Source organism: Coffea eugenioides, chromosome 5 (assembly GCF_003713205.1).
Source record: "Coffea eugenioides isolate CCC68of chromosome 5, Ceug_1.0, whole genome shotgun sequence".
NCBI lineage: Eukaryota > Viridiplantae > Streptophyta > Magnoliopsida > Gentianales > Rubiaceae > Coffea > Coffea eugenioides.
The window spans coordinates 18557344-18608756 of record NC_040039.1 but is presented as its reverse complement, the minus strand read 5'-3'; the positions used below and the strand labels follow the sequence as shown (position 1 = coordinate 18608756).

General features: G+C 36.7%; 1 protein-coding gene and 1 long non-coding RNA gene across 3 annotated transcripts; one reads left to right on the top strand and one right to left on the bottom strand.

Annotated features, from left to right (window-relative positions):
* Positions 1-22660: 22660 nt before the first annotated feature.
* On the bottom strand, positions 22661-51058 carry LOC113770822 (NAD-dependent protein deacetylase SRT1-like). 2 transcript variants are annotated; one of them, XM_027315414.1, is made up of 14 exons: positions 50862-51058; positions 48680-48709; positions 48480-48572; positions 45452-45571; positions 44680-44780; positions 44474-44582; positions 42625-42704; positions 39268-39346; positions 37637-37690; positions 36982-37081; positions 24288-24370; positions 24058-24125; positions 23597-23696; positions 22661-23222 (listed from the first exon to the last, which is right to left on the bottom strand). In XM_027315414.1, the coding sequence occupies exons 1-14, from the start codon at positions 50958-50960 to the stop codon at positions 22908-22910; spliced, it is 1431 nt and encodes a 476-aa protein (XP_027171215.1). In that variant the 5' UTR covers positions 50961-51058; the 3' UTR covers positions 22661-22907. The 2 variants fall into 2 exon arrangements, with proteins under 2 accessions (XP_027171215.1, XP_027171216.1); XM_027315415.1 differs by lacking the exons at positions 48480-48572; positions 48680-48709; positions 50862-51058 and adding an exon at positions 48246-48422.
* On the top strand, positions 32050-32734 carry LOC113770824. The gene is made up of 2 exons (XR_003468427.1): positions 32050-32092; positions 32422-32734. It is a non-coding gene; the product is annotated as an uncharacterized LOC113770824 (long non-coding RNA).
* Positions 51059-51413: the final 355 nt, after the last annotated feature.

Below are 51413 nucleotides of genomic sequence, written 5' to 3'. Positions count from 1 at the left end.
CTAATTTGGAGTGTAGATGGCCCTTCTTTTTTTCGATATTGAATACCAAAATATCAATGGTAGAGTCAGAATCCCCCAACTTGTAATTCTTTCTTCTTCTTCTTTTTTCACTCGTTTTCTTTATTTGATGTCCCTTTCAAAAATTTTGATCATCTTTGCCATTTTTTTTCAATTCTCAAATCTCCTTCCCCAGTGTGGGGGTACAATCATAAGTGCTTTTGAAACGAACCACCAATTTAGGTTCAAATGAGGATGCAAAGGATAAGAGTGTTTAGATGATAGAAACGATGGCCAAAGCATCATTCTTATTTCTCATGACAACTAAAGTAAAGAATAACCCGTTGGAAAAACCCATTTCCATTTGACATTCGAAAATTTTTCCGTGGAGGGTCATGATCATTGAGGCTTTTATTTGAAACGAAACTCTAGTTTTTGAAGTCTGAAATGGGGAAATAAATGATAAAATCTGTATAGATAGAGAGACGAAAGCCTAAAGTATCATTCCAAATTTTCAAAATAAAATAAGAAGTAATGTGCATTTTTACTTTCACTTAGATGTGAATTGAATCTGGTTAGACACACCGGACATTTTCACGGAAAAAATTATCTCACTTTGAAACTAGTCAGCCAATGCGACTGATCTTGGAGGTTCAATAAAAGTGGACAAAAAAATGAAAATGAAAAGTGTTGGGGTTGATCTTTTATGACAAGCTATCAAATTTGAATGACCCCTTTTATTTCCGACTATTCTCATTGAATAGTTTAGGCCACAAATCTAGTGTATGCAAAGAATTTTGAGAATTTGACATGCACTCATGAATTTCGAACAAGAGGTCGAAAAATTTCAATTTAGCCTTATTCCTTAAAATCTATCATGAAATCTCTCAATGAGCAAATAAAGAATGAATATATACAAAACAATAATTGTCTAAATAAAAACTTTATTATTCAAATGTTTGAAAATTTCTCAAATGTGATACATGTGAGAAAAATAAAAATCTCTAAAGAATACACTTTCAAATATATACACACTTTCTCTTTCTATCTTTTGAGACAAAATGGATTAGGAACAATGAATCAAGAGATTTTTGAGATGCTTTACACTAGCATTTTCAAATGGATTTTTCATTCTTTTTTTTTCATTTTTTTTTCACATTGTAGGATCTGCCCAAGAATCAAGTAACATTTGTAATTTTTCAAAATTTATTAGATCCAAAAATATTATCAGATATAGGAAAAATATTTTTTTACCTTGTTAAAACAACTTTTATAAATGCAGGGGAGGGGGAAAAAATAAAAGCAAAATACCCAGAGTTAGTAAGCAAAACTGCAAAATCGGTATGCATGTCCTATGGGGGAACCCTTTTATGCCAAGGGTTGGCCTAGTATGAAAAATGCAATCCTCTGGGATAGGCACCATACAATACCTGATGGATCCGATCGACTTATTGAGATTCAATGAAAAGACAATTTTGAAAAGACTGGATAATTGGAGTGACAAGAGACAATTTGTCCTAACAAAATGAGGACAAAGTCCGAATGAATTGACTGCTTTGATTGACACATAAAATGATATCAAAATCAATTTAGTGTATAAAACTTACTTTTGAAAGGATTGAAATGTCTCGACTAATTTCTTCGGTGAACTATAGATCGAAACTTTAAAAGAGAATAAATAGGTTTAATGAATCGAATGAAATTGATGGTTAGTTCAAAAATTGACTGGATTATCCTGAAAGTGAATAAAACTGATCCAATGGATTGGATGAAATTGAAAATTTATTCAAAAATAAAAAATAAATAAATAAAATTGATTAAAAGAATAATGAATTGAATGAAATTGATGATTAACTCAAAATTGATTGTATTGTCCTAGAAATGTATAAATTGATCAAATGGATTGGATAGAATTGACAGTTTATTCAAAAATCGACTGGATCACTGACCAAATGAACAGAATGAAATTGATGATTTATCTAAAATGAAATTGAATGAAAATGAAATTAAAAATGAGCAAAATTGTAAGGATCGAATGATCTATGAAAAAATCGATTCAATCATCTTAGATGTAAAAATGGAATGAATGAAATTGATGATTTATCAAAATCGATGGAATTGTCAGCTCATTGATAGTTTCAAAAAATTCATTGTGATTCATTAGTCTATGAGCCTTCGAAAATCAAGATTCGACCTTAACATACTTATCATCTCAACAATGAGGAATTTGTGAATTTCTTCAACTTAATGTCCGTTACACAAGGAATTTTTACCAATTTTGATAAAATGGCCAAAAAGTGATTATTAAAGGCTCATATTCTAATGCGTAAAAACTGTTCCATCATTCTCAATGCCGTCACACGGAAGGGATCGAATCCTACCTTACCTTGTGCACTACCACTTTGGATGGTACAAAAAATATAAACGTGCAAGTCTCATTGGATTATATATCCGAGACAAAAGGTGGCTTATTCCTAACGCGGGATCCCCTATGCGGCATTCCCTCTAAAGTTGATGTATGATGCCAGTTTATTAAAGCGGTTAAATATGCAATGAAATACTTGACATATGATCTAAAAGTGCCCCATTTAAATGCCGGGGTAAGCCTAGAATGACATGCATAGTATTAATGCGATAAACTAAAATTTAAACGTGCTATTTACAAAGGGTGGTCTGCCTTAACGAATACCACGTCAGGACTCTTATTTCTAAGGTTTGTGAATGCAGTGGAGACACAAAAACCAAGAAAAGTTAGTTTAAACAGATAAATACACATAACACATTGTAGCAACGGAATCAACACAAGGAAATAAAGCAATAAAAAGAGGAAAAGGGTTGGACCCCTCCCCTCGTGAATAGTGTCCCTAATAGGGTAAGGTCGACTCTACCCTAGGCAAGCTAAAATGGATGCATGAGGTTAGGGTTCACTAATGCATCTAGACTCGATAAGTCATAGGTCCCCGAGCCTTCAGACTTAGAAACCAAGGGTCATCACTCCCAAGGTTCCTTGTCGGTGGCTCGAGCGATTCCCCAGACGTTGCTACGCACACGTCGTGTTACGGCTACCCGTCTGGGCGAATCTAAAAAGAATCCTCAACCTTCGACTAAAAACTAATAGGTCATCAACCTAAAGTTTGAAGCGGAAGATCGAGTGACCCCTCGGATCATACTACGCACACGTCGTGATACGATCACATGTCCAAGTGGGTCGCCTAAAATCCTAGTAGGGTGGAGTGGCGTGACAAGCCACTAAAAGAAAAATAAATAAGGGATAAAAAATAAAACGTATGCACGTATGCCAGTGCTCATTTTGGAGGGGAGGGATCGATAACCAATGCGAAGCTCTAGGGTAATATTCCCCACCCCCAAATGCAAAGCGCGATACATATAAGTAAATAAACAAAAGTAAATAAATAAATCATTCATCACATATACGAGGAACGATAAACGAATACGAGGGTGAAATGCAAAATATCCTAAAAGAGAAAAATGCAACCTAAAACATCCAAATATGATAAATATAAGGGTTAAAAAGAGAAAAAGACGACTAAACCAAGTGCTTGGACTCTCTTAGGTCCCCAGTGGAGTCGCCAAGTTGTCGCGCCCCATTTTTCGCGATGGAAAAGAAAAATAAAGTGTGAGGTTTATAAAAGATATGATTTTATTTTTAAACAAGTTAAAATAATGACCGCTAGTTCCCTTTCTTCTTTTATGGCTTTGTCTGTTGGGAGCAAAGAAAGGTCCGAGAGATGTATTGGCTTGGAGTGTTTTTGTTGAGAGCAAAAGAAAAGGCCGAGAGAGTGTCCCTTCTTTTTTTTTCTTCCTTCTGCCGTTTTTTTTTTCCAGAGAGAGCCGAGAGAGTCAGGAGATGTATCTTTTTTTGAGCCAAAAGTGGAGTTTGAGTGATAAAAGACGGGCTGGCCTGTGTGTTTTAGTTTGGACTTTCGGTTGGGCTTAGGTAGTGTCCGGCCCAAAGAAATAAAATAATGGCCCAGTGGCCTGTTTTCTTAAGAAGATCTGATTACGATTTTTCACTTTGGCCCCTGATCTTTTGAGTAGTTTCACTGCAGCCCAGAACATTTTAAATTTCTTTCATGTAGGTCCTTATATTAATTGCATTTTGGTCCCTGAATTTTATCTTTCATTTAATTTTGACCCCTGAACTTTGGAAAATATAATTTTTGTCCCCCAAAAGTTTTCAATTTTTTGCAATTCAGTCCCTAGTGAATTTTGACTCTCTTTATTATGATTGCTTCTTTTTTTTAATAGCTAATTATGTTACTTTTGAGTATGTTTAACTTGTAATTTTTAAATATTCTTAAATTTATTTACGTTTGACATATTAGTGTGAATTTAGTACTTTTATTATTATTATTTTTTCAATTAAATTGGTGCCATGATTCTTTTGTTCATTGTGAGTATAAATAGGATAATTTGACTCCACTTAGTCACCACTTCAAACGGGAGGTACTCCTATTTTATTATTTCAATGTCAATTACGTGCTCTTATGTGCTCCTATGTGTTCCTATGTGTTTATATATTTTTATATGCTTTATTTATTTGATTTAAATATTCATTCAAATTTTCTTATATATGTTTTAGTTAATTTTTTTTAATGATTCGAGAGGCATTTAAATACCTCAAAAATGTAATAGATAAGATAATTTGATTTGTTTTATTATATTTTTCCCTCCTAGATTGTAGTTAGGCGCTCCCCGATGTAATAGATAGGTTGCGTGTTTATGTGGCTTATGTGTTATGTGTTTTATCCGCTTTTCTTAGGATTTTGGCATCTAGATATTATGCTTACGTGTTATGTGTTACGTGCTCTTATGTGTTTATTTGTTTTAATTTATACTTTATTTGCTTCACTATGAATTGCCAATGCATGGCGTCACCACACTAGTCCAACGCTAGTTGTGGTTTCTCCCTCCGCTTACTTGCTAGTCCAACGCTAGTAAGGATTTTTAGAAATGGGTTAGTCCAACGCTAGACCCTTTAGGTTATCTTGCGCTAGATTCATCTTTGTGTGCTATTCACTACATTTTCATGCATATTTTCATTTTTAGGATCTTTTCTCATTTGCATGATATTTCCTATTATATTATCCCTTACCCTCTATAGGTACTAATCATGTCATTTAGAATTGCATCTCATTTAAGCTAGTTCATTTGCTTGTTCATGTTAGGATAATTATTTTTCAAACATGGGAAATGGGTGATTATAACTTTTTAGTTCAAATACCCCATTAATCCTTGTATAAGAAAACTAAGTCACGAGTTTTTGTCTCCCGTACCCTTTATGTTGCATTCTCTTTTTCTTTGATCACATATATATATGTATATAATTTAATTTCTTTTTTTATTTTTATTTCATCATTTGCATACTCGTGACACTTTCAAGGAATCATTTTGGCCTTCGCAATTAATGCGATTGGTTCAATTAAATCCTTGAATGAACATTTTGTTCCTTTCGGTATTTTTATAAATTTAAGATTTGCATCCATGTAGAAAACCTCCAAAATGTGATAAAATTAAAGGTTAGATTAGGAAAATTTTGACTAAACCTCGCAACTAGCTTAGACTAGGTTGAAAGGGTGCCTTAGGTTTGAGTTAATCGAACCTTTGCCTTCCCTTTCTTCAACCGCGACTCCCGAATCCATTTTCTCTTGTTTTCAAAGACCTGGAGTTGTCAAAAAGGGTTTCATTTTGTTTTACTTTATTTTTTTGGGTGACTTGGTACACCAAAACTCCATACCAAGTGGCGACTCCTATTTTTTCTTAAAAACCCTTTTAGACTAAATTTTGGACCCAAATTGTCGCATTCTTTTAAGTCCCATTCTAGGTCCTTTTTCATTTATTATTAATAAATCACATCCTTTTTATAAACACTTTCTTTTCCATCGCGAAAAAATGGGGCGCGACACATATGTGTGACGCCCCGAAAAGTATGAGTGTGGGAACCCGGAAATTTTCTAATTTCTAGGGTTTATTTTATTTAATCGCCCGCCTTTTCTACATTTTCTTTATTAGAAAAATTCCCCAGATAAAGTTTATGAGCAAAAATAGTTTTAAAATGATTTTTCTAGTATCGGTTAGTTTTTGAGAAATTACGAGCGTATTTTAGACGTGGGACCCGCTAGTGCGGTAAATGCATTATATTTTTGACAACTTGTTGGAATTTTGTATTAAGTGATATTATTTTACAAGGTGTTAAGATATTTGTATTGGAGAGACAAAAAGATAAGTTTTAAACCAAAAGGTGACATGTGTCACCTTCTTATTCAAAGTTGGACTTTGACTAATTGCATCACCTTTACTAAACCTCAAAAATTGACCAATTTCTCTCCATTTTAAGCTTGTCTTGGCCGAACCTCTTGGAGCAAAAATACAAGAGAAGCCTTTCTTGTCTACTTCTATTTCTTGCTCAATCTTCAAATCCAACCAATAAAACTCCAAATCATTCCATAAAATCTCTTTGCTAAGTGGTTTTGAGGTGTTTTGTGGAGTTGTTTGGAAAGCTAAGGTGACTAGTTGCTCTATCTCTTGTATTGCTAAGGTGAGTTGTGAAGAACCACTCTCCTCCCTTAATTGATGCTCAATTCATGATTGGTGGTGGTATAAGATGCACTTTTATGGATTATTTCTTGATTTGTGGTTGAAGTGATGAAGTTTTATTATTTTTGGAGATTTTTCTGTTTTAATATGAACATGATTGTTGTCGCGCCCCATTTTTCGCGATGGAAAAAAAAGAAGAAGGTTTATTGATAATAAATGAAAAAGGACCTAGAATGGGACTTTAAGAAAATGCGACAATTTGGGTCCAAAATTTAGTCTAAAAGGGTTTTGAAGAAAAATTAGGAGCCGCCACTTGGTATCGAGTTTGGGTGTACCAAGTCACCCAAAAAGTGTATTTAAATAAAATAAATAAATAAATAAATAAAAACTCTTTTCGACAACTCCAGGTCTTTGAAAAACAAGAGAAAATGGATTCGGGAGTCACGGTTGAAGAAAGGGAAGGCAAAGATTCGATTAACTCAAATCTAAGGCACCCTTTCAACCTAGTCTAAGCTAGTTGCGAGATTTAATCAAAATTTTCTTAATCTAACCCTTAATTTTATCACATTTGGATGTTTCCTACATGGATGCAAATTTAAATTTATAAAAATATCGAAAGGGAAAAAATGTTCATTCAAGGGTTTAATTGAACCAATCGCATTAATTGCGAGGGCCAAAATAATTCCTTGAAGGTGTCACGAATATGCGAATGATGAAATTAAAATAAAAGAAAATAAATTAAATTATATTCGTGACATAATTTTCTTATACATGGATTGATAGGGTATTTAAACTAAAAAGTTATAATCACCCATTTCCCATGTTTGAAAAATAATTCTCCTAACATAGACAAGCAAATGAACTAATTTAAATGAGATGCAATTCTAAATGACATGATTAACACATATAGAGGATAGAGGATAATATAATAGGGAATATCATACAAATGAGAAAAGATCCTAAAACTGAAAATATGCATGAAAATGTAGTGAATAGCACACAAAGATGAATCTAGCGCAAGACGGCCTAAAGGGTCTAGCGTTGGACTAGCTCATTTCTAAAAATCCTTACTAGCGTTGGACTAGCAAGTAAGCGGAGGGACAAGCCACAACTAGCGTTGGACTAGTGTGGTGACGTCATGCATTAACAATTCATAGTGAAACAAATAAAACATAAATTAAAACAAATAAACACATAAGAGCACGTAGCACATAACACGTAAACATAATATCTAGATGCCAAAATCCTAAGAAAAGCGGATAAAACACATAACACATAAGCCACATAAACACGCAACCTATCTATTACATCGGGGAGCGCCTAACTACAATCTAGAAAGGAAAAATATAATGAAATAAATCTAATTATCCTATCTATTACATTTTGAGGTATTTAAATGCCTCTCGAATCATTATAAAAATTAACTAAAACATATGTAAGAAAACTTGAATGAATATTTAAATCAAATAAATAAAGCATATAAAAATATAAACACATAGGAACACATAAGAGCACATAAGAGCACGTAATTGACATTGAAATAATAAAAATAGGGGTACCTCCCATTTGAAGTGGTGACTAAATGGAGTCAAATTGTCCTATTTATACTCACAATGAACAAAAGGATCATGGCACCAATTTAATTGAAAAAGAAAATAATAATACAAGTACTAAATTCACACTAATATGTCAGACGTAAAGAAATTTAAGCAAATCTAAAAATTCCAAGTTAAGTATATTCTAAAGTAACATAATTAGCTATTAAAGAAAAGAAACAATCATAATAAAGAGAGTCAAAATTCACCATGGACTGAATTGCAAAAATTGAAAAACCTTTGGGGACAAAAATTATATTTTTCCAAAGTTTAGGGGTCAAAATTAAATGAAAGATAAAATTCAGGGACCAAAATGCAATTAATTTAAGGACCTAGGTGAAAGGAATTTAAAATGTTCTGGGCCACAATAAAACTACTCCAAAGATCAGGGGCCAAAGTGCAAATCGTAACCAGATCTGGGCAAGATAAAGGGCATCGGGCCACTCTTTTTATTTTACTTGGGCCAAACCTACCTAAGCCCAACTGAAAACCCAAGCTAAAACACACAGGCCAGCCCGTCTTTTTATCCCTCAAGCCCAGCCAAAAATTACATGGGCTCCAACCTCCTAGCCCAACAGAAACCCAAAAGAAAAAATAAACTAAAGCCCGTCCAAAACCTAACAAAATAAGCCCACCGAAAAAAAACATTAGCCCAAACCCCTTTTCTTTCTTTTCTTTCCTTTTTTTTCTCTCTTCTTCTTTCTTTTCTTTCTTCCCCGTTCGTTCCGTCTCTTTTTCTCTTCTTCTTCGGCCAGCTGAAGGAGCTTCAGCTGGCGGCCATGGCGGCTGCCGGTGGCGCCGCCGCCACCGGACCGCCGTCGCCGGTGGTCGACCTCTCCGGTCACCGAATTTCCCCAAAATACACTCCCTCACTCGATTTTCCGCGTAGATTCCATTTTCGGAGTTAGTTTTTACAAAAAGATGATCTGAAAGTGTCCAAAATGTAAAATAATCAGCCCAGTTTTTATATTTTTAAAACCTCAAATCTTCACCAAAAATCACAAAAATCATGCCAAAACACTCCTTATAGCTTCTATATGATAACTATAATCTTAGTTAACAAGAACACAACAACAAAAGACTACATTAAGGCAAAACAGTCCCTAAAATTCTTTTTTTTTTTCATTTTGGCATTTTTTCAAACAATTAACATGCATTCACAAGAAACATTTCCTTTTCCTTAATCTGGATTATGACCCTCCCAAAATTTCACCGATACAATAATATCAAAACCAGCAAAATAAAACAACACACAAGCAATCACACATACATTTAATCTAGTTAAATAAAAAAAAGAAATGCTGGAAAAAAGGACAAGAAATACCTCAATGAAGACCTTAGTCCCTTGGCCAAAGTTTTTGATGAGATTGCCAAGCTCCAATAGCTCAACCAGTCGCTGCCTCCCTTTTGTTTTCTGCAAGGGTGTTGTGGAAATATTGGGAGAGAGGAGGTCCGAGAGATGTATGGAGAGGTGAGGAGCTTTACTCTCTTTTTCTTTTTTCGGTTGAGACCCAGGAAAACAGCCAAGAGCCTGCCTTTTTTTTTTTCTTGTCTGTGTGTTATCTTTTTTTTTTTTTCTGTGAGGGAGAGAGCCGAGAGAGATGGAGATTTTTTTCTTCTTTTGGCTTCTCTGTTTTTTTTTTCTCGTGTGTGTGTCTCGAGAGAGTGAGAGAGTTGGGGAGTGAGAGTGGAGTTTTTTTTTTTTCTTCTTCTTGTTCCGTCTGAGAGAGGGAGAGAGTTGGGGAGTCAGGGAGATTGAGTGAGTAGTTTTTCTTGAGCTCCAAAAGTGCCGTTTCTTGTCACTCCCCTCCCTTCGAGAGAGTGAATTGAGGGAGTGTGTTTTGTATGTTGTGTGCAACGAGCAAAAAAAGGGATATGGCAGAGAGATTTTTTTTCAAATGGGTTTTATTTTTGTTTTTTTGTTATTTTTCTTTTCTTCTTTTGTTATTTTTTTCTTTTCTAAACAAACCTGCAAAAATAAGAAAAATGCACATTAAAATTAAGAAAATAAATAAATTATTAAAATAGAAAAATCTTGGGAAAATATTAAAAATTGACAAAAATTTGGTGTCTACAATTGTGTGGCTATCTATGATGATTGGAAATGGTATATAATGATTCTAGAAGGTGGAAAAAGTGGATAATTGCAATCAATTTCTGTTTTGGAAGAAATTTCAGAAAATTAGGTTTTGTGAAGGAACATTCTGCCCAAATTTTTAGCTCCTAGTTAGAGACCGAATTGGCCTTGGCTTAAAACATAAAAGTTGTAGGGAATGACATTTTAGAGGTGCCTACCAAATTTCAGGTCAATCGGAGTAGTGTGGAATGAGGAAAGTCGAAATTACTATTACTGTTCTGGTTTTACCCGAATGTAAGAATTGCGCCTGTAATTGGTTGTTTTGGCTGGAATTTCTTCCATATTGGTTGTTGAGGTCTTCTGATGAAATGTAGCCCTGTTTCTTAGATTTCAGCTGGTTTTGGAATTTCTGGATTTGGACTTGGATAGCCTGATTTATGATGTTTCCGCTAGAATACGTTCTGTGAATCTGTTTTTGTGATTCTGGTATGGTATCTTGCATTTTTGACCTGGTTACACTCGAAACTGGGTTGAGTGACCTTCTGTAATATTGTAGCCCTATCTCTTAGCTTCGAAACGGTGGGTCTTGTACCTTCATCCGACAATCGTAGGGCCTTTGGTACCATTACCGTAAAATGACGTCAAAAACTATTTTTCTGGTTTTGAGCTTAACTTTCATTTCCGGACTTTTCCCTAGCTTGACTTGTACTAGTACTACTTGGAGCTTGCTGAATGGCTATTGGATGAACTTGTTGTTGTGTGTGTACCTTTGGGGTTGGAATGAGGAAATAATGAAGCCATGATGGCTGGAAAAGTTAGCAAATTCAGGGGAAGTGTTGTCCGAACTTTGAAGGGATTTGTTTGCATTGGGGTTGTGATCTAAGGCTTGGATTTGAGCAAGGCAATGTTATATGATGGATGATTTCTGAGCCATGGAGGTGAGTGACCCTAAACTATTTTCAAAGTACTAGTGAAATGTTTCTTGCATTATTTATTCGATTGCATATCATGCGTGCTTGCATGTGGATTCATGACATGATATGGCTTCAATGAGTTCTGGGAAAGTCTTGTGCTGGACACCAACGTCTCCACCTTGTTTATGGTTCATGTTCATGTTTATCTGGAGCTCAAAAAGGGGCTCCCTCTCAATGTTAATGTTAAATGATCTATTTGAGCGTTGGGTGTTCAAGTGCAATGATTTCACTAGCTCACGAGAGCAATAAACGTACATTTGATCTCTGAATCATGACATCATCGAAATGATCGAAATGCAACATTGTGAAATATATTTGATTACTGATTTTACTGGTTACTCGCTGAGCTTCTAACTCACCCCAAAAATATTTTATTCCCCTCCACAGGGTTCGTGGCGAAAGAAGGACTTGTAGTATTTATTCACGTGTCTGGATGGCCTATATCTTGTACAGTTTGGATTTGGAATCATTTTATGTATAGTTTGGGGAATTGTTTCCGCTTCGCTTTTGATATGTAATTATTGGAGACTTGGATGTAATATTTGAGATTTATATTGTAATATATTTGAGGAGTTTAGTGAACGACTGAGTCCCGGTGAGAGTTGGGCAGGCGACCCGCCGAACCCTCTGGTTCGCCTTAGGGGGAGGTGGGGCCGTCACAATATGGACCTTCATTGACAATAAACCACAACTCAATATCAATAGATTGTAAGAAAATAATCATCCTCTCCTTCCAACTCACATAATTTGATCCATTGAACATTGGGGGTCTAGTGATGGATTATCCTTAAAAAAACATGGCATTGTTGGTTGTCATTTTTACTCCAAAGCCGATTGAATTTAATCTTTAGGAGACCAAGCTCTGAAACCAATTGTAAGGATCGAAGACAACCTAAGAGAGGGGTGAATAGGTGGTTTAAAAAATTAGCCAAGATATGAGTCAATTTATGAGAACTTGCCATCTTTTTCTAAAGGACCACACAATGGAGCAATAGATGAGAAAGCACAAGTGCTTGGGAGTAGAAGACATAGACAATTTATATTGCAAGACAGTAAATAAAAGGATAGAATAGCAAACCAAGTTTCAAACTCCACTTGACTTTGAAGACCACTTTATATAGCAAGTTTCTTCAAGTTGATCAACTTACAACCAATCTCTTGTGTACAAAGGAAGGATCACTTCCTCCTCGCCCCATGCCGCACTTGGTCAAGTAAGGAAGTTTTACTATCACTCGAATAACCCTCACAAAGCTACACTATTGAAGAAATAGAAACACACTTGAAAAGCTTATCGAAAGTTACACAACTAAGAGTACAAATCTTCTTTAAAGAGTATTCTCACACTTGAATCACTCAAGATCTGATGTAGTCTCAATGTGCAAAGTAATTTTTAAGTGGTTGCCTTTGTTCTATTTATAAGAGACTAAAAAATTCTTCAATTAATGCTACCAATGGACAGAAAGCAGCTGAAGAGTCAACAAGCCGTTGGTGGTGTCGGACGTCCGGTAGGCTAGTTTTCTGCTTCCGAACGCAGGTAGAGAGTTCAAGAAGTTTTCTTGAAGTGTTTAGGACGTCCGGTATGTGACGACCCCGTCTCCCCCTAAGGCGAACCAAAGGGTTCGGCGGACCGCCTGCCCAACTCTCGCCAGGACTTACTCACTCACTACAGTTCTCAATTAAATTACAATGCACATCTCAAATATTACATCAAATTCTCCATGAATTACATATCACCAGCGAAGCGAATACTAGTTTCCAAGCGTGGAACGTACACATACATTCGTTCAATTCCAAACATTCATACAATCCTAACTATTACACAAGAGAAATCTAAAACTCAAACTATACAGGAGATATTCATCCAGTCATATTAATAACTCATTACACTCGCTTCCTTTGCCTCGAGCCCTGTGGAGGGGAAAAAAATATTTTGGGGTGAGATAGAAGCTCAGCGAGTGTCCAATAAAATCAGTAATCAAATAAGCTTCACAATAGTGCATTTAAATGAGATTATGAATCAATGATCAAATGTACGATTATTGCTCTTATGAGCCAGTGAAATCATTGTACTTAGAACTCCAACGCTCAAATAGATCCAGTAAGTCAAACAGTACAAGGGAGCCATTTGCTCCAAATAATCAGGGGTGGAGACGTTGGTTCTAAGCACACGAATTTCAAGTACTCATTTGAGCCAAAATATGTCATGGTCCACATGCAAGCACTCATGATATGCAAGCGAGTAAACAGTGCAAGAAACAGTTCATAAGTAACTTTGGAAATAGTTTGGGGATCACTCACCAACCACAGCTTAGGAATCATCCATCACAGACATTGCCTTGTTCAAGTCCAAACCCTAGATCACAATTATCATGTCAAACAAAAGGAATTCTAAAAGCATCAAGTTCCTATCATCCTTTGGCATTTTAATCACAATTGAAGCTACACTTATCCAATCGAAATGAATCTTATGGCGCTACGAAACTAAGACATATACCAACATTTCTTATGAAGACCTCCAAAGCCAAATCATACATATTCATGGTCAAAAAATCGAATCTTAGAGAAAAAAAATGGAAACTGTCCGTGAAACAGGGCTTAAGGGCAGTCAAGGGTATTTCGGTCAATTCACAATCTACAATACTCCAATCGATCTGAAATTTTGCAGGTAGATAGATAACTCATATCTCTACAACTTTCATGATTTGTCCAACAGCTGGTTCGGTCTAAAACATAGAGAAATGTGCAGTTCAAGTTGAGTCCAGAAACAAGGTAAAAACTGAAATTACTCTTCTAAACTAACCTTTGCATATAACCACAATTACACATACGAATCATAAGATATACCACACATCTAATTAGGCCACAATACCCCTTCAATATGATCCAATCGATAACTCCCAAAACTAATCATAATTAAGCCCCAATTCGAAACCCTAACATTGATATTGACCTACACAAGTTGGAATTTCCGTAGGCAAGTGAAACTAGCATATATAACCTCAATATTTCACATAACAAAACTATCAAATGCTCTCAAAGATTGGACAGCATTTCCCCTTAATTTTCTTATTTTCCATCCTATAAACAACACCAATACCATCTCAATTCAACCACATATTCACATACAAATCATAAGCTATAAAACACACCTAATTAGGGCCAGAACACTCTTAAATCTTAACCAATTAAGAGCTCAATAATCAACCATAATAAAGCCCCAAATTTGAAACCCTAAAACTGAAATTTTCTGCACAAATCTGAAATTTTCCGCAAACAACCACAATTAACACACAAAGACCCCATTTGACACCATATCAAGCTATCATTCTATGGCCAACCAACCATTATTATCTAAAATTAGAAAAATTCACTAATAAATCAGAAATTTATCAAACTCTATTTTAAATCATGAAATCTTCCACAAAATCACATATTTAGCTACTATAAGTTACTAATTTACCATTATTAGAACAAAAAGGGAATTTTCCAAGTAAAGTACCTTACAAACTCAAGAAAGATAATAGCTTAGAGTTTTTTCTCCAAAAATCACTCCACCATAGCCTTTATTCTTCCTTAGTATACACTTGTACGGAGTAGTTTGTGATTTGAACGGTTACAACTCAAGATTTGAGCAAAGATTGAAGCTAGAAAATGAAGAAGTCTCTCTTGTTTTTCCTCTCTAGAGAGCCATGTCAAGAAGGAGCAAAAATGAAGACATCTCAGCCAAGAAATAAGATAAGAATGAAGAAAAATCAGCCTGTCAAAGTTGGCTACCGAAGTGCCACGTCACAATTCGGCCAGAATTTGGCAGGATTACCGGCTGGATTCAAGGCAGTGGCGAATCAATTTTTTTTTTCAAAACTCCAAGGCAATCCGGCCAAGAATCCGGCCGAGAACTGGCCGGATTTCCGGCCGGATTCTCACTGTTCACCAGAACGTTTTCTTTCTTTGTCTTTTGGGGCTTCACAAACTCCCCCCCTTAAACGAATGTCGTTCTCGACATTCCAACTTATACTAATCATATCAGAATAGTCCTCAAAAGTCAATCAAGTACTAAGAATCACTCTAATCCCACCTATCACTTTGTAACAGGCCAACGGATAGCTAAACAAGTACCCAAAGAGAACATGCAAAAGGGCTCGATTCAAACAACTAGCCCTGAGTTGGAAATAAAGTCCTAGATATTCAGAAAATTCAGGACATAGCGAAGCCTCCGATTGAAAATTTTACCCCTGGCGGTGCTGGACAACACAACAAGTTAGCATACAGCTATATTTCACCAGAAAGTCTCAGTTCAGGAATTTATCTCTGGTGCTGCTGGACAACACAATAAACTAGCACAACGGCTATATTTCACCAGAGAGTCTCAGGAATTTGCCCCTGGTGGTGCTTCATAACACAACAAGCTAGCACAACGGCTATATTTCACCAGAGAGCTTTAGTTCAACAATTTCATCCCTGGTGGTGCTGGACAACACAACAGGCATGCCTCACCAGACGACTGGCGGTGCTTGATAACACATCAGGCTATACCCCACCACAGAGGTTCAGTTCAAGAAGTTCATCCTTGGCGGTGCTTGATAACACAACAGGCATGCTTAGCCAGAAGAATGGAGGTGCTTAATAACACAACAGGCAATGCCTCACCAGAGAGGTTCAGTTCAAAAAGTTCATCCCTGGCGGTGCTTGATAACACAACAGGCATGCCTCGCCAGAAGAATGGCGGTGCTTGAAAACACAACAGGCAATGCCTCACCAGAGAGATTCAGTTCAACCGCTACAGAGGAGTAGTAGCCGGTCTACAACCACACATAAAAACATACAAGTTCGAAAGTAGGATCAATTACTTCAAGTTCATGGAGCACGGGTACGAATAAGAACACACTCGCCTAGCCTATGTCCAGCGATTCACCTTCTCAAGTAGTCGCAGTATTCAAGTCCACTAACAGGTCATATACGAATCAAGCTACTTGCTCATGCGTAAAAGAGATACCATATATTCAGTCAAGTCAGATCATTAAGTGTACGTAAGAGCATACTCGCCTAAACAGGTTCAAGTCTCAAGTGCTCAGCTTGGTCGGTCTCAGGCAGTTCAAGTATTTCAAATCTCAACACTTACAAATCGGGTGGTGCAAACTTTAATCAAACAATAAGACTAGAAGAAGGATGCAAAACCAGAAGTTTTCTCAACAAATTCGGCCACCACCATAATCTATCAAAACCCTAGCCAATCACTTATTGGACAAGTCCAAGATAGCATTCATCATTTCAATCTCGTCATTCGGTTAAGTCTCGAGTACAATACGAAATCCTCTGTACTCTAACCTGTACCATTACAACTTATCTTAAACTCATGTATGATTCCTATTCACATCATCATATACTAGACCATGTTCCTTCCAAATTCACAAGCATTTTCTCAGGAAAAGTATCGAGTACTCAAGTACAAGAATTCAAAACTAAGAAACTTTACGACTCAAGCCGTACACTAGTACCAGAATCGGTTGATGTACGTTTGGAAGCAACCAAGTCATATCTTAAGCTTACCACTATCAAACCAGTCCCACAGTCCGGCATCCTAAACTTTAGCCTAGGATACACTACAGATATCTGAAGCCTAAGCTCTGATACCAATTGTGACAGCCCCACCTTCCCCTAAGGCGAACCAAAGGGTTCGGCGGACCGCCTGCCCAGCTCTCGCCAGGACTCACTCACTCACTACAGTCCTCAATTAAATTACAATGCACATCTCAAATATTACATCAAATTCTCCATGAATTACATATCACCAGCGAAGTGAATACTAGTTTCCAAGCGTGGAACGTACACATACATTCGTTCAATTCCAAACATTCATACAATCCTAACTATTACACAAGAGAAATCTAAAACTCAAACTATACAGGAGATATTCATCCAGTCATACTAATAACTCATTACACTCGCTTCTTTTGCCTTGAGCCCTGTGGAGGGGAAAAAAATATTTTGGGGTGAGATAGAAACTCAGCGAGTGTCCAATAAAATCAGTAATCAAATAAGCTTCACAATAGTGCATTTAAATGAGATTATGAATCAATGATCAAATGTACGTTTATTGCTCTTATGAGCCAATGAAATCATTGTACTTAGAACTCCAACGCTCAAATAGATCCAGTAAGTCAAACAGTACAAGGGAGCCATTTGCTCCAAATAATCAGGGGTGGAGATTTTGGTTCTAAGCACACGAATTCCAAGTACTCATTTGAGCCAAAATATGTCATGGTCCACATGCAAGCACTCATGATATGCAAGCGAGTAAACAGTGCAAGAAACAGTTCATAAGTAACTTTGAAAATAGTTTGGGGATCACTCACCAACCACAACTCAGGAACCATCCATCACAGACATTGCCTTACTCAAGTCCAAACCCTAGATCACAATTATCATGTCAAACAAAAGGAATTCTAAAAGCATCAACTTCCTATCATCTTTTGGCATTTTAATCACAGTTGAAGCTACACTTATCCGATTGAAACGAATCTTATGGCGTTACGAAACTAAGACATATACCAACATTTCTTATGAAGACCTCCAAAGCCAAATCATACATATTCATGGTCAAAAAATCGAAATCTTAGAGAAAAAAAATGGAAACTGTCCGTGAAACAGGGTTTAAGGGCAGTCAAGGGTATTTCAGTCAATTCACAAGATACAGTACTCCAATCGATCTGAAATTTTACAGGTAGATGGATAACTCATATCTCTACAACTTTCATGATTTGTCCAACAGCTGGTTCGGTCTAAAACATAGAGAAATGTGCAGTCCAAGTTGAGTCCAGAAACAAGGTAAAAACTGAAATTACTCTTCTAAACTAACCTTTGCATATAACCACAATTACACATACGAATCATAAGATATATCACACATCTAATTAGGCCACAATACCTCTTCAATATGAGCCAATTGATAACTCCCAAAACCAATCATAATTAAACCCCAATTCGAAACCCTAACATCGATATTGACCTACACAAGCTGGAATTTCCGTAGGCAAGTGAAACTAGCATATATAACCTCATTATTTCACATAACAAAACTATCAAATGCTCTCAAAGATTGGACAGCATTTTCCCTTAATTTCTATTTTTCATCCTATAAACAACACCAATACCATCTCAATTCAACCACATATTCACATACAAATCATAAGCTATAAAACACACCTAATTAGGGCCACAACACCCTTAAATCTTAACCAATTAAGAGCTCAATAACCAACCATAATAAAGCCCCAAATTTGAAACCCTAAAACTGAAATTTTTTGCACAAATCTGAAATTTTCCGTAAACAACCACAATTAACACACAAAGGCTCTATTTGACACCATATCAAGCTATCATTCTATGGCCAACCAACCATTATCATCTAAAATCAGAAAAATTCACTAATAAATCAGAAATTTATCAAACTCTACTTTAAATCATGAAATCTTCCACAAAACCACATATTTAGCTACTATAAGTCACTAATTTACCATATTAGAACAAAAAGGGAATTTTTCAAGTAAGGTACCTTATAAACTCAAGAAAGATAATACCTTAGAGCTTCTTCTCCAAAAATCACTCCACCATAGCTTTTATTCCTCCTTAGTATACACTTGTACGGAGTAGTTTGTGATTTCAACGGTTACAACTCAAGATTTGAGCAAAGATTGAAGCTAGAAAATGAAGAATTCTCTCTTGTTTTTCCTCTCTAGAGAGCCATGTCAAGAAGGAGCAAAAATGAAGACATCTCAGCCAAGAAACAAGATAAGAATGAAGAAAAATCAGCCAGTCAAAGCTGGCTGCCGAAGTGCCACGTCACAATCCGGCCGGAATCTGGCCGGATTGCCGGCCGGATTCCAGGCCGGATTCAAGGTAGTGGCAAATCAATTTTTTTTTCAAAACTCCAAGGCAATCCGGCCGAGAATTGGCCAGATTTTCGGCCGGATTCTCACTGTTCACCAGAACGTTTTCTTTCTTCGTCTTTCGGGGCTTCACACGGTACCTCCAGAATATGCGTCCGAAGGTATGATGCAAAACTAGGAATTCTCCTTCAATTCGTTCGGACGTCCGGTGCCTCCAATGTTTTGCGTCCGAAGTGTCGCAATGTTTGTCAGACGTCCGGTACTCAGGTGTTGTACGTCTGATCGGGGTTAATGAGCTTAGAGGACTTGGCTTATCATCTTCGGACGTCCGAGAGTGGGTTCTTCATGCGTCCGAAGTTGCTCAATGGTTGTCAGACGGCTGATGCAGTCTTTATGTGCGTTCGACAGCTATTTCAGCATATGTTAGCCTTTGAACCTGTTCTGCTCCAATTCTGAAAAGATCTAATCAGAGAATATTAGTAACATCCATTTGTTTTGTAATCATCAAAAATTACGGATTGAGATAAACACTCTCTTAAACCATTTGTTAGATCCTTATTTGGTTCAAGGTAGTAGTACATTATGGCAACTTTACGATGTCCCTTTTTCTCCACCATTTTATTTAGTTCAATGGTTGACATTCTATCGGCATCACAAACATCTACATAGTCCACCTCTCCATTAGCATACCATACATACTGTTCCCACATAATTCTATCCCCATGATGCATCCGAATAGTAAACCATTCAGAATCAGGCTCTACAATGGCAATTGGGATAAAATAGTCAACAACATAACGAAAAAACACATAAAGGCTGACAAATGAAATACTGAATTGGTCAAATTCAGCAAAAAAAAAAAAGATCATGAAGAAATAAAGTTGTCCCTTTTCAGCCATTAAAATACATCACTTTCAAACAAACCCCCTTTGTCTGACATTGTCAATTTACAACAAACAAAGTAGGACCACAAATTGGACCACTTAGCCTCCCGACATCACCATTACCCAAATATATAAACAAATAAGTTTCATTACACATTCATATAAACAAATCTTAAACCCAAATGGATTAGTAAACAAGATTTTTCAATTATCGTAAACGAGGTACGGATCAAAGTAGTCATCTCTCCTCCATATTCGCCACTCCATTTCTGCCTTTATAACCCCTCCCACGTCGGCAATTAGCACTTTTGCTGCAACATCCGGATTGAGTAGTCTGATTTTTTCGCACTAGGGTTTTGGAGCAAAAGGGGTGGAAATTGTTGGAGGGAAAATCAGTGTTGAAAGTGTTTTTACTCTTTCTTTCTTTGCTTAGAGACTATAATGCCCTTGATATTTGGTCGTGCGTCTCGCGAAATGATGTTTCCCGTCAATTTTAACTGTTGGGTTAGACTAAAGGGCTACAAATATGCCGTTTTATTAGATCGAGAGCCAAAACTTTATCGTTAATTGTTTGAGAGCTAAAACTTTACCTGGGAAAGAGTTGAAGAGCCATTGAGATTTTTTTCCCTTAATAAAACATCTTATCATTATTTCAAATAAATTTCCTAATACTAGTTTGAGATAAGTTTTTAATGCAAAATAGTACATTTGTGCCATAAATTAGTAAGTTTTGACCATTAATCAAAATTTTCCATATTATTAGTAAGAATTACTATTTGTGTATAAAAACATACTATAACTTGAAATAAACTTACTCTCTAAAAAGTAAGTTTGATATATAAAGTAGTAATTTATTTATTTAAAAATTAAGTTTTATATCTATTCCAATTTACCTTTTGCGGTATAAAAATTGCTAATTTATTACATTAACTTACTATTTTAGATGAGAAACTTACTTCCTTATTTTTACGTATTATCCTATTTAGTTGGATAAATCCAACAAGTAATTAAACAGTTACTAAAAGTGCAACAACCTGTTAAATCTGCTTTGTTATGATAACTATCGTTACTAAGTATTGTCCCTTTATTAATGCTACTAGTAGTTCATTTTTTTTTGGGTGGGTCCTATACTAGTAGTCCATATTTGTGTTAGGTTTTGAGTGGTTATATTTGACATGTACACACAGCTACCACTTAATAAATACCGTTTTGTAGTATATTGAACATTGATTTCTTGATTTGAGATTCAGATTAAAATATAAAAGATGTGACAAGATCACAATCAGTTCAATGTAGAACTGCTTAATAACTCCACTGAAGACTCGATGACTTCTATAGTTCTATTAAATGTTGAAGAAGAGAAACTGGAAATGATTAGATGCAACATGCACGCTTATTGTCATATTCATTTTCAGAGTTTCATGCAAGAGCGTCTGCAGCTTTAGTAAGATAACGTTAGCAGTTCAGAAGCTGGCAACAAGTGATCACAAAGTACCAGGAAAAAGGGCATCCTAGTAAAACTAAAATTATGATGGGCATTCGAAGAAAATGTTCCTCTCTCCATTTTGATTACAGATAAAAGAAAAAGGGTTCGGAGAAGAAAGGAAAATATGCTGCAAAATATACAAAAAATGTAAATTGGGATGCCAAGGTCCCATTTAGCCAGGTTTTACCTTCCACAAAATCTCCCCTGCATCCTATTATCAATCATCAAGAGCTATAAGAGAACAAGTGACGAGTCTTCTGGCGTATAGGATCCTGAAACCTCTTGATCAGTACCAAGGGTGTGCTAAGGACTTTCAAGGGGCAAAATGCTACCATCCAGTATAATTTTTGCTTTCAAGTCTATCCGTACTTCGAATAGCTAATAACAATCGACAGTTCACACAAACACTGTTGTGCATCTAAAATTCCAAGCACAAAAGTCGATGCTCTTGCAAGGTCACCTAGCTTATAGCTAGCGTCAACCATACTTCGACCTACCTTTTAAAATGTTAACCTCTCCAGAAGGCTAATATGAATTGTTCAAATATCAGTGGTCTCCCACTAGATTGGTACATTCTATATTTGTGCAGTTTGCAAGCATTTAGGCTCTTACCATGGCTCCGGGAACTTCAGAGTTTTTGTTTCGTGAGATCTTCTGAATTATCTTCTAGACCCTTTAAGGTTTTAAGTATTCCAGTTTCTAATTTCCTGCCTGACAAACAGCAAAAGTATGCAAATGAAAAATAGTTGGACTGCTGGTAAACTACAGTTTTAACCTTTTATGATATAGCATCCATTTAAAAGGTTTGGCAAGTTCTTCTACATCCTAGACAGCTTAATCCTCCGCTCTCCATCATGGTAAGTTCAATATTCAGTGCTCACAATACTTACTGTAGAAAGTCACACTAAACAGGTAAAACAGATTTCTGTGGAACCTTATAGAAGTAAACAACGATTATAGTAGTAATAATCTATCAAGTAACGAAGACCAAACTAAATCATGTTCCAATGACACAAGCAACGAAAATGTCAATAACATAACACTAGAACTTTCAGGGTCCAACAAAATTATCTTATGATACATCTCTATAGAATGGTTATATAAGACTAAGTCGATAAATGTTGAAACGGCATCAAACATATAATCCGACTAACTTCAGGATGCTGAACAAACATAATGCAAAGAGTTTTAGTGAGCTTCATGAGATTCTAAAATCTCAAAATTTGTATAAGGAAAACATATTTCAAAGATTCCAAGAATTACAAACCTCTAGCTAGATATTCACATTTAAAGAGACCATCTTTCAGCACCCTAGATGCACTTGATCTCTACCATCACATTTGAGTCCATCCATGTTGCATCCACCATGCAGACTCCCAGACATCCATAGAGTCCACCATCCATCCTTGTAGACACTAGACAGTTCTAAATATAAATCCTAACAGCAGAGTTATTGAACTCTCAACTTCTTCATGGTCCCTTCACCTTCACAGCTCGCCATCAAACAGTCATCACTCCTGATATCAACTTTTTCTTTTGATCTCTTGGCAACTGTATTGACTACAGACAATTTTGCAATCGGTGCGATGGCTCCATATTTAACTATGTTCGTTACCACAGCATAGGTGGACAGTTCCTTTTTCTGGCCTGGAACGTTCTTCCTCTCAATCACCGAAAACTTACCACAACATTGATCTTGGACTGTTACATCTTTAAGCTTCTGAATCACCTTATCTTTGTCTAAATTGACACAACCAGAGGACTCCTGCATGGAATGATGAAAGCATTTCCTCAAACAAGTGGAAAGGAAACCCCAAAGGTAACAATGATATGAATAATGTGCATTAGTCATACTCATGATTCAAATAGAAATAACTTTTTGTGCTTTGATTATCCAATTGTAGCACACAGACTCAGAAAGCTCATCATCTGGTATGAAATCTAATAATACATCGTCAAATGAAAGCCTGGTAATCACAGTGATTGCTTATATTTTTTAAGAAGTCCAACCAGACAATATAAGTCAAATGTACCATAGTTGCATGCTAATACCTTGATGATTTCAGCCAGCTTAAGATTAACACTCGAGACAAAACTATATTTTGAAAGAGACAACGGTAAAAACATCACAGTTTTCACCTCGAAATTCACCGGGAAATCAATGTTGACAAACTGACACCCGCAACCATCACTGAGGTTGATCTTCAACAGTATGTCAAGTGGTCTTAAAAGCATTTCCCTGCAGTGTCAATTACAGCAACAAGTCCAGCAAAAAGCAAGTGAAAAAAAAAAGAGATAAAAGAGACGGCAACAAGGCTTTTTTGGTTAGAGAAGACAAAGTAAGAATAATCAATAAATCACGAAAAACATTGTACCCTATAGATGATTAATATACATAGCCAATCTAACGTAAAATCATTTATTAGACTGACACAAATTTTAGTTAACAGAAACTTCAAACAAATTCAACGTAGCAAATGCCCATGTTTGTAGGCCGGAGATTACATCCTAGGAACATCATGGCAGCATTAGAACATGAAATGAAGAAGCTTACAGTATGATGCCATGACAATTCAATACAAGTCATTGCAATAATATACCTTTTCAGCACAAATGGTTGTTTCTGGAGTACAGCTACTTTTAGTTCTGGCCTGTCAGGGAATGATATCTGGATATGGACAAAAGGACAAATTTGTTTCAATAATAACCATGGCTCCTTGTTCGGTAAGAAGAAAAAACTGGGGAAGCATTTGATGCATACAATAAACAATAGCAGACTCAATGGTGCAATTGGAAATACAGTTTTTAACAATAGAAAATTGGACAAAACCTCGACCGATTTAATGAATGACAATGGAGCCTTTTCTCCATGTACGCTAATCACCCTGAGTGACCATTTAGTGTATTTCCTCTCTGCAAGAAAACAACAAATTGACATGGGTCAGGAACCAAAATTTACATGAAATTCTGGTTTAACTAGCTGAAAGCATGTCAAAAAACTTGCAATTTACACCAATTTGGTGTTGACGTAGCAGAATTTATAGTAGTAGTAGTACAGATATAGTAGATATAATAATACCCTAATTTTCTGTCTTAATTCTACCCCTCAGGTTGGAATTCATTCACCAGTCTCCAAATTTGTGAAACCATGAATCCCTAACCTTTGGCAAAAATAAAACAGCTAATAATTGATCAATGGACCTCATATGGGAGGTCCTAATCGCTTTTGAGCAGCTTCTCTTTCACAAAATGACAATCAACTTCAATATGCTTGTTCAAGTACACAACTAGATAGATGCAACCCAACCGCTGTTTGATTATTACACACTGCATAATCTCTGCACAACTTCTTACCCAAAAATGGCTACAAATTATTTATCAGAGCAATCCTGGACTGGAATGACTGATAAATCAGCTATCACAGCATAAAAGCCACATCAGGTTATGTACAAACCATGCACCAGAATCTTAAACTGCCTCAATGTTCCTCCAAAAAGACCACCATCTGAATTTCGCTAGACCTCTTTCTTAAAGCTCTTCTTATGTTGAAAATACAGATCAAACTCCTTATCCACATTTTGCTTTGTGTAAGAACCAAAATACTGTCCACTTCTTTTACATAATTTAAATTAACACAAGGATTACACCAAAAGAAACCTAGTTTCCCCAAGTAATACCCATTTCAACTTTTGAGCAAAATTCAAATGAGTTAGCATGGCCATCCCAAGTAATAGCACTTCGACTTTTACATATATTTCCCACTTTATTTTTCTACTATAAAACAACTTTTCAAGTTAGAGTAATTACCATACACTCACATAATAAGGCATACACTTAACCTAATTATCAAAATTCTGTTGTTTACCCCTATGTGCTTTGTACAAAATGGTACATGGAAGGAAAACATCCTAATCAGTTGGTTTAGTGCAAAAGCGCTGATCAACCCAACATTAAAAACAACTTTTTAGCCAATTTCCTTTTCTTATTGTCCACTGTTCATGTATCTATCTCCTTTCCACACCAACCCTTCACATCACCGACCCCCAGCAACTCCTTTCATCCTCTTTTCCTCTGACCCATCAACTTTCTTCCTTCTTCATCATCCTATGGTCCAGCAGTGTCCTGGTAGCTCCCCATTTTCATTCCCCATCCCCAATTACCAATTTCATTATGCTTCTCCTCTAATGCTGCTCCTTCCCCAGCCTTCCCAAGCCACCATCCTTCCCCGTCCAACCCTAGTTCCAAAATTCTTTTCCATGCTCCATGGAGCTCACCTCTTGTTCTGATTATTTAGAATGTTCTGAGAAGACGTTTATAAAGACCCATAAACTGTAATGACACTAGATCAGAAGATATTTTTGACAAATGCGAAATGTATTTCCTTCAGGTAGTTAGAGGGAATCTTCCCTGTTAGTTAGGCTGTTATGCTGAGTCAGCAATCAGGTAGTTATTCTGTTATTTTTGAGCTGTATAAGAATGCAGAGGCGGGATGGGGCAGGCATGGAAAGTTCATTTGAATAATATCTCTCTTTCTTCTTCCTCAAGTCTAGTTTCTCTCCTTCTTATCTCTCTCTCATTCTGCTGCAATTGCAGCACTTGTTACAGTGGTATCAGAGCTTCCGATCCTTGGATTAGGAAGCTTGATTCACGGCCATGGCAGAAGGAACACGTCTCAAAACGATTGAAGAGCAGGTCAAGAAGCAGGAGGCCAGATTGCAAACTTTCATGGACTCTACCAGTGAGACTCTGAAATCCATGGAAGAGAAGATGGTGGCTAATTCTACAGAATTAAAGGCTCTCATAGCCAGCATTGCTGCGCAGATTGGAGGAAACAACAGGAATTCTCAGCAGGAAAGAGGAATTCTGGCCACTCCCCCGAGCTCTTTGCAACACAACTCCAGGCAAGGGCAGATGAATCAAGATAGAGGAGAGAGAAATGCCTTTATTCCTGGAGTACCCAAGCTGGAGTTTCCTAAGTTCTCAGGAGAGCAAGTGCGAGACTGGATCCAGAAATGTGAGACTTTCTTCCATCTGTATGGCATCTTGGATTCGCAGAAGATGTTGATTGCAGAAATGCATTTAGAAGGGAGAGCCAATATTTGGTTTCAAAGCTTCAAAAGAGATAAAAGGACGTTAGCATGGGAGGAATTCAAAGAAGGTGTGAATTGCAGATTTGGAACCCTTGGTGATGAAGATGGGGTAGAGGAGTTTAACAAACTGCGGCAAACTTCCTCAGTAATGGCCTATCAGGAGAAATTTGCGGAGTTGAGGGCCATAATGCTGCTCAAAAATTCTGGTTTGAGTGAAAGTTATTTTGTTTCAAGCTATTTGAGTGGATTACAAGAAGAACTCAAGGCTCTGGTCAAAATGCACAAACCCCAGACCTTGCAAGAAGCTTTTGAGGCTGCAAGATGGCAAGAAAAGGCACTGGAGGTCATTTTCAAGAAGAACAAGGCGATTAACAGACCCTTCCCATCTTCACAGTTGAATTACAATGGAGGTTCGGCCACAAACAGACCCCATGTAGCCAACGCATCAACAAGTGAGGGAGATCCCAGGAAGCAAGGTAATTCAACTCAACAATTCAGAAAAATCACTCCCACTGAGTTTCAATATAGGAAAGACAATAACCTGTGCTTTAAGTGTGGAGCCAAGTTTGGGCCAGGTCATATGTGTAAGAACAAGGGGATACATATGATTATTGCGACTAATATAGAAGACAATGTAGATGAAGAAGAGGTCATAGAATATGTGGGAAATAGTCACAAACAGGATGTTGAGTTATCCTTACATTCAATCACGGGGAATCTGCTCTCTAGCACCATTAAATTGGTAGGGATGGCTAGGGACTCTGAAATTTCTATTCTATTGGATGGGGGAAGTTCTAATTGTTTCCTTAAGAAGTTAGTTGCACAAAGATGGCATGAACTTATCAGGCAACACAAGCCCTTTAAGGTCAGAATTGCAGATGGTCAGGAGCTTTGTTGCAGTCAGTGGATACCAAATTTCCAATGGAGTATGCAAGGACAAAAGTTTTGTCACATTGTATACCTTTTAGATTTGGAGCCATATGATCTGATCATAGGGGTGGACTGGACGAAGGCCTACAGCCCACTAACATTTGACTTTAGACAACTGCAGGTTTCATTCAGTAAGGATGGTGACCTAGTGAGATTGCAAGGGGATGATGGCACTGCAAAAACTAGGATGGTTAAGGGAGAAGTGGCCCAAAAATACATCAGGAAGAAGCTAAAGCAGGCAGTGCAGGCTTGCATGATCAGCACTACTCAGTCACAGGTAAGCACAACTCCAATTATTCTAGAACCTCTATTGATTGAGTTCCAGGATGTATTTAGTGAGCCCAAGCAATTGCCCCCCAAAAGATCATTTGACCACCAAATTCCTTTAAAGACAGATGCAAAACCATTCAAATTGGCCCCTTATAGATATCCCCATTTCCAGAAATCTGAAATAGAAAAACAAGTCAAGGAAATGTTACACAGTGGCATTATCCAACCCAGTCACAGTCCATTTGCCTCCCATCCTATTGGTTAAAAAGAAAGATGGTAAGCTGGAGATTTTGCATAGATTATAGACAACTCAATTCCTTAACCATTAAAGATAAATTTCCCATTCCTATCATAGATGACATACTAGATGAACTCCATGCGGCCAAAATCTTCTCCAAAATTGATCTGAGGTCTGGTTATCATCCGATTTGCATGAACCCTATAGATATTCCTAAAACAGCTTTTAGAACTCACTGTGGACTCTATGAATTTCTGGTAATGCCATTGGGACTTACCAATGCTCCAGCTACATTCCAAGCCCTTATGAACTCAGAATTTGAACCTTTCCTCAGAAAATTTGTCTTGGTCTTCTTTGATGACATTCTTATACATAGCCCAGACATGGACACTCACATCCTTCACCTTAGGCAAGTCTTGGAAACCTTAAGATCCCACACCCTTTTCGCTAAACTCTCTAAACGTTCCTTTGGACAAAATCAAATAGCATATTTGGGGCCTGTTGTTAGTGGTGAAGGTGTAAGAGCTGATCCTTCCAAGGTGGAGTGTATGATGAATTGGCCAGAACCTACTGATGTTAAAGCACTGAGAGGGTTCCTGGGTTTAACTGGATACTACAGGAGATTCGTCAAGAATTATGGGGTCATAGTGAAACCTCTTACTGATCTTCTGAAGAAGGATGGTTTTGTCTGGAATGAACACGCTAGTGCTGCATTTTATGAACTTAAACATGCCATGAGTAACACACCAGTCCTGGCATTGCCAGATTTCTCAAAACCATTCATTTTGGAGACAGATGCCAGTACCCAAGCTATTGGAGCTGTTATTATGCAGCAAGGTCAACCCATAGCTTATATGAGTTAGGCATTGGGAGCAAGAAATCAGGCATTATCTATCTATGAAAAGGAGTTGTTAGCATTGATCTCTGCTGTAAACAGATGGAGGCATTACTTGTTGGGATCTCATTTCATCATCAGAACTGATCACCACAGTTTGAAATACTTGTTGGAACAGAAAATTTGGACTCCTCTACAGTAAAAGTGGTTGACCAAACTGATGGGATTTGATTATGAGATTCAGTTCAAACAAGGGAAAGAAAATGTAGTTGCAGATGCTCTTTCCAGAAGGAGAGGGGAAACTCAAGAACTCAGCGCCATATCCATAGTAAGACCAGCTTGGATAGCTGACATAGCTGAAAGTTTTGAGGAGGATCCTAAAGCTAGGGAGCTGCTTACTGCGTTAGCCGTCAATGACAAAGAGATGCCTGAATACTCTTACAGTGGTGGAGTCATCAGGTACAAAGGTAGAGTGTATGTAGGGGCCTCTACTCTACTCAGGCAACAACTTATTACCTGCATGCACACGTCAGCAATTGGAGGACACTCAGGTAATTTGGGCACTTACAAGAGAACTAAAACATATTTCTACTGGCCTGGCATGAAAAAGGAGGTGGAAGATTTTGTACAGAACTGTGATGTGTGTAAAAGGAACAAGGGGGGAAATTGTAGACCACCTGGGCTATTACAGCCCTTACCTGTACCAGAGCAAGCATGGCAACACATATCTATGGACTTTATTGAAGGACTGCCTAAATCTGAGGGTTGTAATGTACTGTATGTGGTAATTGATAGGTTTACAAAGTTTGCACACTTCATTCCCTTAACAAGTCACTACACTGCTAAGAGTGTAGCACAAGTATTCTTTGATCAGATATTCAAACTGCATGGTCTTCCATCCAGCATTGTGACAGATAGAGACAAGACATTCACCAGCATATTTTGGCAGGAGTTATTTTCGAAATTAGGAACACAGTTGAATCTCTCTACTGCCTATCATCCCCAATCAGATGGTCAGACAGAGAGAGTTAACAGGTGTGTGGAAACATACTTAAGATGCATGTGTTTCGAGCAGCCACAGAGATGGAAAAGGTTACTAGCTGCAGCAGAGTGGTGGTACAACACCAACTTCCATACTGCACTGAAGATGTCCCCATTTCAAGCTCTTTATGGCTATACCCCTACACAACTCAACCTAACTCCAGGAACATCAGTAGTAGCTGCAGTGGATGATTGGATGTCAGAGAGGGTAAACTGGAATTTATTGCTCAGGGATAACCTACTAAAGGCACAGAATAGGATGAAGCAGAATGCTTATAGACAGAGGTCTGATAGGAACTTTGTGGTTGGTGATTTAGTCTATCTTAAGCTGCAACCATATAGGCAGACCACCGTGGGTCTCAAAAGGAACCTTAAGCTGTCTGCTAAGTATTATGGGCCCTATAAGGTGTTGCAGAAGATGGGACCTGTAGCTTACAAATTGGAGTTGCCAACAGGATCAGCAATCCACCCTGTGTTCCATGTGTCTCAGTTGAAGCCGTCTACTAAAGGAGAACCAGTACAAAGTACTCTACCACAACTACATGAACAAGGAGAGATAAGGGTAGCACCCCAAGCTGTACTGGAAAGAAGAACGAGCTTGTGGGAAAGGAGAGGAGAACGAGCTACAGAGCAGGTGTTGATCTTGTGGGAAAATTTGAGCCAGGAAGATGCTACTTGGGAAGATGCTGCCGTCATCAGGTCTCAATTTCCAGAATTCAACTTTCAATCCTAGAGACTAGGATTTTGTTAAGGGAGGGGTAATGTAATGTGTTGAAGATATGTGATCTGATATTATGGAAAGATTTGATAATATAAATATTAGGAAAGATTTGATTATAGTATCATATATTAATTAGGTATCATATGATTATAGTATCATATATTAATTAGGTAATAGTATGATTATAGTATCATATGATTATAGTATCCACTTGTGTATATATATATTTGTATATTGTGTAGTCCAAAGTGAAATAGAAGAAAAGTATTTTTTCTCTCCATTTTTCTTAGTTTACATGGTATCAGAGCCCGTCTAGGGTTCTGGGAAAAATACCACCTTTGCTTCTTGTCAATTCCAGCCTTAATTGCTGGTTCCTTTCTTATTCTCTCCAGCCTTCATTGCTGTTCCTGTTACTATACATTTTTTTTTCCCCCCTCCTATTCAATCATGGCGGATGCTACATCCTCAACGCGGCAATTGTCTTCAACTATGGAAGAAGAACAAAGTACACGGAACACAACAGAGCTTCAAAACATCCAGGCAGCATATAGACTAAATGGAAAAAATTATTTGAAGTGGTCTCAATTGGTTCGAACATTCCTGAAAGGAAAAGGAAAGTTGAGTCATCTATTGGAAATAGCACCGGATAGTGAAACGGCGGGGTTTGAAGCATGGGAACAAGAGGATTCAATGATCATGTCTTGGTTATGGAATTCCATGATTCCTGAAATCAGCGATACATGTATGTTTCTTCCTACAGCAAAGGCAATTTGGGATGCCCTTCATCAGACATATTCCAAGGTTAATGATGCAGCTCTTATCTATGACATCAAGACAAAGACAACTGGAGCAAAACAAGGGACAAAAACAGTGACGGAGTATGCCAATTTTCTGCAAAACCAGTGGCAGGAACTGGATTATTACAGGGCACTTGATTTGAACTGTAGCAAATGTGCAGTGTTTATCAAGAAGTTCATAGAAAGGGATCGAGTTTATGATTTTTTGGCTGGCCTAAACTCTGAATTCGATCTTGTACGAATTCAAATTCTGGGCAGGCCAGAGTTTCCTTCTTTAACAGAAGCAATATCCCAAGTACGTGGAGAAGAAAGTCGCAGGGGTATTATGTTAGAGCTACCTTCAATAGAAAATTCAGCCCTTTTAAGTTCCAAATCTCAGCGGTTGGTACTGAACAAGGTTGCTGCGGACAAGACCAATCAAACAAGTGGGCAAAAGAATCGCGAGGAGTTGTGGTGCACATACTGCAAGAAACCACGACACACCATAGATCAATGCTGGAAACTACATGGGAAACCACCCACTCGTGAATGGGGACAAAAAGGTGGCCAGCAAAGGCAGGCTCATATGTCGGTTCAAGATCCAACTCAAGTGATTGGAGGGTTTAGTATGGAGGAAATTGAGAAGCTTAAAAGTATGTTAGAGACAGTTGACAACCCAGCAACTAACAATTCTCAATCAAGGAATCCGGGTATGTGTTCATTGACACTTTCAGGTAAGGCTCTAGTCTCTTTTGCATTTAGTGTTTTAGGCAATGAGCTTAGGAATGTCTGGATTCTTGACTCTGGTGCTACGGACCATATGACTCATATTTCAAATAAATTCAAAACCTATAATCCCTGTCCTAGCAATAGAAAGATTGTTGTTGCAGATGGTACTACAACCACTGTGGCAGGTATCGGAGATGTCCAAGTTACTCCAAATTTGATTCTTAAAAATGTTCTTCATGTTCCTCGATTATCTACAAATTTGGTTTCTGTAAAAAAACTTGCCAAGGATCTAGCTGGCTCTGTTATATTTGATGAATCCTATTGTGACTTTCAGGACCGGGGCTCGGGGAAGAGGATTGGACTAGCTAAGGAGCATGATGGACTCTATTACTTGGATACATCAAGTCAACCAGAATTTAGTAAATCTGCCCTGTCCACATTGTCTTCACCCTCCAATAAAGATGTCATCTGGTTACATCATAGACGTCTAGGTCATGTGTCTTTTTCTGCATTAAAAATAATGTTTCCTTCCTTGTTCAAGGGATTTGATGTTCAGTCTTTTCATTGTGATATTTGCGAGTATGCTAAACACACTCGTGTCCCATTTCCTATCAGTAATAAACGATCGTCTTCTCCTTTCTTTTTAATCCATAGTGATATTTGGGGGCCATCAACTATTCCAAACATCTCAGGGTCTAAGTGGTTTGTCACATTTATCGATGACTGCACAAGAGTCTCTTGGATCTATTTACTCAAAAATAAGTCTGATTTGAGTTATATTTTCCCTGTTTTTCATGCAATGATTCAAAATCAATTTGGCACCAAGATAAAACACTTTCGTTCAGATAATGCTCGTGATTATTTCAATCAAACCTTGAGTCAGTTTTTCCAAAAAGAAGGAATCATACATGAATCATCCTGTATTGCCACTCCACAACAAAATGGAGTGGCAGAACGGAAAAACCGACATCTTCTTGAGTGCACTAGAGCCTTACTTTTTGAACAAAGTGTGCCAAAAGCATATTGGGGAGAAGCTGTACTCACATCAGCTTATGTCATAAATAGAATTCCTTCCAAGGTCTTGGGGTTTCAAAGTCCACTAGAGAACCTATCCAAATTTTACCCCGATATTCGATCTTCCTTTAATCTCACTCGAGTTTTTGGATGTACTTCCTTTGTTCATGTCCATAGTCATAACCGTGGGAAGTTAGATCCTCGTGCTCTTAAGTGTGTCTTCGTGGGGTACTCATCTACTCAAAAGGGTTACAAATGTTATCATCCACCTACTAGAAAACTCTATGTCTCGGCAGATGTTACATTTGTTGAAAATAAGCCCTATTTCATCACTCCTTATCTTCAGGGGGAGTTAGATACACTTGAAGATAAGGAGTTAAAATTTCCCTCCTTAGAGTTGACCACATCTGAGTCATCCAAATCTGAATTCCAAGAGTCAATTCTTCAATCTGATGTGGTAGAAGAAAAAAAGGAAGACCGTAAAATCTATGACTGGTTCCGGTTTGACCAAGTGTATACAAGGAAAGGAGATCCCATCGTGGTTACAAGGCAAGAACAATCCTCTAAACCAAGCTCCGGGAATGAGGTAACAATGAGTGAATCAAATCTGAATTCTACACCACCGACCGACCATTCTTCCAGCTCTAAATCACCTTGTCCTGAGCCTCTTAGCCCTGACCAGGACCTACATCTACCTATTGCTGTAAGGAAAAAACCCCGAGAATGCACCAAAAGACCCCTATATCCATTGTCTCACTTTGTGTCTTTTGAGAAGTTTTCCCCGAGCCATCAAAGCTTCCTTTCCACCTTAAATACAGTCTCTATTCCTAGCTCATTGTCTGAAGCATTATCAAAGAAAGAATGGAGACTTGCTATGGAAGTAGAAATGGATGCATTAGAGAAGAATGGGACCTGGGAATTAGTTGATTTACCAAAGAACAAGAAAGTAGTGGGCTGTAAATGGGTGTATGCAGTAAAGTTTAAAGCAGATGGGTCCCTAGAACGCTACAAGGCAAGGTTAGTCGCGAAAGGATACACACAGACATATGGAGTAGATTATCGGGAAACATTTGCTCCAGTAGCAAAGATGAATACAGTGAGAATTCTGCTATCCTTGGCTGTTAATTTTGATTGGGAATTACAGCAATACGATGTGAAGAATGCTTTTCTTCATGGAGAGTTAGAAGAGGAGATTTATATGAGCATTCCACCGGGATTCAGTGGGGTTGACAAGAACAAGGTTTGTCGGTTAAAAAAGGCATTATATGGGCTGAAACAATCCCCACGTGCTTGGTTTGGACGATTTGCCAAGGTAATGATAGCTAATGGTTACAAGCAAAGTCAAGGAGATCATACCCTGTTCATCAAGCATTCAGCCTTGGGGGGAGTTACTGTTTTGATTGTATACGTAGATGATATCATAGTGACAGGAAACGATGAAGTAGAGAAGAAAACTTTGAAGTGGCGCCTAGCCAAGGAATTTGAAATAAAGGATTTAGGAAAATTGAAGTATTTTCTAGGAATTGAAGTGGCTCGATCAAGGCAGGGAATTTTTATTTCTCAACAGAAGTATGTTATGGACCTGCTCAAGGAAACAGGCATGACAGCAAGCAAACCAGTTGGAACTCCCATTGAGCAGAATCACAAATTAAGTGAGGCTCATGGAGATACAGCTGTGGACAGAGAGATGTACCAAAGACTTGTTGGGAAACTCATTTATCTCGCACATACTAGGCCAGATATAGCTTACTCAGTCAGTGTTATTAGTCAGTTTATGCATGATCCTAGAGCAGTTCATCTACAAGCAGTTTATCGAGTGCTTCATTACTTAAAGGCACATCCAGGGAAGGGAATTTTATTCAAAAAGGGTCCTGAAATTGATCTGGCAGTTTACACAGATGCAGACTTTGCAGGGTCTCCAGTTGACAGGCGATCAACTTCAGGATATTGTACATTTCTTGGAGGAAACTTAATATCCTGGAGAAGCAAGAAACAAAGTGTGGTAGCAAGGTCAAGTGCTGAAGCAGAGTTCAGGGCTATGGCAGCAGGGGTATGTGAATTATTGTGGGTTAAAATTATCCTAGAAGACTTGAGGATTCAATGGAGCAAACCGATGAAGCTATATTGTGATAACAAATCTGCTATAAGTATAGCTCACAACCCAGTGCAACATGATCGGACGAAGCACATAGAGATAGACAGGCACTTTATTAAAGAGAAGCTAGAAAGTGGACTGATTTGTACTCCATATGTTCCGACAGGACTTCAACTTGCAGATGTGATGACAAAGGGACTGTGTAGCAACATGTTTCATGAAAGTGTTGTCAAGCTGGGAATGGAAGATCTATATTCACCAGCTTGAGGGGGAGTGTTGAAGATATGTGATCTGATATTATGGAAAGATTTGATAATATAAATATTAGGAAAGATTTGATTATAGTATCATATATTAATTAGGTATCATATGATTATAGTATCATATATTAATTAGGTAATAGTATGATTATAGTATCATATGATTATAGTATCCACTTGTGTATATATATATTTGTATATTGTGTAGTCCAAAGTGAAATAGAAGAAAAGTATTTTTTCTCTCCATTTTTCTTAGTTTACATAATGACACTAGATCAGAAGATATTTTTGACAAATGTGAAATGTATTTCCTTCAGGTAGTTAGAGGGAATCTTCCCTGTTAGTTAGGCTGTTATGCTGAGTCAGCAATCAGGTAGTTATTCTGTTATTTTTGAGCTGTATAAGAATGCAGAGGCGGGATGGGGCAGGCATGGAAAGTTCATTTGAATAATATCTCTCTTTCTTCTTCCTCAAGTCTAGTTTCTCTCCTTCTTATGTCTCTCTCATTCTGCTGCAATTGCAGCACTTGTTACATAAACTTAGGAACACATGAAGCATTTTCACACAAACAATGTGTGATTGGTTCACAAGCAGCTGAGATTCAACCAAAATGTATGCTTAGTTTTCTTCCAAAGTCAATCCGTGTGTTTTGGTTGGTACTTAGTGTCTTTTGAGGTTGGAATTATCATGAAGATTCTTGTAGAGAATATGTTTGCCACACAATGTCTGGCAATTTTGCCGTTGATTAGGTGGGCCATTGTTAATAATATTTCTAAGTTTTCTTTTGCCTTTACCTTGTTAAGGACAGGGTTAAGGTGGGTAAGGGCAGGGACCAACTCTTTTTTTTTGTCCCTTTCCTCTCTCTCACTCTTTTTCTTTTTCCTCTTTTCCTCTTAATACAAGCAGTGTACCTTACAATTAAGTTCTCTAGATACATCTAGAGATTGTGTCTGATCATTATTGGTATTAAGCCAATGCCCCATTTGATGAGGTCCTAGTTGTGCTATGATTTAAATTTGATCCTATAAAATGCATTGCAAGTTTTCTCTTCACCATTTTGTTGCAGTTTAACTCTCTCCTAGAAGTCTGCAGCATTGTTCACAGTCACAAAGTAAAGAATTCTCTGTGAGCGAGAGCAAGCACTTTTTTTCCCTTTTATTTTTTCCAACTCTTTTTTGTTGCAGTTTAACTCTCTCCTAGAAGTCTGCAGCATTGTTCACAGTCACAAAGTAAGGAATTCTCTGAGTAAGAGCAAGCACTTTTTTTCCCTTTTATTTTTTCCGACTCTTTTTTGCCACATCCCACCTCACCTCTCAAATCCCTCTTAGGGTTGTAGAGAGGGCGATATATATATGCTTCACTTATCAGAATATAAATCACCTAATTTTTCTGATGGCACAGTGGAAGTACACCATAAGCATATTCACAGATAACATATGGTATAACAAATGCCAATCTCCACATCAATGAAAAGGAACAAAATTTCTTTAAAAGAAAGAGGAGCAATAACTTCAAAAAGATGTACCTCCAATGCAGTGGGTTTGATTGAAAATGACGTGGAAAAGATCAATTCGAACATATGGAGAAATTTGACAATTAAGACGTTCCATTACCCCTGCCATAACCTGCAGTTGATTTCCATCAAGTGAAAACTCTTGGTAGAAGCGTTAATAGTCCTGCTTGTAGCATACATGTTGATGGAGTCAACTACTCCCTTCTTAAAGAACTAATCATAAAAACCTCTCAAAGTAACTTAAAGCTCTCTTTCTAACATGCAACTTGCTAGATAGGTGGAAACCGGATAAGGGTTGTTACAAGGGTGGCAATGGAAATAAACTGCTTTCAGATAATAGCTTGTTACTTGACTTGATTTTGCCACATATTAGCTCAAGCTCAAGGTACTTTTTAGAGTAATTTAAGGCTTATCAACAAAACAAATTAGTCCCCCATTTCAAGATGCAGAGTTAGTGTTTAAAACATTCAAAATGTTTGGGGAATGTAACCGCTTAAAAAGGAGAAATACGAGGCACATTGCGCTACTATACTAAGTTGATTACATCCCTAGTCATCACAACCACAAGGATCTTCCCAACCTTTAACGGATGGGAAGAATTTCCACAATCTACCAGACAGAAAACGGAGCAAAAAGATCGCTGTGATGCAAAATTGTACACTAGTACCTGGTCAACCATCCCATGGACCACCAACCAAGCTTTCTTGTCTTTAGGAGTAGGCTGCAAAACAAGTAGCATGGTTACGTATCAGAAGTATGGAATATCCACATGACATAGAAAGATGATAAAAGAGAGTGGATAACATCAGAGCCGGAGGTAGAAGTTTTCTTCACTGGGGGCAAGGGTACAGTTTACTTCCTCATACCTCATAAATAACTATAGGAATCATTATAGTTTCACTCGAGTATTTAAGCCACTTTATAGGGCCAGTAAGGCCCATGATAACTTGCAAATTACCAAATATTGATTGCAGAACTTCCATTAAAAAGGAATGCATTTGAACTTGCAGTATGATATTTACCAGCAATCCTCTCAATATATACAAGTTACTGCAAAAGTGGCAACTATCAAGACAAACAAAACGACTAAAAGTATGGAAGGTACAATTAGCTACTAGAAGACATGAGAAAAACTAACAGAAACCAACACAACACATTCGAGGACCTTATCTATATACAGTTACACTTCATGGAGTGAGAAGCGGAAGGGTTGGAAGCAAGAAGCAAGACAGGCGGTCAAAATCAAACCGTCATTTTAAAAACAAGAAAAAAGTTCCTTCTTTAACTCAAGTATATTCAATTCTTTATAATAACTTATTATGTAAATATTCTGAACCTTTCATTGAATTAATATTTTCTTTCAATTGAACATCAATTAACAGAGGGGACGCAACAGTACAAGCATGAAAATTTGATGCCTACCAATCTAATTTGGTGTGCTCATAAAATTACAAGGTCCAACTAAAAGCCATGTGCAATTAGCATGAGCTAATAGGTATTAAATATTGCCATTGGGAGCAAAGGCATTAAAATTACCATGACGCTTTAAAATTTTAGAAACTACAGATGTGGCAACAAAGAAAGAGCCATGGTCAAGTCAGTGGGCATAATTGCAAGGATCAGATGACAAATAAACTCTTGCAGTATAAAGAGAACTTGAGTCTGCACCATAACTTCCTAAGATGGTATACTGCTTCTACTAAATATCTAGACAAATGACAGGCACTAGATTTTATATCATTTTCATCCTTTCCCTTTCTGATAAAGAGGAAAGGCCATATAAACCACATTTCACAAGGAAAAACAATTAAAACGTTTAACACAGCAGCCAACACCCTCAGTCCATCACACATCGCAACAATGAACACGGAATAAACTTCTTGCAAGAGAACACTAGCACCTTCTGGCAACAAAACAAGGTAGCGAAAACAATCAGCCAAACTAAGCACAATCTAAGAAGTACAAGAATCAAAGCAAAGAAGGGAATACTATTAGAGTGTTGGACAGCCCAGGTTAGTTACTGGAAAAAGAATTCTGCAGGTATTTACTGTTATTATACTCTTACTCTATGCCAATCCAATAATCGAATGGTTTTCAAAGAAATCTAACTCAATATCTAGCTAGCACTTAAATCCCATTGTTCAGTTGATCTTTAATTTGGTGACAATCAAGATCTTCATTTTTATCAGGAATGCTGCAATCTGTCTTATTAGCATTAGTCAAAAACTTGTGCTTCGTCAGAATCAAAAACATGTATTAGAGAGTGACAGAAAGAGCATCAAGGAACAGAAGGATAACCTGAAGGTTTACAATTACAATCTTCCCCCCTCCACGTAGAGATTTCAAAGGAAGGTTGCAAGCCGGAGTGATTTGCAAACTGCAGAATGTGTCCCAAAGTTATATGCGAAAATTTAGAAAACACAGGCAATAAAAACTATCAGCTAGAGAGCCAAGGATACAAGAGCAAAACAGTTGATTGCATGGTAAAATTTATACAATAGACATTCCAGTTATGATGAGCAGTTTGGGCATTTTGATTCTGTTATATGTTCCAGCACATCAGAGGATTTTAAGATTCCCACCAATTGAAACAAGTTTTGAAATCTCACCAATTCCCACAGTCTTTCCTCCAAAACTAATCCATTTAGAACAGCAGAAGACAAGAATCTCCAATCTCATTGTTGGATTGAGACTCCATGCCAATTTGCTTTGCATGATAGAATCAGAAATAATAGACAGTTGACAAAACTAGAGTTCAAAATTTCCTTTCACCCAAACAAAAGCCCACATTTTAAGAATAGTTCACTCATATTATTATCTCTGCCAAACTGTGCCGAAGTCTGTTTACAAAAATTCCAGAATCAGATTTGTAGGCAGAAAGAATTAGTTCAAATTGCAACTGCATCAGACTGGCAAATTTTGGTTAAAACATAAACTAATCGAACTTAACATTTCCCAAGAAGATTGATTGGACAATATTTCTAAATATTGGCAGAAAATCAACTAATCTACTACACCCTTCAAGTCCTTCCAGGTCTTTTCAAGCATGCATATGCAAGGACCAAAACAAGTCTTAAGTTGCTGATATCTCGTGGTTAATTACTTCGCCTGGTAAATTTCCGATCTAGCCATTCAACTCTAATTTATATTATCATTCGACATGATGTCCTTTAAATCAAATCTATATTGTTTTAAATGAAAGATAAGTACTAAGCAAAATCTGAATTCCAAACTCTCAATATAATTGGCTGACTCTTTTGCTTACTTAATACTGATGTATTCCCTGCTTTTGAATTTAGCTAGATGTAGATTGTTATCTAGCTTAGCGAATTGGATTTTTTCTCAAAATTTTTAGCTGTTCTCATCTTTAAAAGGTAATCCCTCCAGATGTACTAACCAACAAGACACTTTACATCAGAACACCTACCATATGTAACTAAGCACAAAGAATTCAACTGCAGAAATTTTCTCTATCACACGTATACATTAAGCACAGACATGAGAAAAGTGAAAATTTCAGCTCTCCTCAAATTAAGCGAGCAATAAATGAGCAATTGCTGGACACATGATATTCTCTCCAACTAATGAATGTCGAGTGTCAAACTAAAATTTTAGTATGATCAAAGACTCCTTAAGTTTATGAAAGTGAGCTATTTTATTTAGGGTACATTACCAGGAAGCCTTGTAGCTAAGCAAACTATCTTTTAAACTCTTGGTTTCAGAATCTACTTTTACCCCATTGCCACTGCTATATGGGCTACTTGTGTTTGTACGCTTGCTTTACTCCATCATTCCTATGTAGTAACCAACCCAAAAATACAATTTCCTGCCATACCAGAATGCCTATTATCTGGTTATATTTTAACCAAAATGAAGAAACATTTTTATTGATAATAAGTAGCCAAACAATTAACGCTAAAGCATTTTAAGGAAACTAGTAAAAATGGCAGAATTGTAACTAAAAATAAACTACTCAACTTATATATTTTTTTCAAAAAAATTCATTTTCTCCTTCCTCTTATTGCTCCTAAGAGCTTAAGCCCCCAACAGAACCATCACTTACCATTCTGCTGACCCAACTCTGACTGGTAACTGCCATCTAGGTTCACCAGACAGATCTGTAGTTGGAAAGTTTTACTTCAACACATTTATCTAGCTTTACCTAGTGCATTCTAATACCAAAAGAACTCAATCACAGAAGCCTATAGGTTTATATGGACACAGAAGACTCTCCATGGCAGCTTCCATTCTCCACCTCCTTAGTTGTGAAATTAAAGCACAAAAATATAAGTAACAGAAGTGCCACATACATCCTTCAGACAATGGAGGAATGGATCTAGAGCCTAGTAAACACCAAAAACAGACATAGAAATGCACAAAATATCCACATGCTAAATCCAAAAAGAGATCTTAATAACTCGCTATTAATTTGCAAACCTCTGTTTCAACATCATAATTCATACAAATCTGGGTCACGCATAACAAGTCAATGTTGAAATTTGCAATTTCTTTGGGTGCTGACCACAATTTAAGGAAGAGACCTAATTTAAGCCCCTTCATTTCGGTCCTGACGCATGCCAGTGTTTGATTATGAATCATCAGATATACAATACAAACTGGTGTGTATTGAACCAGAAAGAAAATAGAAGCAAAACAAAAAATTTTGAGGTCAATCTTTAACTTTTGATATGGACGATACTTCAAAGCAATGGTATGGATTATTTTTTATTCTACACCTTAGCAGGTAAACGGAATACCTTGAACAACAAAATCAATAGTGAGATGAACAACAAAATCCTTTTCATAAACAAGCTTCAAGTGAAATGGTATAACAATTCATAAACAAGCTTCAAGTGAAATGGTATATACAACAATAATATAACAATAACAACAACAACAACAACAACAATAATAACAACAGCAATAATAATAACAAGAATAATAAGAATAATAATAACAATAACAACACCACCAATAACAACAACATCAACAATAACAATAACAACCACAACAACAACAACAACAAAACAGATGAAACAATTGTCTCTAAGGATTACCAGAAATGATATTGTTAGCCACTTCTTTCTCTGGATTTACCTCGTAATTCATAAGCAAGCACATACTACATGGCACATCAATTGCTATTGCCATTACAATATCATGAATCCTATCAGTGCTTATCTATCTTTGTTCTTTCTACAAACTTACCTATCTCGAAGATTGCATTTCAGCCAAACTTTTTACGTATTTGTTAGTGCATACCAAATAACCAAAGGTTAGTCTTTTCCACCACATGACAAGATTCAAAAAATTTCTGCTGAACATTCTCATTTCTACTGAACGAGCTTCTCTTAATCAATTTATTGCCATCAAACCTTATCCATTAAGCCCATTTGGCTGACCTCTACCCGGTCATTCTAACTACTTTATGCAAGACACTCAATTCAAAGATGCAGCTAACAAGTGCTGCAACCATTAATCACAATTAAAAATGATAAGAGTTTCAAAATATACGTGCATATCAAGATCGAAGACAACCCATTGGCTCCTCAGTTACCCCACCTCCATCACCCAAGCTCCCAATAAAAGAAGATTTCAAAAGTTGCTCACAAGAAAGAAAAAGAGGGAGAAAAGTGTGAAGTACTTTATGCTAACCTGGTCCCAAGACAGAGAACAACATCAGCCATTCGACAATGTTTTGAAGCTGCATTCATCTCTTTTCGAGGCAGAGCATCCTACACCAATATTGAGCACATCATATATTACCCCAAACTTTTCTAGAACCACTTAGGGTTAATTTCAATAAATTGAGGATTAAGTAAATATGAATAGCATTGGTAACTATTAGTAATTATATATAAGAAAAGTTCACTATTACAAGAAAAAGTAGTAATTGGGGCAATATTCTTTTGTCACAAATTTAGTAGAATCAATATTTTTTTGTCGAAATTGGTTTCAAAAAGGGAATTAGAGGAACTACTAGCCTACAAGAATATGCACTTTGTCCCACATTGGTTTAAGAAAAGGTACTCAGCAGTAAGAGTAACCTATATACCCCTCACTACTACAAAGTCCAAAACCTTGTGACTTATTATAAGAAGAAAACGAGAGAGAGAGAGAGAGAGAGAGAGAGAGAGAGAGAGAGAGAGAGAGAGGAAACAGAGTCAGCCAAGGAGGAAAAGGAGAAGAAAATGAGGGTTTAGACAGGAGTGAACTGCATTATGTTTTAGTTTAAGTTTATGTTAACCGACTCCACTACCCGCTGATACAGCTACTCTAGTGCAAAATAAAGGGTCAGACACATGTATGGCAGGGCAAATTGAAGAGTCCTGGTAACATAGGTTTTAAGTTATTATGTTGTCATTCAAGTTCAACGTTTAGGTTTTGATAGAAAAACTTAAGAACATTCACGACCTTGTTCATGATTTAATTTGAAAGTTTAATGGTGAAAAGAGAAGAATCTATGGAAAAAAAATAGGACGCAAATGTTTGATTTTTTACATGGTTTTAGGAGGAGGAAGGCAGCAGCATGGCTAATAGCATACATCAGCAAAACAGCTGCAAACAACTGCTGCTGCTGGAAAGGCAGCTGCCTCTACAAGATGGCTGTGGTAAGAACAATATATGGAGCAAATTCAACTAAAACACTTGACAAAACAAATTTCAGGATACAAAAAGAGCTTTTGAAATTGTTTGTATTAGGAAAGTTTGATAAATAAGATGAATTCTTTACAGGTGGTGCATTTTTTGGTTTATCAGAAACCTTATGTTTTAAGGATTAATCTTCTATACGCTGTCAGTGTATACACTGTCACGCTTAGATGAATGCCACATATGCTAAATTTCAATTTCAAATCTAAATTTCACTTATGTGGCATTCATCTAACCATGATAGTGTATATATTGTCAATGCATACAAGATTTACTCATGATTTAATGCTAAGATGGTGAATTTCTTAAACTATAAGATTAGAATTTTCTACTGAAACTTTATTTGGAAGAAGTTGCTTTGGAAACTTTGATACTGAGAAAATTTTCTCTAATGGGTTTCAATAATTTCTGATTGTTTGAACTGGAAGTTTTAGTGCCAACAGATGCTGAAAACTCTAGGATATTGATTTAATGTCTTCTAATTGGATGCAAGATACATGTTAATGGTTTTCAAAGTTATTTAGTACGACTTTGCAAAATTTTAGTCAATATGAACTGAAAACATTCCACACGTTCAAAGCTAAAAAAAATTATGAAGGCGAGTGAAATCAAGTTGTTTAAAGAACAATATCAGTAGGGCTCTAAGTTACAAGTTTAAGAGTCAATGTTGAGGTTCTTGTTGCCTTAGGTTTTTCAAAAGTTGCTTTTGCAATTTATGCTCTCTAAATGTTACATTTAGTATATAAAAAAAAAAAGCGATCTCATGTGGATGTGTTTTAATTATTCTAAGGTAAAAAAAATGTATGCCAGTGGCAAAACTCCACTACTCAGAAAAGAAAGAATACAAAGTTACCTCCCAATCAAGAACAGTATCTCTAAGTTTTGCTCCACATTTTATATCAGAACAACGTCTTGGTGTTTCCTTCATCCCAATTGTCTCCACCTCAAAGTCCCTCAGATACCTTAGGATTTTAAGACCATATCAATTGAGTAAATAAAATGGAAAGAGGGAGAGAGTCAAACCAATAGGAGAAGGAACATATGTAGGTCAACCCTTACTCTGCTCCACAAGAAGGGCAAATTTCCATGAATGAGTTACCATGTAATTCTGCAAGTTTTTCCCTTGGTATTCCAGAACGAAGGTGAATGCTGTCAACATTCTACAAGAAATGATCGAACCATTTATTAGAAAATTAACAATGGCGGATATGTTTCATCAGAACAAATAGATGGAGCAATATGGAAAAGCAAGAAGAAACAAGTAAACTCTTTTTCTGTTTCTTGTATTGTTGTGCATATTTTTGGTGGACTGAGTTGGGGAATGAACCAATTCTTGCTTCTCTATCCAGCAAACTACTTGTAACTTTGACATGGTTAAGAAAAACGGTAGCCCTCAATGCTCCCATCTCAAACTTCACTTGATTAATAGACAACCCAACTAAACCCCACCCCCAACAAAAAGAACCCAAAGAAAAGGAAAAAAATGGAGGAGAGAGGACAAACGCTCAACTTGGGCCAACAACACAAAGAATAACAGAAACAAACAGAAGAGGAAAAGAAAAGAAGATAAAATGAAAGGATTTTTGCAAAATTAAGTCTTGCAGGCCATCTTTGCATCAACATGAGACTTAGACCAGGAAATATTACTCCTCAAACCCAATATAAAGCAGCAAAAATCTAATATTAGATAAAGATCAAAACTGTCTACTATGGAGACAGCCAATTCAAATATCAAATTGTCTTGCCTCCAAATGCTGGGGCAGATTTTCATTGTCATGGTAAACCTTAGAAATTAAAACTTCCTGTCAAAAGAGTAACCATGAAGGGTAACCTGGCTAATAACAAACTTCAAGATTCCAGCCTTTTCTAGTTCAACCAAAGCCACATGCGTTAAACTTGGCATTGCTCTATGAAATGGCAGCGATGCTTCAGGCACACCTTTGCCTTCACGCTGCAAATCAGTGCATCCAAATCTATAAGAAATCACTATCGAAGTACACAATAATAATTATAGCCAACAAGGTTTAAAACATTTAGCAATCACAATGTATTCCAAGCGTTCATGAGCAATGGTCTGGTAAACAAGGCATGGTACTCTGGGACTCCATTACTAAGGTTTACAAGTGAAACAGTTTTAAGAATTAAGAAAGGGTTACTAACACTCTCCCCCCCCCCCCCCGCGGGCGGGTCACCGCAAATATGTACATTTTACCCCCAATGAAGACTAGTCAAAGTTAGAAATGCATTAAAAACAAAGTGAGTGCAATGACATTATTACCCTTTTGTTCATGTACTTATCTATCATTTCCTTTCATTGCCAAAAGATTTACATCTCTATTGTATCAAATGTACAAAAATATCAAATTCAAAAAAGTTAAAGATGGTTAATATTTAGTTCATATTCTTGAATTTTTTTCCTGTTGGATTAATGTTCAATTTTATATATGTTTTATTCAATTTATTAAACTTTAAGTCCAACAAAATGCATAAATAACACAATATAAAAATAAATATAATTGCCAAATTTTCAAAAAGGAGTAATACTAAACTTATTTTTTAAACTATTTTTTTTAATTTATTTAAACTTTTAGACTAATATTATTGTAATTTTATTTATCGAATTAGCCTAATATTAATTTCTTAATCAAATTTGCAAAAAAATGGCCGATATGCATATTTTTATACTTAGATAACGAAAATGGAGACTAAATCAAATTTTATTTTTTAACAAAGAAAAGGCAATAATAGTAAACTATAAATATATCAAAAAAATGAAGATAGTATTAAGCCTAAAAGTTCATCTAAATCAAAATAATAAAAAACTACTCTTTTTTAAACAAAAAACAAGTTTAGTACTACCTCTTTTCAAAAAGAGATTTGGTAATTATGTTTATTTTAGCATTGAGTGTGTTTGGATTGAGATGATTTGAAATAAAATAATTTGCTTCACAAATTCCAATCACCTTTTTATCTTTCCAATCACATTTTTATCTCACATACATTACATCACAAAAAGTGCTACAGTAATTATCTCAAATAAATCATCCAAATAAACTCCTATCCAAACAAACTCATTGTGTTATTTATCTTTTTTTTGTTTGACTTAAAGTATAATAAATGAGCAAAACATATATAAAAGTGAATAATAACCCAACAGAAAAAATTTTAAGGATATAAACTAAGCAAAAACATTTTTTTTTAGCCCTTTTTAGCTATTGTTGTATAGTTGATATGATAGAGAAGATATATACTTTTTAACAATAAAAGAAAATAATATTAAAGTATAGATAATTTCATGAATACAAGGGCAATAATGTCATTGCAGTCACTTTTTTTTTTTTTTTTTGTATTTCTAGCTTTGACTAGTCTAAGGTTGAACGGGGGTAAAGCATACTACCCACTAAGTTTAGGGAGGAAAGTGTTATTAACCCTTAAAAAAGGATAGAATACATTTGGTAAAAGGCCAAAACATCGGTTTTAAGGCTTAAAAAAGGACAGAACATACATTAGGTAAAAGGAACAATAAGTGTGAATATGGAAAGAAGAAGAGTCCCTGGGATTCACAGAAGTCATCTAAGTAATGTTGAATGCCACAATGAATGTTTCACAGGCAACAATTTATATTTGGGCACGACTAATGGAATGGCAAATGAAAGCCACAGCAACATTTCGACTGGGGATGGCAGGAAAAATGACAAAGAGACCTTATCAAAACTTAGTTCCAGGAGAAAGAAAAAAAGGGTGGAATGCTAAGCTCATTAGTGATGTCAAGCAATTGGAATTCAGAATGGTCGAAGAAGCTTCAGACTCTTTGGAATATGGAAAATTCCCAAATTAGCGGAAAATCTAGCAATTAAAAGAAGAGGAACAGATAGACATTTGTGTCAAAATCATGTTTCAACTTTTAAAGAATTGTATCTCTATATGAAATTCTCTAGGAAAGTAGTTACCACTAAGATGAGCTGAAAAGCACAAAGGATATTGGATTAACCAATCTGATAATTAATGCAATTATTCCATGACGACCACTATCTAAGCCCAATGGACCAACAGCCCACAGAGTAAGATATGCACAACACCTAATACCCAAACCAAGAACAGAGCAGATGGGCAAGAACAGCAGTACCATGGCCAACACTCACATGGAGAGGGACATGCAAGTTTATGTTTAGAGAGCAAAAGTTGGAAGGGATTGGCCAGGACAAGGTGACTTTTCGAGCTAGAAAAGCCACCATACGAGTAAGCATGATGCTAGATATCTCATGAAATCTATTGCAGCCAAATGTTTTTGTTGTCAAGGAGAATCCACAGTAACTACAAGCATATCTTTGTCCTCTGCATGTCAGTTAATTGATTTGTTCTCTGCATGTCAGTTAATTGATTTGTTTCCTACACCTCTAACCCATATAGGCTCTTGCCGGTTAGGTCCATTCAAGGAATTCTTAGTAGCATTAAGTCAAGTCAGAGAACAAAAATGATAAAGGGGGAAAAGACCTCTTTGACAGTTTCAAAAGAGGAAAGTCAAGTAAAAGGCTGTTGACAGAGAAGAACCTAATAGCTACTAAAAATGTTGTGCTTCTAAACATGATAAATAAAAAGAGAAAAAATTCTTAGTTCCGCTGTACCTCTTATGGACTTCCTTGAAAGATTAATATGTCATTTCTTGCTTTCGTTGTTTACTGGTGGTACACGGCGTGAAGCACATTGGGCAATGCAAATTCAATCGAAACTCAAACCAAGAAAACAGGGAGCAGATACAGTAACCATTAATATGAAGAAGCATATAGACTACTTCAATTCATTCAAATAAGAAACAAATAAATAAGAGAAATGAAATCAGAGTTGAAAAATGTGGTCACCTGAAGTGTCCAAACTCCTTTTGGACCGCGAAAATCAGGTATTCCGCATGATGTTGAAATTCCAGCACCCGTGAATACCACTAGATGCTTACTCTGCAAGAATATTCCCAAGGATCCAAAATGGTATAAGAAAATTTTCGCATGTCTCTGGCAGCAGATGTATACAACAAGCAACAGAAGTTTGAACCATAAGCATTAACCTCTTCTATCAGCGATGCAAGTTCTTCTATCTGCCAGTTTCACAAATAATCTGGTAAACAAAACTGAAATATGGAACATAGTATGCATTTAGTAAACAAAACTGAAATATGTATGCATTTAGTAAACTTGCTCTAGCTTCAAAAAGAAGGCAGGTGCATGACATTCAACACCTTCTGTCTTCAGTATGGAGAACCATACTAAGATGCCAACTTTCTCACATTAATTTTCAGTCGCCTAATAACTCATGTAACACGTAATTATAGGTGCAAAAGTCAAGCGAAAGTCACAAACTTTGACCTGACAGTCAGTGACCATTGAAAGGGTCATATCAAGCCTACCATTCTAACAAATGAACTAGATTAGTATGAAAGGGCAAAAATAATTCACTTTTTTCTTTCTTCACTCCATGACAACATTGAGGTTAACAAATGGAAGTAGATACTATCATCCCATTTAGCAGCATGATTGGACAAATTACAAAGATACTATTTCCCCTTATTCAAGATACAATGGTAATGGTGTGTTCCATACTCTTCTGAAACAAGTCCCACAACAGATTATGACACTTAAATATGTATAGGCAACCAATCTATGAAGGAGTCAATATAAAATTTAGATATTTTATGACGAACAACACAATCTTTTTCTGAAATGAAACTCATTATTCCACTTTAAGAAACAAAAAGGCTTAAATAGCATAGGAAGCATGAGAATATTCCTAAACGACAAATATCAGTGTGTTTATATTTGGCAGAGCTCCTGCTAATCAAATTTCACAGGATGGACAATCAAAGGCCATCTGACCGAGAATATCAACATTATACAATGAAAAATAACACCTACTTTTACTAAGTTCATATCAAATGAAAAATCACAATATGATTGAGGAAAGGATAAAAGCAACCACACTTTCTACAACCATGAACGGCTATCTAAACCTCAATAACATAAGTATAAAGTCAACTATAATTCCTTACATTCTTAATCTTCATGATCAATCAGAAGCAGCAGAAGGACCAAAAGAACTTAGGAAAAATTAGTGAAAATGACGCTCTTGCTGCCTAATTAACAAGATGGGATCAATTCTGCAGCAATTATAGCAAAAGGCATTTTATACCCACTTTTGCACCCAATATACCATTCTGGAGCAATTATAAAGGGCGTTTTATACCATTATTTTTTTGTTTTGTGGGGTTGGGGGGGTGGGTTGGGTGGTTTAGGAGGAAGGAAGGTAAGTGAGAGATCCCAAATTCGAGCCCTCCCACCTGCGCCGAAAAAAAAAATTGCAATTTTGTACAAAAATACATACTCATGCCCTTTATAACAAATTAAGCACACGAGTATGACTTTTTTTTTTTTTTTTCAAAATTCATACAGCCGGACTTTTATGAGCTTCTATATTCATTGCACTTGATACAGAGAGCTTTGGATGGTCCAACTATATCTGAATAACATTAGTGACGATTAGAATTGCTGAATAACAAGCAAGTTAAAGCAGATTGTTCACACCACACAATGAGCATTAATGCATGCCTGTGGCCAGCATCAAGCATGATGCTGCCTAATTAACAAGATGGGATCAATTCTGCAGCAATTATAGCAAAAGGCATTTTATACCCACTTTTGCACCCAATATACCATTCTGGAGCAATTATAAAGGGCGTTTTATACCATTATTTTTTTGTTTTGTGGGGTTGGGGGGGTGGGTTGGGTGGTTTAGGAGGAAGGAAGGTAAGTGAGAGATCCCAAATTCGAGCCCTCCCACCTGCGCCGAAAAAAAAAATTGCAATTTTGTACAAAAATACATACTCATGCCCTTTATAACAAATTAAGCACACGAGTATGACTTTTTTTTTTTTTTTTCAAAATTCATACAGCCGGACTTTTATGAGCTTCTATATTCATTGCACTTGATACAGAGAGCTTTGGATGGTCCAACTATATCTGAATAACATTAGTGACGATTAGAATTGCTGAATAACAAGCAAGTTAAAGCAGATTGTTCACACCACACAATGAGCATTAATGCATGCCTGTGGCCAGCATCAAGCATGATAACAGCGCAATCAAATAACAAGACGAACAATCACAGGAAAAGCCAACAAAAAGTAAAGGAGAAATGACTAAACAATAATACGGAAACGGAAGAATTGAGAAGAGAAAAGGAGATAAAGGACTGACCTTTTGCTGCAAAACATTAGGTGGGTCGAAAATTTCAGACATTCCCAGAGTGCCAACATCTTCTTTGAATGAGAGCTTCTGTACATACCCTAGAGACATTTGGATTCTGGGTTTCTTTACTATCTTTCAGAGGAGGGGTGGTGGAGGGAAGACGATCGGAAATCACAGCTTTGAGTGCTCGGACTTCCGTCGAAGTGGGGAAGAAGTAAGACAAGGAAATTCTTTGGGTTCTATATATAACAAAGGGAAGAGAAAGTAGGAATTACAAAAGAGATTTGTGATTTTTACACATAAATAAATAAAAAAATAAAATATAGATTAAAATCTACATAGAAATGGATTGGCTAAATTTACACAAAAGTAAATACCAAAAAAACTTAAAAAGTAAAAGCTACGTAGAAATGGCTTGGCTCACTAGTTAATAGGTAGATTTAGGGACTTCAAATATTTGGATAGGAGTTTATTTGAATGATTTATTTGAGATAATTACTGTAATATTTTTTGTGATGTGATGTATGTGAGATAAAAAGATAATTGAAAAGATAAAAAGAT

Bases quoted from the DNA above. Each gene is read 5' to 3' on its own strand.
- LOC113770822 (XM_027315414.1), bottom strand. From the start codon at position 50,960: ATGTCTCTAGGGTATGTACAGAAGCTCTCATTCAAAGAAGATGTTGGC. The intron at 44,583-44,679 runs GTAAGGGTTGAC...TAAAATCCTAAG, and splicing joins TGCCCTTCTTGTGGAGCAGA to GTATCTGAGGGACTTTGAGG. The intron at 37,082-37,636 runs GTACTAGTGTAC...AATCAACTGCAG, and splicing joins TCCATGGGATGGTTGACCAG to GTTATGGCAGGGGTAATGGA.